Source organism: Helianthus annuus, chromosome 7, assembly GCF_002127325.2.
Source record: "Helianthus annuus cultivar XRQ/B chromosome 7, HanXRQr2.0-SUNRISE, whole genome shotgun sequence".
Taxonomy (NCBI): Eukaryota; Viridiplantae; Streptophyta; class Magnoliopsida; order Asterales; family Asteraceae; genus Helianthus; species Helianthus annuus.
The window spans coordinates 128,467,258-128,539,346 of NC_035439.2; the positions used below are offsets into that span (position 1 = coordinate 128,467,258).

General features: G+C 37.6%; 3 protein-coding genes and 1 long non-coding RNA gene across 5 annotated transcripts in view; all 4 read right to left on the reverse strand.

The window, feature by feature from the left end:
• Positions 1-27,313: 27,313 nt before the first annotated feature.
• LOC110908143 (auxin response factor 4) lies at positions 27,314-34,575 on the reverse strand. 2 transcript variants are annotated; one of them, XM_035975262.1, is made up of 13 exons: positions 34,462-34,575; positions 33,816-34,148; positions 33,658-33,714; positions 33,017-33,172; positions 32,818-32,902; positions 32,630-32,720; positions 31,369-31,533; positions 31,176-31,295; positions 31,014-31,089; positions 29,880-30,045; positions 28,696-29,459; positions 27,734-27,924; positions 27,314-27,642 (listed from the first exon to the last, which is right to left on the reverse strand). In XM_035975262.1, the coding sequence occupies exons 2-13, from the start codon at positions 34,143-34,145 to the stop codon at positions 27,492-27,494; spliced, it is 2,352 nt and encodes a 783-aa protein (XP_035831155.1). In that variant the 5' UTR covers positions 34,146-34,148; positions 34,462-34,575; the 3' UTR covers positions 27,314-27,491. The 2 variants fall into 2 exon arrangements, with proteins under 2 accessions (XP_035831155.1, XP_022008740.1); XM_022153048.2 differs by having other exon boundaries at positions 33,816-34,549.
• An 8,949-nt stretch (positions 34,576-43,524) lies between these two features.
• Positions 43,525-44,410, reverse strand: LOC110914657 (ATP-dependent DNA helicase PIF1-like). The gene is made up of 3 exons (XM_022159439.1): positions 44,265-44,410; positions 44,093-44,173; positions 43,525-43,990 (listed from the first exon to the last, which is right to left on the reverse strand). The coding sequence occupies exons 1-3, from the start codon at positions 44,408-44,410 to the stop codon at positions 43,525-43,527; spliced, it is 693 nt and encodes a 230-aa protein (XP_022015131.1).
• Positions 44,411-45,170: 760 nt separating this feature from the next.
• Positions 45,171-47,574, reverse strand: LOC110913013. Its single transcript, XR_002578329.2, has 3 exons — positions 46,205-47,574; positions 45,658-45,730; positions 45,171-45,222 (listed from the first exon to the last, which is right to left on the reverse strand). It is a non-coding gene; the product is annotated as an uncharacterized LOC110913013 (long non-coding RNA).
• A 19,972-nt stretch (positions 47,575-67,546) lies between these two features.
• LOC110928419 overlaps positions 67,547-72,089 on the reverse strand; it is a 12,081-nt gene continuing 7,538 nt past the window's right edge. The window contains exons 13-23 of the mRNA XM_035975024.1: positions 71,913-71,985; positions 71,776-71,814; positions 71,482-71,691; positions 71,195-71,371; positions 70,946-70,984; positions 70,534-70,794; positions 70,306-70,449; positions 69,740-70,178; positions 69,397-69,632; positions 68,094-68,762; positions 67,547-67,986 (exon numbers count right to left, since the gene is read on the reverse strand). Of these exons, the coding sequence (XP_035830917.1) occupies positions 67,547-67,986; positions 68,094-68,762; positions 69,397-69,632; positions 69,740-70,178; positions 70,306-70,449; positions 70,534-70,794; positions 70,946-70,984; positions 71,195-71,371; positions 71,482-71,691; positions 71,776-71,814; positions 71,913-71,985 (2,727 nt within the window). The remainder of the gene's footprint in view (positions 67,987-68,093; positions 68,763-69,396; positions 69,633-69,739; positions 70,179-70,305; positions 70,450-70,533; positions 70,795-70,945; positions 70,985-71,194; positions 71,372-71,481; positions 71,692-71,775; positions 71,815-71,912; positions 71,986-72,089) is intronic.

Genomic DNA, 72,089 nt, shown 5'->3' on the forward strand with positions numbered 1-72,089 from the left:
ATGTTCTTGTTATATGCCCTGGATATTCTCTGTTGATATGCTGCCATCCTTAGCCTTGCCGCATCTCTCTTCTCATCTATAGTGTCTAAATCCTGACTCAAGGCTTCAGGATTCTGCTCAGGATCACTTAGGGTAGATCTTGCAGTGGGTATTGTCATTTCTGTCGGAATCATTGCTTCTGCTCCAAATACCAAGGAAAATGGGGTTTGGCCTGTTGCATTCTTTACCGTTGTCCTATCAGCCCATAGAACAAAGGGTAATTCTTCTGCCCATCTTCCTTTTTTAGCTCCAAGCCTTTTCTTTAAGTTATTGGCAATTATCTTGTTTGAGGATTCTGCTTGTCCATTCGCTTGAGGATGTACCGGAGTAGACGTTATCATTTTGATTCCTCAACTCTTGCAAAAGTCAGTAGTTCTCTTGCTTATAAACTGAGAACCATTGTCACAGATTATTTCGGCCGGTACTCCAAATCTGGTCAGGATATTCCTCTTTATGAAGGATACTACTTCTTGGTCTCTAACTTGAACAAATGCTTCAGCTTCAACCCATTTAGAGAAATAATCCGTCATTGCTAGCATAAAGACTTTTCCTCCCGGGGCCTTTGGTAATTTTCCTACTATATCCATGCCCCACTTCATAAATGGCCAAGGGGAAACAATAGGATATAACGGTTCAGCGGGCTGATGCAATATGTTACTATGTCTTTGACACACATCACAACTTCGAGCATACTCTGCGGCATCTTTTCTCATTGTTGGCCAATAATATCCTGTCCTTAATACTTTTGAGAATAATGACCTGCCCCCAGTATGGTTACCACAATCCCCTTCATGTATATCCCGAAGTACTTCTTTGGCTTCAGGATCCTCCAAGCATCTCAAGTATGGTCCTGCAAGAGATTTCTTATATAAAATATTATTTATAATAGTGAATCGTGATACCGTCATCCTAAATGCCTTAGGATTTTCATCCTCGGGGATATGTCCTTCCTTGAGATATCTCATGATTGGAGTCGTCCAGGGTTTAGGATCCTCTTCAGGATACACCGCTCCAGGATTCTGAATACCTGCTACTTCTTTATCCTAAGGATCCGTTGCAGGATACAGGATATGTAATATCGGTATTGGGGTCCCTTCTGGTATCCTGATTGATGATCCCAAGTTTGCCAATGCGTCTGCTTCGGCGTTATCCTCTATTGGTACCTGTTCAAGTGTTAAAATATCGAAATATCCTGCTAATCTTTTAAGAATACCAAGGTATTCAATTAGTTTCTCACCCTTGACTGCATAGGATCCATTAAAATGATTAGTAATTAACAAGGAATCAACATATACTTGCAAATTCTTGATATTCATATTCTTAGCCAGTTCTAATCCTGCAATTAAAGCTTCATATTCTGCCTCATTGTTAGTAGCAGGGAATTCACATCTAACAGCCTGGGGTATTATGTCCCCCTGTGGCGATTTTAGTAGTATACCTAAACCTACACCCCTTACATTAGATGCACCATCAGTATATAATGTCCAGGATTCTAAGCTTTCTCCTAGTTGTTGCACTTCTAGGTCTACTTCATTTTGAATATCACTACTGAAATCAGCCACAAAGTCTGCTAGAGCCTGAGACTTTATTGCATTTCTAGGTTCATATATTAAATCATAGGCACTTAACTTTACCGACCACTTAGCCATCCTACCTGACATCTCCGGTTTTCTAAGCACATTTTTAACAGGATAATTAGTTTTAACATGAATCCTATGTGTTTCAAAATAATGCCTAAGCTTTGTTGATGCCATTACTAGAGCCAGTATTAGCTTTTCTAGGTGAGAATATCTAGTTTTAGCATCTAATAAACTTTTGCTAACATAATAGACAGGATAATGCTGACCTTCGTGATCCTTTACGAGTACTGCACTTACTGCATTCCCTGATACTGCAAGATACAGGGATAATGGTTCACCATCCTCAGGCTTCATCAATAGAGGCGCGGTTGAGAGATACTGCTTCAAATCCTGCAGGGCTGCTTCATGCTTCTCGCCCCATTCAAATTTCTTATTCTTTTTCAGAATATCATAGAATTCTTTACACTTTTCCGAGGATCTTGAGATAAACCTATTTAAGGCTGGTACTCGTCCTATTAACCGTTGAACATCCTTCATATTCGAGGGTGACTTTATATCCAAGATAGCTTTGATCTGCTCCGGACTTGCCTCTATCCCTCTTTTTGTCACCATGTATCCTAAAAACTTTCCTGCCCCCACTCCAAAATGGCACTTTGCAGGATTAAGTTTCATATTATACTGGTCCAGGATATCGAATGCTCCTTTAATATCCCAGAGATGATCCTCGGCTTTCTTGGATTTGACCACCATATCGTCAATGTACACCTCCATGGTGTCCCCCAGTTTGTCTTTAAACATCATGTTCACCAATCTCTGGTACGTTGCACCTGCATTTTTCAAACCGAAAGGCATAGCAGTATAACAGTAAATACCTGTTGGTGTCATGAAAGCAGTATCCTCCTGGTCCGAAGGTTCCATTTGAATTTGCTGGAATCCTAAGGATGCGTCCATGAAGGTCAACATCTCATGACCGGCAGTGGCATCCACCATCGAGTCTATATGAGGCAGAGGGAATGGGTCTTTTGGACAAGCTTTGTTCCGGTCTGTGTAGTCTACACAGACTCTCCACTTCCCATTCTTCTTTTGAACCACTACCACATTTGCTAGCCATCTAGGGAATTTGACTTCCCTAATCATCCTGGACTTCAATAATCTTTCAACTTCCTCTTGGATAATTGCATTTCGTTCAGGGGCGAATTTCCTTCTCTTTTGTTGTACAGGCTTGTATGACCTGTCAATTCCAAGCTTGTGAGTGATAATATGTTTGGATATACCTGTCATATCCTCATGCTTCCATGCGAACGTTGACATCCTGCATTTCAGAAAGTTAGTTAATTGTTCTTCAATATCCTGCGGGATATTGGTTCCTACGAGCACCGAGATATCAGGATTATCCTGGTCCAGGATAACTTTCTTTACATCCTGCTCCGGATTCTCCACGATATCCTGGGCCCGCATCTTTAATTGCTATGCTGCACTTGGTTTGGTTGAGGATTTCATTGAGGATGAGTAACATTCTTTCGCCTCTTGCTGATCACTATCGATCTTGACAACTCCCCAAGGGGTAGGGATCTTGATGCATTGGTGATATGTTGATGGTACGGCCTTCATATCGTGAATACACGGTCTTCCTAGGATGATGTTATAGCAGGATAGAGAATCCATCACACAGAAACGTTGTATCTTGTTGACTCCTTCAACATATACAGGCAGCTTTATCTCTCCCACTGTGTTCCTAGCTTCTCCACTGAAACCAACGAGCACAGTAGACTTTGAAGTAATATCCATTGGAGACACATTCATTCTCTTCAGAGTCTCCAGTTGGATTATGTTGACGGAACTGCCATTATCAACCAGTATCCTGCGTACAAAATGGTTAGCCACATATAATGTTATTACCAGAGCATCATGGTGAGGATCCTGGACAGTATCCCTATCATCAGCGTCAAACGTGATCATTTTGTCAGTTGTGAGGGTAGTCATCCTGACAGGTTTGTCTCCCCTCTCAGCCTTAGCTTCTTTTGCATGTCTCTTCGCCGCCGAATACGAAGTCCCACAAATGTCGGATCCTCCCGAAATGAAGTTGATTATCTTGGCATCCGCAGGAGGTGAGGGTGCTTTTTCAGGATCCTTCTCGAGATCCTGTCCTTTATTTTTCTTTTTTCCCAGCAAGTCCTTCAGATATCCTTTGCTCAGAAGATAGCTTATTTCCTTCCTCAAGGCGATGCAATCCTCCGTAACATGACCGAAATCTTCATGGAAGGCACACCATTTGGATTTATCCTTCCAATCAGCCTTTTGTTGATTCTTCCGAGGCCACCTGGCTTTATCTCCTAAACCCTGCATAGCATACATTAGTTCAGGTATATTAACAGAAAAACAATATTCGGATAATTCAGGATATTCTTCAGGATCCTCGTCTTCAACAGCATTCACTCTCTTGTTATCATTTCTGCCATACGGCTTTGAGCGATATGGCTTATATGAGGATTCTGACTTCCTGTTAGTCGATTCGTATGTTGAGGATGCATTCATCCTTTCTTGCTTTTCTTGTCATCCTCTAATCGAATATATCTTAGAGCCCTATTACGAGCCTCGTCGAGATTCCTGCAGGGATTCATTACAAGATCCCGATAAAACTGAGAATCCTTTTGCAACCCCATCTTAAAAGCTTGCACAGCTGTTGCAACATCAAGATGTGGGATGTCCAAGGATTCTCGACTGAATTTGTTCACATAATCCCTCAAGGATTCCTGAGGTCCCTGAGTTATCCTGTAAAGATCACTGGTTAGTTTTTCAAAACTCCGACTGCAAGAAAATTGACTATTAAATAAATTCACTAAGTGGGCAAATGATGTAATCGAATGTGGAGGAACATTTAACAGCCATTTTAAGGCTGATCCTGTCAGAGTAGAACCGAAACCCTTGCACAGGCAAGCTTCCTTGAGATCCGGAGGGATAGGGTTGATCTCCATCCTTTCCCTATATTGGGCAATATGCTCTTCAGGATCCGTGGTTCCATCGTAAAGCTTCATGTTCGGAGTCTGAAATCTTTTTGGGATTTCAGCATCACATATAGGATGTACGAACCGAGATATCCTGTGGCTATCCTGGGATACTTCAGGAATTGGCTGCACCACCCCAGGTACACTGGATATCATATCCTTTAGCTTCTGAAGTTCCCTGGATAATTCTGACGTTATAGCCGTATCCTGCAAAGATCCAACACTGTTAGTGGCAATAGCATTATTATTATTAGATACATTACCAGTCGGAGGGTTCTGCCCATATCCCGAAGCATATCCTGAGCTCCTCACGGTTGACATCCTAACCGAGGAGGGTATTTTAGGAGTATGATTCTGAGGAAGGCTGGGCACAATATTCCCCCTATTATCCTCAGTATACACAGCTGAGCTAAAGTTCAAAGCTATGGGCTGTAATGGAGTGACGGTATCCTCAGCAGGTCTGCTCGAGCCGGACTTCAGGAGTTGTATCTCCCTTAACAGCATCTGGTTTGTTTCCTGTTGTTGCCTCATCTGTTCCTGCACACTCCCAAATAAGGTTAGAATTTCATCATTAGAAGCCAAAATCGGAGCAGATCCCTGAATATTCCGAGTAGGGACAATGTCCTGAGGCTGCGAAGAAGATTGCATCCTTGGAGGAGGTGGTGGGAGCATTGGACCAGTAGTAGCAGAAGTCATAGCAGACACAGTAGAGGAATTCATGTTTGATCTTGAGGCCATTATGGACAATGGGGCAAAAAGTTTTGAAAATAGAAAACTGATTAGCGATTTGACAAAGATTTTTAGTAAAGAGAGCACCACTTGCCCCACGGTGGGCGCCAAATTGTTTTGGTCAAAAATTACCGAAGCAATTTAGTGATCAAATTAGTTAAGTGAGGTAGTGTGCTGAGAAAATGTGTTCAAAAATATGTTAAGTGAGTTATTTGCAAAAACAGTTTCAGGATACGGCTCAGGATATAGAGTCGTATCTGTGATCAAACAATGAGCAAAAAAGTAAAGTAAATGACACGAGATGTACGAGGAAAGCCCTTGATCAATCTAGATCGCCGGCATAAAACCTCGGGAGCTGACAATCGCAGCTGCCTTGTTCTTCTATTACTTCAAATATCAGGATACAGTGCAGGATGTGGTGCGGATCAACTAAGTGTTACAACGTGAGTTGGATACAAATGTGGTGACTGCCGTAATCTAGAGAGCAAGAGTGTACGAGAGTGTTCGTGAAAAATTGTGTGCCTTAAACTGATCCGCCACATCTATTTATAGTAAAGATAAAGTAACTAACTATCCTAAACTCCCGTGATCCAGCGAATATTCCCACTCGAACGTTGAGGACCAAGTCTTTCGGGTTCAACGGCTTCCTCACAACAAATTCGCCCGAGTCTTAAGGAGAAGAAGTCCTGACGACCGTTAATAGCTTTCAACCATTAACCTGCACGTGTTTAATTAATAAACCTCAGGATATCGCCCAAGATATTAGCAATATCCTCTTCCAGCATCCTGGTCACAAATAAACAAACAAAGGCAGGATATTGGTTAGGATATGTACGCTTAGAAAATGACTCATAACACCTGCCATTAGTCGAATTTTCGTATAATAACAGTTACCATTCCAGCATTCAAATGGCACCGTTTGAGGCTTTATATGGAAGAAGATGTCGATCGCCTATTGTATGGCACGAGATCGGTCACTCGCAATTAACCGGTCCTGAGCTATTACAAGAAACGACTGATAAAATTCTCCAAATTCGAGACAATCTGCTGAAAGCTCGGAGTCGTCAGAAAAGTTACGCCGATAGATGACGCAAGCCCCTTGAATTTGACGTTGGCGACTACGTACTCCTAAAGGTATCACCTTGGAAGGGTGTGGTCAGATTCGGCAAGAAAGGGAAACTAGCGCCTCGATATGTTGGACCTTTTAAGATTCTGGAACGGATCGGAAAAGTCGCCTACAGACTCGAACTACCAGAGGAACAAAGTAACGTCCACCCGACTTTCCATGTTTCGAACCTCTGAAAGTGCCTGGCTGAGCGTGATTTAATTGTACCTCTCGATGATCTTCAAATAAACGAAACACTACACTTCGTGGAGACGCTTGTCGAAATCATGGACCGCCAAACAAAGCAGCTCAGACGCTCGTGCATTCCTATTGTGAGAGTCCGATGAGAAGGCAAACAAGGCGCAGAGTTTACTTGGGAACTCGAAAGCGACATGAAGGTGAAGTACCCGCAGTTGTTTGTTACGGCCGAAGCCTAATTTCGGGACGAAATTCCCTCAACTAGGGGAGGCTGTAACACCCCGTGTGATGTGTGTAAAATGCAACATATAAATTACATCAAATGAGGCATAAAACTAACCCTTTTTAAGTACTAATGTTGGAAAAAGAGTGTTTTTGTCTTCCTTTTGTATTTTCAGGATTAAATGAGCTCAAATTCACAAAAGAAGCAAAAAGACAGCTAAATCTAACATAAATACAAGAAAAGGAACATAAGTGGATTGCCCGACCCCTCAACAGCATCCTCCCAAGCAAAATAGAGAAGGCAGAAGACTGAACACGCCGCGTGCTCAGCCAGCACGGGGCCATGCCCAAGAAGCAGCAGAAAAGACAAACCTATAGAAGCTTCTATTGCCCACCACGGGGCCGTGCCCAGTGAACACGGGGGCGTGGCGAAAGTACAACAGGCGCATTAATTGTAATTGCGAATTACAATTAATGAAGAGAGAGAGAGTGTCAGACAGGCACGGGGCCGTGTCCAGGGGACACGGGGCCGTGCCCAGCCTTCTGTTCAGCCTATAAATAGGAGTGCTTGGTTTCATTGCAACTCATCCCTTGGCACACCACCTCTCTCACACTTCATCCACCACCCACCACCATCACAACACCATCATCCACCACCATCATCCATTGTCCATCATAGTGTGTGTGAGTCGTCTCGGGATCCAAGATTGATCGTAAGAGTTCTTGACAATCAAGGCCATGTTTGCCTAAGTCTCTTACATCACTTGGTGAAGACAAGTGTTTAGTATAATACTTTTTATTTTCAATCTTTTGCACTTTTTATTTGGTTTTGTATTAATGACTTTAATAACTAGTTGCTTATGTTGAAGGTGATATTTCCTTATCTTTTGTCCGTGGTGTCTTGGCATTATTTTACTGTCTATATAAAATAAAAGATTTTCACCATTCATATCTCCACGGTCTATATGGAGGTATGTTGGCTACCTGGTCGGGGGTTAAGGGAACGGTTTGGTAAGGGCCTTGCCCTTGTTCAGCGTTTAGAGGTCCTGCAAGGGACCTGGGTCAAATTTAGTAGGATCTCCTTCAATGCCCATAGGTATTGGATGGCGGGGATCCAAACTCTTTGACCCCCTCATAAGTTAACTACTATTAATACTATAACCCGGCTATTTAGGACTGTATCCCTGCTGACTCGGACTACTTAGTCGAGGGTAACGTCACCTCCAAAAGAGGGGCCTACCATAATTTGCATTAATAACTTAATTCATTATCTTTCAATAATCCGACCCTTTAGGATTGTATCCTTGTTGACTCAAACTACTGGGTTGAGGGTAACGTCGCCTTCAAAAGAGGGGCCTACTACAATAACTAAGATAATCTCTTAAACAAGTGCAAAAGTGCGAAAATAATCAAAGGTTATACTCATACACGAGTCGGATCCAAGTGATTCATCTTGTCTATCTGTTTTTATTTTTATTTTATTTTCAGCATTTAGTTAGTTTTTATTTTCTTAGTTTAAAAATCTTTTCTAACATTTTGATTTGGTTAGACGTTGAGGATAAACCGGTACTAAAAGCTCTTGTGTCCTTGGACGACCTCGGTATCTTACCAACACTATACTACGTCCACGATGGGTGCACTTGCCCATATGTGTGTTTAGTGTTAGTAAATATCGTGTTTTATAAATTTAAAACTTGGCTAAAAGTGTAAAAAGGGCTTAAATATACATCTAAATTATATTACACCTAACGCACATCAAGTTTTTGGCGCCGTTGCCGGGGACACAAGGATTTTAAGAAAGTTAGGAATCAACGGCCTAATCATATTTTTATTTTTCTTTTTAATTTTTTAGGATTTTCTTAGTTTTTCAGCTTCTGCAGAGCTCAGCACGGGCCGTGCCCGCTGAACACGCCCCCGTGCTCAATAATTGGAACTGGCAATCCTGTTTTAAGTCAGACAGTAAGCTGAACACGGGGCCGTGCTCACTCAACACGCCCCCGTGCCCAAGATTCACTTACTGAAAACAGAACCGTTAGATCCCGGTGGTTGGTAATTTCTGACATAAACATGAGTAATAGTAATTCTTTTTACTTCCGGCACTCTTATAGTACGTGGTGTCAATTATGTGGAGGCGAACCTAAAGAATTAGAATGTTACTTTCTAAATTATAGGCCCCACTACATAGACCCACCGATTCCTTATAACCTTAAGAGGGGCGAAAGTAAAAATAATCACTATCTCTCCCTCGAATGCGCCCAGCCAGATATTCTAGGAGAAATGCTCCTTGACGAGTTATTTCAACTAGAAGAGCTAATTTTAAATTGGTCAAAAGAGCTTAGGAAGGATTTTATTGATCCACCCCAAGACGATGACCATGAAGAAATGTTGGGATCGCATTCCGACAACCTCGTTGCTCCCAAAAATACCTTCATACCTAGCGAAGACTTGGACGATAGTCGTCCCTGTGCCGATTGTGCCGTGAAGGACTCTCTATCGACTTCGTTCGGTGCATACATAGACCTGAGTGATTCGGCATACACCTTCTTTAACGAGAGCCCGGGAAAGGGTTGGACTTGTCCACCTAGAATGAAAATAGGAATTACCCTCACCGACAACCTCTTGCGTTCTCGCCTTAGTCTAGGACAATTAAGGTATCTTAGGCACTTTGGGGTTGTCCCCACCAGTAAGGAACCACCCGATATCAATAAAATCCTTAGAAGTAAGGAAACTCCATAAGACAGCTTCCAGACACGGGGCCGTGTCCAGGTCAACACGCCCCCGTGCTCACCTAAAAGATTCTCTGCTGATTTTGTCAGAATATGGACAAAATGTGTCAGGATTTCATCTGCACACGGGGCCGTGTCCAGCCAACACGGGGCCGTGTCCAGTGCGCTGTCGTTTTCTTTAAATGCAGCATGATTCCTGCTCATTTTTTACCACTTCAAAAGACAGAGATTCCTGGGATCTTCACTCATACCATCCTAGGTAAGTTCTAAAAGAAGGTTCCCAAGAACCATCTTGTCCCTTCCACTTTTATTCATTACCTCTTCTTTCAAATTTTTTCAAACATTTCCTCCATGGAAGCTTGGAAGCTCCATGATTCCAACCTTTTATGTGAAGTTTGTAAGATTATTTGCTAAGGATTCTTATTTAAAGTTAGTTGTATAACTTTGTTTTAAATTATCTGTGCTTAAAACCCAGCTGAAAATCATGAAAATAATTTAAAACTCCAAGACTCCTTAGCCTAAAATCCTGCAGACAAATGGACACGGGGCCGTGCTCAGCGAGCACGGGGCCGTGTTCGAGGTACTGTTTCGTAAAAATTTAGCTTTCTTCGGTTTCTTTCTCAGAAAATGGCAAGCAGAACAAGCGGAACATCTTCAAGAAGTAACCGAAAAGGGAGGAGATCATCAACGGCAGAAGACTCTTTTGTAAACTATGTTTACGCCCTAAGGGAGGCTATTGATGAAATGACGGGAGTAGAGGAAGCATTGGTCGACCGTATCAACCATCTAACGGTGGGACTGGAGGGTTGTCTCCGAGAGGTGAACCTCTTGCACCAGAGGTTAAACCTTCTCGCCTCCCCGCACTTGGTGCCTATAATAACCCAAAGGGCGTGGAACGTGGTGCCCGAAGTCATCATTCCGGCCGAATGGTACGCCATGCACCCTGAGCCTCCGCAAAGAGTGGTGCAAGGAGTCCCGGTGAATGTTCCCCCTCAGCCACAAGTTGCTAAGGACAATGAAGCCGCCTTCTTCCTTCCAAGGGAGATAGAAGAATGGCTTTAAACGACATCTAGGGAAGAAAACCATCGGCCGAAAGTCCTACTATATCGGGAAACTATTCTCGAAATTTTCTTAAAAAGTAGAACCCTTTATGATAACCTCGTGTACCTCCTGACCTAGTTAGTTAAGTTTTTATTTTATTTTAGGAATCTTATGTATTTCTCTATGGTTTAATGGAACGATGGTTTTAAGGTTTGGATGGTTCATAATAAATAAAACACAATCATGGTGGTAAAGGATGATAAGGGAAATGAGAAACATGGCCCCATGCACAAGAACAAGGCCACACGTCGACGATTTCTCCGTTACAGTAGGTTCAACACGGGCCGTGCCCAGCCAACACGGCCCTGTGCTGAACCCCTGCAAGAAAATGCCCAGTTCAGGTAACTGGACACGGGCCGTGTTCACCAGACACGCCCCCGTGTCCAAGCTTCTGTTTCTTTTTCTTAATTATCGTTACTGGCACCTGAACACGGGGCCGTGCCCGGTCCCCACGGGGCCGTGTCCAGACTGCCAGTAACATAAATTTTTGCTTTTAAACACCATGTTACACATTCAATCAACCTAAAAATTTATTTTTGGGACACATTGAGGACAATGTATAATTTAAGTGTGGGGGGGGGGGGGATGCTAAAACCTTGAAATTTTGCAAGTCCATATAACAAGCCTTACACAAAACTCTATTGGAATCGCTAATCACCCCAAATTTTTTCAAAAAAAAATTTATTTTTATTTTTTTTTTTACTTGTCTAAAGTTTAAGTTGGGAATTCTAAGATTAATAAGGTTATATTTTTGCAAATTTACAACCGATAGCGTCGTGATAAAAAGAACTAACATAAGAAAATTATGAAACGGCATGATAAGCTTAGTTAAAATTCGATTATATATACTTGATCACATAGAAAAACCCATTCCCATAAAAAGTGAGTTTTGAGCCTTTATTGAGCATACAAATACACATCTTTAGACTAAATGCTCATTTTTCGTTTCTTGTGTGAATAGCCGCTTGGTTCTTACGACTCTAGAACTTGCCACGACGATTCATTCCCGGTCCTTACCAACTTAAACCCAAGTAAGTAAATGATGGAGGCATTAGGACTAACCCTTTTTCTTTCAAAACCATTATTTTTATTTTTCTTTTCACCTACCCAAAAACTCCCCCTGGTTAACCCTTTTGAGCCTAAACCTTTCATTTCTTTACCCTAAAACCCTTTTACCCACCAAAACCCTTTTTATTTTTACCCTTTATTTTAGTAACAAGCTCGGTTTTCGTGTGACTGAAAAAAAAATGATGAAGTTAGAAATAAACAAACAAAGCTCTTAAAACAAAAGCTTGTTTGAAGAAATACTTCATTAAGAATAAAAAGTCACTAAAACAAAATGTTTTACGAAAACCGACGCTTTTTACGCTTTTCGCCCTTTTCTACTAACCACTAACCCAACTACCCACCTTTAGCCCAAGCCTTTACCCAAAAAGTCCTCTTGATATTTAGAAAGGTAACAAGTTAAAAGGAGGAGGATTGATTGCTTGGCAAGCCTATGGTAGGGATAAGTTCCACGCCGCTCTCGAGTGATTTACTAAAAATACACCTTCGGCCGAGTGTGAGTGATTTCTCCCGTGAGGTATGTGAACTTGTATATAAATGGAATTTTAAAAAGGCATGCTATGCCCAAATAAGTAATTTCTCCTATGAAACGTTCTAAATAAATCATAACGAATAGGATTGTAAATAAATAAAAATAAAACCAAAAAGATCTTGGATTCCCGACACTCTATGACAGGCCAAAACCTTCTCTTCTACCCATTCCATTTGGGAGTGTAAGCCACGTATTAAAGAGTTTTGCTTGAGGACAAGCAAAAATTCAAGTGTGGGGTATTTGATGTGTGTAAAATGCAACATATAAATTACATCGGATGAGGCATAAAACTAACCCTTTTTAAGTACTAATGTTGGAAAAAGAGTGTTTTTGTCTTCCTTTTTGTATTTTCAGGATTAAATGAGCTCAAATTCACAAAAGAAGCAAAAAGACAGCTAAATCTAACATAAATACAAGAAAAGGAACATAAGTGGATTGCCCGACCCCTCAACAGCATCCTCCCAAGCAAAATAGAGAAGGCAGAAGACTGAACATGCCCCGTGCTCAGCCAGCACGGGGTCGTGCCCAAGAAGCAGCAGAAAAGACAAACTTATAGAAGCTTCTATTGCCCACCACGGGGTCGTGCCCAGTGAACACGGGGGCGTGGCGAAAGTATAGCAGGCGCATTAATTGTAATTGCGAATTACAATTAATGAAGAGAGAGAGTGTCAGACAGGCACGGGGCCGTGTCCAGCGGACACGGGGCCGTGCCCAGCCTTCTGTTCAGCCTATAAATAGGAGTACTTGGTTTCATTGCAACTCATCCCTTGGCACACCACCTCTCTCACACTTCATCCACCACCCACCACCCACCACCATCACAATACCATCATCCATTGTCCATCATAGAGTGTGTGAGTCGTCTCGGGATCCAAGATTGATCGTAAGAGTTCTTGACAATCAAGGCTATGTTTGCCTAAGTCTCTTACATCACTTGGTGAAGACAAGTGTTTAGTATAATACTTTTTATTTTCAATCTTTTACACTTTTTATTTGGTTTTGTATTAATGACTTTAATAACTAGTTGCTTATGTTGAAGGTGATCTTTCCTTATCGTTTGTCCGTGGTGTCTTGGCATTATTTTACTGTCTATATAAAATAAAAGATTTTCACCATTCATATCTCCACGGTCTATATGGAGGTATGTTGGCTACCTGGTCGGGGGTTAAGGGAACTGTTTGGTAAGGGTCTTGCCCTTGTTCAGCGTTTAGAGGTCCTGTAAGGGACATGGGTCAAATTTAGTAGGATCTCCTTCAATGCCCATAGGTATTGGATGGCGGGGATCCAAACTCTTTGACCCCCTCATAAGTTAACTACTATTAATACTATAACCCGGCTATTTAGGACTGTATCCCTGCTGACTCAGACTACTTAGTCGAGGGTAACGTCACCTCCAAAAGAGGGGCCTACCATAATTTGTATTAATAACTTAATTCATTATCTTTCAATAATCCGACCCTTTAGGATTGTATCCTTGCTGACTCAAACTACTGGGTTGATGGTAACGTCGCCTTCAAAAGAGGGGCCTACTACAATAACTAAGATAATCTCTTAAACAAGTGCAAAAGTGCGAAAATAATCAAAGGTTATACTCATACACGAGTCGGATCCAAGTGATTCATCTTGTCTATCTGTTTTTATTTTTATTTTATTTTCAGCATTTAGTTAGTTTTTATTTTCTTAGTTTAAAAATCTTTTCTAACATTTCGATTTGGTTAGACGTTGAGGATAAACCGGTACTAAAAGCTCTTGTGTCCTTGGACGACCTCGGTATCTTACCAACACTATACTACGTCCACGATGGGTGCACTTGCCCATATGTGTGTTTAGTGTTAGTAAATATCGTGTTTTATAAATTTAAAACTTGGCTAAAAGTGTAAAAAGGGCTTAAATATACATCTAAATTATATTACACCTAACGCACATCACCGTGTTTCGAAAGTCAAAGTCAAAGTCAAGATTGAAGTCAAAGGAAGAAAAGATTGCTAATTGCGATCTGTCACTCCTTGCTCAATTCCTGTTTTGACTTCTTTGACTCGTAGTTAGTCTAATTTATGCTTAACGTTAGTTGTATTATGTGGAGTATCTATTAATAATCGAGGTTTATTCGATATTTATCACATATTTGACCGCTTATCGCTTATCGCAATCGCGCTCGCAACTCGAATTACGCATTTGATTATTGTTATACGTGTGCGTGCTTTTTATGTGTTACCTGTGCATGTTTAATTATGTTGTGTTGTGGTGATCAATCGAAACGCAATCGAAACTCGAATCGCAAATGAATCGCAAACGCTAAACACAAGAGTAATCATCCTAGTTAACTTGATGATTGTATGTTAGATATAGTAGTTGGGATTAAAAGTAATTTGAATAAGAAACTTCATCGCATTCGCATCACTCGCAATCGCAATCGAAACAGAAAAACTCGTCGCACCGAGCACCCAAACCAAGGAACTGATCGACCAGGTGACCAGTCGATCGATCAGCTGATCGATCGAGCTACTGCTCGATCGGCCAGCCAATAGATCAGGCTGCCACCCGATCGACCCACTCCTTTCCACTTTGGGTAACCCTATAAATACCCCGTGTCACCATCACACTTTCTACTTTTGGAACTCTCTGTCCGACCAGCAGTTCAACCTTGATTTTTCTCCGATTTCTCCCAATTCCGGTAAGATCTCGACTTAAACTTGTACATCTTTGATCTACACTTGATTCTACACCTTTCTATCTTTCAAATCTTATCTTTTAACCGTGAAATCACTAGATTTGAGGTGTTCTAGGATGATGTCATCATGGTGTTCTTGAGAACTTCATGTTTTGGCCTCAATCCACCGAGAACAACTTGAATCTAACCGATTTCCACATAAATAAACAAAGATCTTTCATAGATCTAAACATATTCACGGCGAAAAGGATTGAAAGATGGTTTTCCAATTTTCTTTCAACTCTTTTACACTCAATGCGCTCAAAACCGATAGAATCGGGCTTGTTCTAACCATCTACTCTTGTTGTTGATGAGTTGGTCCAAGATCCGTATCCTATCCACGAGATTACCGAGTCCGGGTTAACCAAGACCAACCGTCTTGAACCGGTGGACTGACTGAACCTGGGTGGTTCCTGTTTAATCGGTTCACTAGGGTTTAGGATGGGGTTCTGTTGGTTAGCACGATATCAACATATCTCGATAAAACGACAAACTATCAAAACAACCAAGTGTAAGACGAACGGAACGACCAGGATGGGATGCCGTCCGATCAGACTACCATCCGATCGGACTATCATCCGAATGGGTTGTCACCCGATCGATCTGCAACTTGGCCCCACACTTAACTTCTACTTTCAAACTTTTAAGGTTTGGGCATCGAACGAAGTGCTGTCCGATCGACCTACCATCCGATCGGCTTGTCACTTTGATTATGAGATGTTCTGACACTTAATCAATTTTTCAACATGTTCAATGCACCAGGGTTGCCACCTGATGTGCGTGAAGTGTGTTATATTTTTTATAAGTATTTAAGCCCCTTTTTACACTTTTAGCCAAGTTTTAAATAAAACACGATATTTACTAACACTAAACGCACATATGGGCAAGTGCACCCATCGTGGACGTAGTATAGTGTTGGTAAGATACCGAGGTCGTCCAAGGACACAAGAGCTTTTAATACCGGTTTATCCTCAACGTCTAACCAAATCAAAAAGTGAGAAAAATGTTTTAAACTAAGAAAAATAAAAACTAACTAAATGCTGAAAAGTAAAATAAAATAAAAACAGATAGACAAGATGAATCACTTGGATCCGACATGTGTATTAGTATAACCTTTGATTATTTTCGCACTTTTGCACTTGTTTAAGAGATTATCTTAGTTATTGTAGTAGGCCCCTCTTTTGAAGGCGACGTTACCCTCAACCCAGTAGTTTGAGTCAGCAAGGATACAATCCTAAAGGGTCGGATTATTGAAAGATAATGAATTAAGTTATTAATGCAAATTGTGGTAGGCCCCGCTTTTGGCGGTGACGTTACCCTCGGCTAAGTAGTCTGAGTCAGCAGGGATACAGTCCTAAATAGCCGGGTTATAGTATTAATAGTAGTTAACTTATGAGGGGGTCAAAGAGTTTGGATCCCCGCCATCCAATACCTATGGGCATTGAAGGAGATCCTACTAAATTTGACCCAGGTCCCAAGCAGGACCTCTAAACGCTGAACAAGGGCAAGACCCTTACCAAACCGTTCCCTTAACCCCCGACCAGGTAGCCAACATACCTCCATATAGACCGTGGAGATATGAATGGTGAAAATCTTTTATTTTATATAGACAGTAAAATAACGCCAAGACACCACGGACAAACGATAAGGAAAGATCACCTTCAACATAAGTAACTAGTTATTAAAGTCATTAATACAAAACCAAATAAAAAGTGCAAAAGATTAAAAATAAAAAGTATTATACTAAACACTTGTCTTCACCAAGTGATGTAAGAGACTTAGGCAAGCATGGCCTTGATTGTCAAGAACTCTTACGATCAATCTTGGATCCCGAGACGACTTACACACTCTACGATGGACAATGGATGATGGTGGTGGATGATGGTGTTATGGTGGTGGTGGGTGGTGGATGAAGTGTGAGAGAAGTGGTGTGCCAAGGGATGAGATGGAATGAAGCCAAGCACCCCTATTTATAGGCTGAACAGAAGGCTGGGCACGGCCCCGTGTCCGCTGGACACGCCCCCGTGCCCGTCTGACATTCTCTCTCTTCATTAATTGTAATTCGCAATTACAATTAATGCGCCTGCTGTACTTTCACCACGCCCCCGTGCCCGCTGGACACGGCCCCGTGGTGGGCAATGGAAGCTTCTACTGGTTTGTCTTTTCTGCTGCTTCCTGGGCACGCCCCCGTGTTCGCTGGACACGGGGCGTGTTCAGACTCTGTTTTCTCTTCTTTGCCTTGGGAGGTGCCGTTGAGGGTCCGGGCAGTCTACTTTTGTTCCTTTTCTTGTATTTATGGTAGAATTAGTTGTCTTTTTGCTTCTTTTGTGATTTTGAGCTCATTTCATCCTGAAAATACAAAAGGAAGACAAAAACACTCTTTTTCCAACATTAGTACTTAAAAAGGGTTAGTTTTATGCCTTAATTGATGTGATTTATATGTTGCATTTTACACACATCAAATACCCCCACACTTGAACTTTTGCTTGTCCTCAAGCAAAACTCTTTAAATGTGGCTTACACTCCCAAATGGAATAGGTAGAAGAGAAGTTTTTTAGCTTGTCCTAGAGTGTCGGGAATCCAAGGTCTTTGTAAGTTTTATTTTTATTTATTTACAATCCTATTCGTTATGATTTATTTTGAACGTTTCATAAGATAAATTACTTATTTGGGCATAGCATGCCTTATTAAAATTCCATTTATATACAAGTTCACATACCTCACGGGGGATCACTCAACACTCGGCCGAAGGTGTATATTTTTAGTGAATCACTCGAGAGCGGCATGGAACTTACGCCTTCCATAGGCTTGCCAAGCAATCAATCCTCCTCCTTTTTAACTTTTTACCTTTGTAAATATCAAGAGGACTTTTGGGTGAAGGGTTAGGCTTGGGTTAAAGGTGGGTGGTTGGGTTAGTGGTTAGTAAAAAGGGTGAACAATCGTAAAAAGCGTCGGTTTTTGTGAAATACCTCGTTTTTAGTGACTTTTTATTTTGAAGTATTTCTTCAAACAAGCTTTTATATAGCTTTTGTTTGTTTTTGACTTCATCATTTTTTTTTCATCACATAAAAAGGCGAGTTTTACGAAAAACCGAGCTTGTTACTAAAATAAAGGGTGAAAAATAAAAACGGTTTTTGGTGGGTAAAAGGGTTTTTGGGGTAATGAAATGAAAGGTTTAGGCTCAAAGGGGCTATCTAGGGGGATTTTGGGTAGGTGATAAAAAAAAATTAAAAATAATGGTGTTGAAAGAAAAATGGTTAGTCCTAATGCCTCCATCATTTACTTACTTGGGTTTAAGTTGGTAAGGACCGGGAATGTATTGTCGTGGCAAGTTCTAGATTTGTAAGAACCAGGCGGCTATTCACACAAGAAACGAAAAATGAGCATTTAATCTAAATATGTATATTTTTGTGCTCAATAAAGGCTCAAAACTCACTTTTGTGGGAATGGGTTTTTAATGTGATCAAGTATATATAATCGAATTTTTAACTAGACTTGTTATGCCGTTTCATAATTTTCTTATGTTGGTTCTTTGTTATCACGACGCTATCGGTTGTAAACTTGTAAAAATATAACCTTTTTAGAACTTGTTATTCCCAACTTAAACTAAGACAAGTAAATGAAAAAAATGAAAAAGTTTTTGAAAAAAAATTGGGGTGTTTAGCGGTTCCAATAGAGTTTTGTGTAAGGCTTGTGTTTAGGATTTGCAAAATTTCAAGGTTTTAGCATCCCCCCCACACTTAAATTACACATTGTCCTCAATGTGTCCAAAAATAAGGTTTTTGGTTGATTAGAATGTGTAAAAGCGGTTTAAAAAAGCAAAGATTTTTGTTACTGGCATCCTGGACACGGCCCCGTGTTGACCGGGCACGGCCCCGTGGTCAAGTGCCAGTAACAAAAATTAGAGAATTGAAACAGAAGCCTGGACACGGGGGCGTGTCCGCTGAACACGGCCCGTGTCCAGTTACCTGAACTGGGTGTTTTCCTGCAGGTGGCTCAGCACGGGGTCGTGTTGGTTGGGCACGGCCCGTGTTGAGCCTTCTGTGATGGAGATTTTTGTCGGGTTGCTCTGTTCTTCGTGCATGGTTCCATTTTTCTCTTTCCCTTTTTCATCCATTACCACCATGAGTGTGTTTTATTTGTTAAAACAACCATCAATCTTAAAAACCATCATAGCATTGCGAACATAGAGAGATATTACATAAAGTTAGCTAAATAACTAAGGGATACATGAGGTTATCATAGGGGTTCTACTTATTTAGGAAAATTTCGGGAATAGCTTCCCGATGTAGTAACACTCTCTAGCCGATGGCTCCTCGGTTGTCATTCAAAGCCATTCTTCTATCTCCCTTGGGAGGTAGAAGGTAGCTTCATTCTCTTCGGTGTCTTGAGGAGGAACGCTCACCGGGACTCCTTGCACCACCCTTGGTTGAGGTACTTGGTGCATGGCGTGCCATTCGGCTGGAATGATGACCTCGGGTACTACATTCCACGCCCTTTGGGTTATCACCGGAACCAAAGGCGGGGAAGCGAGAAGGTTTAACCTCTGGTGCAGGAGGTTTACTTCTCGCAGGCAGCCCTCCAAACCTACCGTCAGATGATTAATACGGTCCACCAATGCTTCCTCTACTCCCGTCATTTCGTCTATGGCTTCCCTCAGAGCGTAAACGTAGTTCACTAGGGAATCTTCCGCCGTGGACGACCTTCTTCCATTTCGGTTATTTCTCGAAGATGTTCCGCTATTTCTGCTGGCCATTTTCTGCGAAAGAAGCCGAAGATAACTAAACTTTTGCAGAACAGTACCTCGAACACGGCCCCGTGCTCAGTGAGCACGGCCCGTGTTCAGCTGTCTGCAGGATTTTTGTCTAACGCTTCTAGGTTTTTAAATTATTTTAATATACTTTTATCGTGTTCTAAGCTCAGATAATTTAAAGCAAAGTTATAGAACTAACTTTAGACAAGAATCCGTAGCCAAAAATCCTACAAACCTTACATAGAAGATTGGAATCATGGGTTTCCAAGCTTCCATGGAGGGGATGTTTGCAAAAATTTTTGAAGAAGGAGAAATAAACAAAAGTGGAAAAGACAAGAGGGCCCTTAGGAACCTTCTTTTAGCACTTACCTAGGATGGTATATGCGAAGATCCCAGGAATCTCTGCTTGGTGAAGTGGTCAAAAATGAGCAGGATTCAGGCTGCATTTAAAGAAAACGACAGCACACTGGACACGGCCCCGTGTTCGCTGGACACGGCCCCGTGTGCAGAGAAAATCCTGACACATTTTGTCCGTATTCTGACAGAATCAGCAGAGAATCTTCTGAGTGAACACGGGGGCGTGTTGTCCGGGCACGGCCCCGTGTCGGTAGGCTGTTTCATGGAGTTTTGTTACTACTAAGGAGTTTATTTATATCGGGTGGCTCTTGACTTGTTGGAACAACCCCAAAGTGCTTAAGATACCTTAATTGTCCTATACTAAGGCGAGAACGCAAGAGGTTATCGGTGAGGGTAATTCCTATTTTCATTCTAGGTGGACAAGTCCAACCCTTTTCCGGGCTCTCGTTAAAGAAGGTGTATGCCGAATCGCACAGGTCTATGTATGCACCGAACGAAGTCGATGGGGAGTCCTTCACGGCACAATCGACACAGGGACGACTATCGTCCACGTCTTTTCTAGGTATGAAGGTATTTTCGGGAGCAACGAGGTTGTTGGAATGTGGTTCCAACATTTCCTCATGGTCATCATCTTGGAATGGATCTATAAAATCCTTCCTAAGTTCTTTTGACCAATTGAGAATTAGTTCTTCTAGTTGAAATAACTCGTCAAGGAGCATTTCTCCTAGAATATCTGGCTGGGCGCATTCGAGGGAGAGATAGTGCTTATTTTTACTTTCGCCCCTCTTAAGGTTACAAGGAATCGGTGGGTCTATATAGTGGGGCCTATAATTGAGAAAATAACATTTTAATTCCTCATGTTCGCCTCCACATAAGCGACACCACAAACCATAAGAGTGCCGAAAGTAAAAAGAATTACTATCACTCATGTTTGTGTCAGAAATTACCAACCGCCGGGATCTAACGGTTCTGTTTTCAGTAACTGAATCTTGGGCACGGGGGCGTGTTGAGTGGACACGGCCCCGTGTTCAGCCTACTGTCTGACTTAAAACAGGATTGCCAGTTCCAATGATTGAGCACGGGGCGTGTTCAGCAGGCACGGCCCCGTGTTGAGCTCTGCAGAAGCTGAAAATCTAAGAAAAAATCCTAAAAAATTTAAGAAAAATAAATATGATTAGGCCGCTGATTCCTAACTTTCTTAAAATCCTTGTGTCCCCGGCAGCGGCGCCAAAAACTTGATGTGCGTAAAGTGTGTTATATTTTTGATAAGTATTTAAGCCCCTTTTTACACTTTTAGCCAAGTTTTAAATTTATAAAACACGATATTTACTAACACTAAACACACATATGGGCAAGTGCACCCATCGTGGACGTAGTATAGTGTTGGTAAGATACCGAGGTCGTCCAAGGACACAAGAGCTTTTAATACCGGTTTATCCTCAACGTCTAACCAAATCAAAAAGTGAGAAAAATGTTTTAAACTAAGAAAAATAAAAACTAACTAAATGCTGAAAAGTAAAATAAAATAAAAACAGATAGACAAGATGAATCACTTGGATCCGACATGTGTATTAGTATAACCTTTGATTATTTTCGCACTTTTGCACTTGTTTAAGAGATTATCTTAGTTATTGTAGTAGGCCCCTCTTTTGAAGGCGACGTTACCCTCAACCCAGTAGTTTGAGTCAGCAAGGATACAATCCTAAAGGGTCGGATTATTGAAAGATAATGAATTAAGTTATTAATGCAAATTGTGGTAGGCCCCGCTTTTGGCGGTGACGTTACCCTCGGCTAAGTAGTCTGAGTCAGCAGGGATACAGTCCTAAATAGCCGGGTTATAGTATTAATAGTAGTTAACTTATGAGGGGGTCAAAGAGTTTGGATCCCCGCCATCCAATACCTATGGGCATTGAAGGAGATCCTACTAAATTTGACCCAGGTCCCAAGCAGGACCTCTAAATGCTGAACAAGGGCAAGACCCTTACCAAACCGTTCCCTTAACCCCCGACCAGGTAGCCAACATACCTCCATATAGACCGTGGAGATATGAATGGTGAAAATCTTTTATTTTATATAGACAGTAAAATAACGCCAAGACACCACGGACAAACGATAAGGAAAGATCACCTTCAACATAAGTAACTAGTTATTAAAGTCATTAATACAAAACCAAATAAAAAGTGCAAAAGATTAAAAATAAAAAGTATTATACTAAACACTTGTCTTCACCAAGTGATGTAAGAGACTTAGGCAAACATGGCCTTGATTGTCAAGAACTCTTACGATCAATCTTGGATCCCGAGACGACTCACACACTCTACGATGGACAATGGATGATGGTGGTGGATGATGGTGTTATGGTGGTGGTGGGTGGTGGATGAAGTGTGAGAGAGGTGGTGTGCCAAGGGATGAGATGGAATGAAGCCAAGCACCCCTATTTATAGGCTGAACAGAAGGCTGGGCACGGCCCCGTGTCCGCTGGACACGCCCCCGTGCCCGTCTGACATTCTCTCTCTTCATTAATTGTAATTCGCAATTACAATTAATGCGCCTGCTGTACTTTCACCACGCCCCCGTGCCCGCTGGACACGGCCCCGTGGTGGGCAATGGAAGCTTCTACTGGTTTGTCTTTTCTGCTGCTTCCTGGGCACGCCCCCGTGTTCGCTGGACACGGGGCGTGTTCAGACTCTGTTTTCTCTTCTTTGCCTTGGGAGGTGCCGTTGAGGGTCCGGGCAGTCTACTTTTGTTCCTTTTCTTGTATTTATGGTAGAATTAGTTGTCTTTTTGCTTCTTTTGTGATTTTGAGCTCATTTCATCCTGAAAATACAAAAGGAAGACAAAAACACTCTTTTTCCAACATTAATACTTAAAAAGGGTTAGTTTTATGCCTTAATTGATGTGATTTATATGTTGCATTTTACACACATCACCACCCGATCGGATGGTCATCCGATCGAATGACCATCCTGCTGTGAACTTGTTCTCACTAAAGTGTCCAACCAATCGAGTTGTCGTACGATCGAACTACCGCCCGATCGACCGGCTTGAAAGGTAGTGATACTTCTATGTTTTCTAAATGCTACAACAAAAACTTCAAAAGTCAAGCCATCATACACAAACACATCCTTCCTAAAGGAAGAAACAATCCACTCGAAAGGCCACTCGATCGGGTGACCATCCGAGCGGACTACCACCCGCACGATCAGCCGACCGATCGGACCACCATCCGATCGACCTGCTGTTCGACCCACTAACACTTGCATCGTTTTACGCATCACTCATCGTTATGCTATTGTTCTAATCAGGCTAACCTTACTCTCTAGCGCTCCCTTCAATCCATCAATCATTGTGAGTATACTCGATCCCTTTTTGCTTTCTGCACTTTTGGGTGTTACATACGTTACTTATTCTAAATCACATCGAAAACACTACGAAACACTTTTAACGCTAACCGTTACCGCATGTTATACGTGACTTAATGAATGCTTGTTTGTTATGTTTACATATGGATGCGGTCCACCTGCCTTAGCAACGATAGTACTATTAGTTTGGACTCAGCACCCGTTCACTCGGGGGTTGTTAAGGACAATTACCTACATGGCTCACAGTGGTGAGTATGTATCGCGAACTGCCGTGGGCAGTCAACCCGCAGTCATTGGTATCGATAGTTTCATGTCGATAACTAACATGCCTCATTTCACACTGTGTACATGCTGGTTATGCTTAATCGATTTCGAACTCTACTATATCTATTAAACTTGTATGCTCACCTTTACACTATGTGTATTGACTTTTACTTTAACGTATGTGACAGGTGCTTAGGATGCTTATTTGCTTTCTTTGCTATGAAATCGAGGCTAGGAAAGACCTAGGTCAACAATAAACAATTGTCTGTAATAAAAATCTGAGTTGTCGGAACAGAACAATTTGACTAGATCTTTTCTGTAATAATTGTATTATCTTATATGACATGGTATGGGACATGTTGCTTTAAATATTTGGTAAATATAGTTGTTATGGAAACTTCTGGACAATCTGTTTCGCTCAATGACGCGCCCCGATGATTCCGCCATCGGTTGAGGTGTGACACTACTCCTTCCAAAGATAGTGAATCTTGAACACTAACAAAAGATCTTCATGACTTGATTTATTCATGATTATATTAGAATATTTTGGCTTTACAATCGTACTTTATGATCCTCCATACTGCAAGGAGTAGATCTTCATGAACGAAGCACGCAGAAGTTGATAAGCACTTTATCAAAGGAAAACTTGAAACAGAGATTATAGAGCTCCCGTTTGTTTGCTCAGATGACCCATTAGCAGACATATTAACAAAAGTTGTTAACGGAAGAACAAAAGTTTGTCAATTTTCATCTTCAAAATATGTGTAATGTTATCGATTCCTGATACATGTTGACGAATAATGTTTTTTATTGTTGTTTTTGCTTTATTTTACTCTGAAATAATGTTTTCTTTTTTACTTCATGTTGGTAATTATGATTAAAGTTGTATTAATTAAATGAAGATTTGAAGGTTAGTAAAACATATAATTATTTATTTCTTTTATCATTAAATTCAAAACAATTTCATACAATTTATGTCAATCAATTTCAATTACATACAATTTGAATTTCATTCTCATAATATTTATTTAATATCAAAACAATTTTCAATAAAAACATGCACTATATAACATCTACCCTACAGTTTTCTAGAGATAAAACAAGTAAGCGAAAACTGCATGATGTTTATGCTGTTAACATAGTGTCAAGTATCCCTGATAATACGACCGAGAAGAACTTAAAGACCAAAGAGGATCTGCAGAATAAAGAATGAAAAGATTTATATTCCCACTATCAAGAATTAGTCGCGGCGTACATTTGAATTTTAGAGTTTTCCCTTTGGAATAATTGTTGGTTGTTTTATTTTCAATAATAATTTTAGCTATTTCTTTTGTTTGATTGACAACATTGTTTAACGTTTTTCATTTTTTAATATAAAGACATGAATTTATTATTTGTCCGTGTTTATTTACATTTTTTCTTGACATTTTTCAACTTTGATATCTATGAGTAACTTTATTTTATAATACATCTATTATTCGTTTATGTTACTAAACATTGTCTAATACGTATTTATTTGAATACTAACAAAAGGATGATGTAGGTTCCGCTTTTATTTCGAACCTTTTTAATGAAAGAATATATCTCATTTCTTTAATATCTATACTTTTAAGCCTACATGACTAATAACTAAAGATATATATTATGAATACGTGTTTATATATATCTCATATTGATTATTTAAATACCAATTATAGAATTTTTTTTATACTTTACAATTTGTATTAATATTAATTAATTTTGTTCCCGATGCGTTACTAATTAAATATTCTTTGTTTATTGTGTATTTATTAATTATAACATTATTAATTTTAAAATCATCTTAATCATAATGGAGAATGCAACTAAATATTTAATTTCGAATGTGAATAAAATAAAGTTTCAAAAAATGATTAAATAATAAATTGAGACATAATTTTGTTTCATCAATATCAAATATCCAATTCCAAATGTAACAAAATCAACTATCACAATTATTCGACATTTGACTAGTAGTGATTTATAACATACCAGAAATAAATAAATATCTTTAGTAACTATGATAATTGAGGTGATTTTAAAATTGAAATATTTTAAAGGGAACTTTTTTCCCTCTAATATAACTTATTTAAACCCTCTACGTTTTCATACTCTATTTTATTGTTATATGTTAAACAAACACATCATCTACAAGTTATCAAGAACACGTATGTTGCTTATAATTGGCTCAATTTGAATGTGAGTCAATCATAGAAGCAAGTTAGTAACTTCCTATATTCTTATTATTTGTTTCTATTCTTATAAATGTGTATAGTTTTATCTTCGTATACAAATCAATTATTAACGAATTGTACTTATTAGTTAACGATGTATCTGTTTATACTTTGATTAAAGAAGGAATCTTATTCTTTATTCAGTTACCTTAATCACATTTCAGTGATGCCTGGAGAAGTCTGGAGGTAGATACTATCCATGTATATTTTGATTTTTCTTCAATTTGTACTTTAATCTTCTTATTGACTTGGGTCAAACAAATAGTTATATAGGTACAGTTTGACGATTTAAATCACTCCAGTTACTCTATTGCACACTTGATATAAGGATAACTTGACATGTGAGGTCAATTATAGTATAGTGATGTTTTGAAAAAACCGACACTTTAATAAAGATTCAATATGTCAACAGTTTGACTTCTTGGGTCAAAACATAGCATTATGATGTCTTAGAAAGTCAATGTGTCTATTATAAACTCAATATGGGTACGGTTTGACTACTGAAGAAGAAATTATGGTATTCAGATTATTTTGACATTTTCAAATACTATTTGCCAAGAAAATGGAGAATATACTTGAGCAAGCTTTTGAAGATTGTTGCCCCTTAAAACATCATTCAAAGTTATAAAAATGGATCTAATATTGAAAATTGAACAAGTAAATCTGTTATATTCGAACGGGTCAACTCCTAGAGTTGGAAGCAACGATCCCACTTGAAAATTATTCCGTGTTTTCTTTATCAGCAAAAAGTATCCTTGGTGAACTTTCATCAAGCTCATTACTCAAAACATGACAATTATCAATAGATTTGTAAAAAAAGTATTTTCTTTTTACAACCCGTGCAACACACAAGAACTAAACTAGTTATAAATATAGATACATAATTGTTGTCAACTATCAATATAGATTTGAGGTTCTCCCCCGTATATATTTCATTGTATCAGTGTATAATAATACACCTCTTTTTCATGTTGCTTTGCTATTAGACTTTTTTTTCATGTTGCTTTGCTCAAATGGAAGTACCAAGACGCATATGAGTTAAAAGTAATCCATAAGAGTTATTCGAAATTTACACATTATTTCAAAATCAAACTCTAGGATGCCCCTAGCCATCGTTGAATATTGAAAGTCAACCAGTAAACTTCTGACTTCTCAGATTTTGAATTTTGATAAAATCCTTGTTAAAAAAGTCATGAAGTTGTAACGTATTAAACAGGTTGACGGGTTGTTATAAATGGATTAAACCGGTTGACAAGCTAACAGTGTAAGTGCAAGTAATTAATTATGAAAATAAAAAATGGTTAAGCCTAACATTTAAAAGCTAAAACATACCTGTTGCATAACTTGCTTATTTGCTTACATATTGTTGCATCCAAGTTTGGCAAGCACATAAACTTGCTTTGAAAACACAAAGGTTCCATTCGATACAAACAACATAGTACAACACACTACAAAACAACCATAAAACAGTTTGATAGATACGATGATTAATCAACCGACCGACGAGGATTTAGCCGTATCAACGATAGCCGGTGGTTCCTCCAAGCAGCTTGTGTTGTCGCTAATCACCCCACTGCTCATCAGCTTCTCGACTTCTTCAGCAGTGTATATGTGTATTTTTGTAGCCATTCTTGCAAACTCGCTGCATGCAACATTTTATAAACAAGTTTAACCAAACTTTGGTTCTAGAATACTATAAGAATTAATGTTTAAGATTATGGTACTATACTTACTCCCATGGATCATCCCCGACAACCATCATGTCGTTCTCTTCGTCAGTATACAGTAGTCGCCATACACCATTTGGAGTGTTAAAAGCGCCTTCCATGTTAAACAACACTTCTAGCTCCATGAACAACTCACGGTAACTCGACATTTTTGAGAGATCAATGGCCCTTCCAACTTTATTTCCTTGTTTGTGAACCTATATATAGTTCAAAACCAAATTCAATAAGTTTCTAATACTCTTTTTTTTTTTATTCACATTTAGCGTGAGAATTGACAAAGTGAAGAAACAAAGGATGCGGCGGCATTTTTGTAATTATGATAATTACACTATACAACATATAATTTACACTACAACAAAGTTGTAGAGTAATAGAATTACACGGTAGCGTAATACAATTTTGATGTAGTGTAAAAATAATTACCCTACAACAAATTGTACTAGATTAATAAAATTCCTCTACTTGTAAAATATGGCGTAATTATTGTTACTCTAGTACAATTTTGTTATAGCGTAATTTCTCTATTTAAAATAATTACAAAAATGGCACCGTGTGAATTTTTCCCTCACTTTGTACAGTTCGCACACTACATAATATACGCATATATGTGTATATGTATGTGTTATGTGTGTGTGTGCGCTTCTGAACCAATAATATGTTGTAAACTGCAAGAACCACTCTAGCCCTTGTACTATTTATTATATAAATTGAGATTATTTAAATAGTATTAGTAGCATTTTGTCTAAATGCACATGTGCATATACACTACATGTACAAGCGAATGCACATTGTTATATCTTTTTTTTTTTCAAATATTGAAGAAATATGAAATAAAATCATTTTTCCCATTTTACCCTTTTCATTAAAGCACCATGTAAACGTGTTTATGCGGTTCTCGCAGTTCTCGACATAATATTGAGTATGATATGAAAACACCCCACTATATATATGCATCACTAATTTATTACCTTGGTACAACTCCTCTTGTTTGAACCTTTAGCATCTAACGATTGAGGCGCTTCATTCAAGTGAAAACCAAAGAGTTTACAGCTACTCCCAATGCTATCCGAAGCACCATCATTTTTCTCACTGCTTGAATTAGGTTCAACAACGGTTTTCTCAACCGGCCCACTTCCAACGGAAGGTGGAACGACGGGATACCGGGTGAAGTTCGTAGGCATGCCCCGAGCCGCACCCGGGCCCGGGCTCAAGTCGGGCCCCGGACTTGGCCTTAGTCTCGCTTCATAAACATCGGGATTTGGAAAACCGAAGTTCCGACCACCTGTAGAACCAAGTGGATAGAAACCAGGGTTCTCGGGGGCTCGGTACATGTTGAGAATATTGCAATGGCTGGTACCGAGATCGGGTCTTGGTGGGGCCCAAGAACCGACATCGGGTTTACCAGTCAACGATCTCAATGAGCAAATTTCTTGACCTTGCAAGACCTGCGGGAATCTAGTATTATCAGATCCCAGAAAGCCTGAGTAAGGGGTGGTTGAGAGCGGTTGATGATGAGTACTTCTCATAAGTTCGACGAAATTCGTATTCCGTCCCATCATCGTCATCCCGTTTTGGGGAAAACCCGCGTGCATCAGGGGTTGTGCCCCGAAGGTTAACGAGTTGTTCATCTTATCACGTCCAAAGAGAGGTGATACGGGACCTACATTTTCTTGACCTTGCAAGACCTTAGAGGATCTTATCGACTCCTCAAAGTCTACGTATCCACCACGTGCTGCAAAACGAGTGAAATAATTGAAATAATGTTTAAAGAAGGGTAAAGTACGCGGATGGTCTCTGTGGTTTACCAAAATTTTGGATTTGGTCCCTAGCTTTCCAAAAGTACATGAATGGTCCCTATAGTTTGCATTTATAACGCATTTAGTCCCCAACTTTGCTTAAAAGTACATGGATGGTCCAGTGGTTTGCACTTTGTAACGCATTTAGTCCGTAACTTGGACCTGCTGAAACCTTTAGATTTGTCAGCTAGGGACTAAATGCGTTACAAAGTGCAAACCACAGGAACCATCCATATATTTTTAAAAAGTTGGGGACCAAATCCCAAACCTTGGTAAACCACAGGGACCATCGGTGTACTTTACTCTTTAAAGAAATTAACTTAATTCATTGGTGCAAAAGTTAAATAAATCCATACCGGCTGCAGGGTGTCCTGAAGGAGTTGCATGCAGACCCGCACGTAGTTTCTTGAGGCGTGGGGAAGATTGAATGTTCAACAACGGGAAAGACCCGTTAGAAAGATCGATTTCCCATGGAGATATATGTTCTTGATGATCGTTTCCGATATCTTCATCCCACCTCACCTGTAAATATAAACATCAATCAAAATACTTCTAAAAGTTCATAATCTTTGTACATATCTTTCTAAATTTATAACGTTTATCCAATCTATATTAAATAAAATAGAATCATTTGTTACATTCTATATTAATGGAATAACTAAGAAAAAATTATGGGCTAAAGACGACTCACAATGACAACTTGCTTTCCTATCCGGTTTATATAGTAAAACAAACTATTGTAAGTAACAGATTTTATTTTATTTACAACAAAAGAGGTAACTATGACACCCTATGTTGTCAAAGACGCAAGGTGCATGCAAGGCGCATAGGCCTCGCCCGGAGCCTAGGCGCAAGGCGCAAAAAAAGCGTGGGCTTTTTTAAGAAAAGCGCACATAGAGAAAAAAATAAAAAAAAAAATATGTTATGCTTTGAAAATAAATAAGATTCCACATATAAAATTAGAAAAAAAAAAAAAACTATATATGTGCCATCTAAGATCTTGTAGCTAATAGAGTAATACTTACTACCAAAAGTTTAAAAACTTTAAAAATAACACTAAAAATTATGGTTTACAGCTGTAAAAAAGCTCTGATAGAATTAAGCCCGCGCTTTTTAATCATTGCGCCTTAGTGCGCCTTAGTCCAGGGCGCGCGCCTGAGCACCGCTTTTACAAAAAAAAGCCCATATTTGCGCCTAAGCTACCACCAGGCGCTATAGGCTCGCCTCGCTGCGCCCGAGCGCCTAGGCGCGCGCCTGGCGCGCTTTTGACAACATAGGTGACACCTTGCATCATGTGATGCGCGCGCATTTTAAGACCAAGCTTTCAAAAGGCAGTAAGGCACATCAAGCATCTCTAGTATGAGACCTCCGTATGGTTATGGAGTTGTACGCTAGAGATCCTCAAGTGTCTTTGTGCCCGTAATTGTTTGTTTTAACAACAAAACACATAATTGTTTCTTTAAATAAAGTTCAAAAGTTATGACATGTACCATTAAGCATCTCCATTTAGAGTTAGCCCATTTGTAAGGATCCATATCACCTACACCGGTCACAACTCCACTAAACCTGCGTAAAAACATAATAAATCTATAACCCCAAATATTATCAAATATCAACCATAAACAAATAAACAAACCATCGGTACATCATACCTTCTTTCCGGAGACTCATCCATACAGAATTTCATTTTGAATCTTGCACCCACGGATATCATGTTACTTATTGCTTTCTTGTACTTTGCGTACGGGACTACAAAATCCGCTCGGCTAGACCTACATCGCATGTGTTATTTGTGGAAATAAATTAATAAAAGGTAATATAAAGTTTGTATTCCACATTTATTACCTTGGGCTGTAGAAAACATCAAAGGTGCCATTGGTAGAAACCGCATTAGCGACAGATGCAAGTGTATCGGCATAGGACTTCAAGTTGCCCATGGTTGTATCCGGAAGAATGTTTCTTGGTCGAGTGGCTCTTCGGGTTCCTAACCTCAGTTCTCCTCCTTCTCCCCTAATTTGTTTTAAGAAAAAATTAATAAATAATATGACCAAAATGATTTTTTTTTTTTTGAACAATGTAGAAATGATTTGAAAAATGGAACAAAAGTTATTTTCATCATGTACGTCGTCGGATTTGCATAGATAGTATGACCAAAAATGAAATATTTATGAACAATGTAGAAATTATTTGAAAAATGAAAATAAAAGTTGTTCTCAATTTCTCATCATATTTTGTCATCAAATTTGCATAGATAGTATGACTAAAACGAAATTTATATGAAAAATGTAGACATGATTTTAAAAAAATGAAAAAAGGTTATTCTCATCATATTTGTCATCACATTTACATAAATAGTATGACTAAAAATGATTTTTTCCGAACAACGTAAAAATGAATTAAAATGGAAATAAAATTTATTCTCATCTATTTGTACAATGTAGAAATGATTTGAAAAATGAAAATAGAAGTTACTCTCATCATATTTGTCATCACATTTGCATAGATAGTATGACCAAAAATGACATGAACAATATAGAAATGATTTGAAAAGTGGAAAAAAAGTTATTCTCATCATATTTGTCATCACATTTGCATAGATAGTATGACCAAAAATGAAATTTATATCATCATCATGATCATCATACTCAGTAAATCCCACCAATAGCAAAGCAAAGGTAGGGTCTGAGGAGGGTAAGATGTAGACAGCCTTACCTCTACCCCGTAGGAATAGAGAGGTTGCTTCCAGTGAGACCCCCAGCTCGATAGTAGTTTTGCATCAAGCCTTGGACATAAGGCACATAACACTCAGCAATCGGGACAAAGACCGATATGTACCCTTTTGTCTTTCAGCTATCAACGCCACCACATGATGCATGATTAACCGTCCTCAGCTTTTAACGTTATTTTCACGAAAATAATAAAATAAAATTTATATTAACAATTTAAAAATTATTTAATAAATGAAAATAAAAGTTATTTTCATCACATTTGCATAGATAGTATGATCAAAATGAAACTCTCATCACATTCACAACCGAACGTTACACGCCTACATTATTTTTATTCCAACCGAAAAACAAACATGTAACACGCTACAAAAAGTTACCTCAAAAAGAGAACTGCATCACCGGAAACAAGATTCTTTTGGCTAACAAAGATGCTCCAACCTGTTGTAAGCAGATGTCGCCTCGGCTGACCTGTAAACACATGATACGGTCCCCAAATCAAAGCACCAACTTTTAGTTCAATCAAACTTTAACCCCCTAATTCAAATTACTTAACAACCAAATTCACCTCTATAAATATGCCTAAATTTCCATACTACCCCGTGAAGATCCTTCGCAATTAGTTCTTGACTCGGCCTCTGCTGCTTATAATCCTAAAATTAAACCGGTATACACAATGCACTTATATAAAAAATTGCACAAATTTGGTCACATCTACACATGAAAATACATTTAAAAAACACTATAAGTAGCTTAAAAAGTCAAACCAGAGGTGGGAAACAATCTTCAGCGGCTCTTCGAGGGACCGAGAATCCGCCATGAGTGGATGTATCAGAAGCAGTGAGTGTTTTGCAGAACATTTGAGGTGTTGATCTTGTGGGTGTAACCCCACCCCCCTCTTCTTCCTTTTCCTGTAAATTTCCCTATAATATTTCACCAATCCAAACTTGCAAAGTTAAAATTAAATTTTAATTTAATAAAGATCAAAAAAGCTTAAATTTTTACAACATCCCACAAGACAAAGTTAAGATTAAATTAATAAAGATCAAAAAAAGCTTATATTTTTACAACTTCCCACAAGATTGCTTGATAAGAAAAATTCAAAACACACCCTAATTAGCAGAATCATATAAGGAAACAAGATTATAAAAAAGGGAAATCTTGAATTCAACTCAAAAAAAAAAAAAAAAAAAAAAAAAAAGTTCCTGAGTTTACATAAAATTAAATTAATAAAGATAAAAAAAAGCTTATATTTTTACAATACCCCACAAGATTTCTTGACAACAAAAATTAAAAACACACCCTAATTAGCAGAATCATAAAAGGAAACAAGATTATCACAAGGGCAATCTTGAATTCAACTCAAAAAAAAAAAAAAAAAAAAAAAATTAAAAGTACCCAATTTTACCTCTGGTTGAGGGAAAAGAGTGACCTTTGTGTAGACCTCATCATTCTCCTTGTTAGCCTGTTTCAAGAATTGGATTAAAACACAAAAAAGATTCAACAAAAAGTAAACTTGATTGAACAAAACAATACCCAATACAGAAAAAAAAAATAACAACTTACAAGCAATTGAACATCAAGAATCTTGCAAAAGATCTGAGGGGGTAGCCCAAAAGAAGGAACATCAATGGGTGCAAAGTGAGTAGATGAGTGAGAAGCAATTTGTTCCAAATGACCTTGAGGGAAGTACACAACACCATTTCCTTTATTTGGAAGAGTTGTAAGAGGGCCAGCACAAGCATGCCAAAGTTCCATGTAAATTGATGAAGAATTTGGGGACTTTAAGGAAGAAGAGTTCGAGGAGTTTGAGGATGTTGAAAGTGATGAATCCCCTTCATTGTTACAAGATTCTGCATTCTGACCACTAACTGCATGATTCAGATCAATCTCCATCACCTAAAACAAGAGGGTTTGTAGTTTGTAGTTTGTAGTTTGTATCTATATATATATATATATATTTTTTTTTGTATCTATATATTTCAAGATAAGAACAATCAAGTGGTGGTTCTTGAATCTTGATTCTTGATCTTGTTAATAAAGGGTGGAAGGAAATTTGAGGGAATGAAGTCAAATCATGGTGAAAAAATCAAGAACACCATGAAGACTGAAAAGACATGATTTTGGATGATACCCAACAAGAAAAAATAAAGATAATAATATTTGAAAGAAGAAAAATTGGGTGGAAATATGAGAGAGTATGATTGCTAACCCATTATGTTGTTGTTGTTGTTGTTTGGAGAGTTAAAAGAGGGAGGGGGAACAGGGGAAGAAGGTAGACATGGACAAATGCATAGGTAGCACAGAAAAAAGCCAATGTGGGTTTATGTCTTTTTTATCAACACTTGTTTTCCAACCTAACAAAATCTATGAAATTTACAATTATTTATTACCATGTACTCTTGTTAACCATTTTAAATATGTTTTAATTTAATATTCATTCATGTTGTACGCTTTTTGTCTAGGGTTATGTGTTTAAAGGTTAGTGTGAAGTGGGGCTAGCTTATTTGGTAGAGTCTCTTGTCTTTTAGATCATGTGTAATGGTAAAGGAAGACCCTTGGGCATTATTCGTCATGTGACGGTTCAGTCAGCAATGAGACATTATGGGGCGTTTTCCTAAAATAGGTGTTGTGAATGCCCCAACAATGATTACCTAATTATTAGCTTTTTAGAAAAATAAAACATATAATCATATGATAAATGAGTTGGAAATGTCTTATTAGTCAATCAAATTTTCGTCTCGCGTTTTAATCTACACGCCCAACCAAAAAAATTTAAAAAAAGGGCCAAAGGGACGGTGCACGGGCATTTTTGGGCATGATTGGGGCAAAAAAAAAAACGCCCAATTTCACTTCCACTACGGGTGGTCTTAGTGGGGGGGTCTTTGGTTCAATTCCAAACAATGGTGATTTATTTGTAAATATAGGAGTTTGGAAGAGTAACATTAGCCATTTAAAAAAAAAAATGTGTTAAAAGGTTAGTGGATAGTAATAAAGTTGTAGCTTTTATAATTTTTTTTTTAATTCTATTTATGTGTTCAGGGTTGTTCTGTTTAGTTTAACGTAACTCTGACACAACATGCTTATTAAAATGTTTAAACGAAAATTTATTTAGTTTTATATCAAATTTGAGCCTCGTCTTGAATAAACACACTTATTCCTGTTTAGTACACTTTGATATAATTTATAAGTAACCCTTTCGAAGGATTAAAAGATTATAATGTTTACATGTAAATTGATTTAAATTATTATTAGGTACTTGTTGTATACATACATATCTTTACTAGTAGTAAAAAAAAAAATAAATAAAGAAATGATATACTATATGTAATAAAGATATTTCTTGTGTTGCTAGTAATTTCTTTGCAATTATATGTTCTAATAAAAATTGATTTGAGACAAGACACAAGTATTGAATCCACGTATACATGCACTCTCCCTCATATCAACAACACACATTGTCTATTTCTTTTGTCTACAAATTAGTGTGTACTCCAAAAACAACTTTCTTTTGATAATGAAATATCTTTATTTCATGTTTAAATGATTGAATAGAACCCGCAACATTTTACTTAGTTAATAAAAGTACCAAGATTAACATAAAGATGATGGTTTAACCTTTGTAACTAGTTTAATACCCGTCCGGTGGACAGGTCACGCTAAGAGCGTAACAAACAAAGATAATCTATACTGAGGGTGTTTGGGATTGCTTCTCATTTTCTTCTTTTGATCCCCTTTCTTTTTTTGGGTAACCAACACAAGCAAAACAAATGAGGAATACAACCAAACCTCAGTTCCCTCGTTTGACATGCCAAACTCAGATCAACCAGCGGACAAACACCACATTTAATCCCCTTTCTCCTTTTTGAAAAAGTCACAATCATCTAACTTTTCTTTTTCTTCTTTTCAAACCACAAAAAGTCCTTCTCAACACATTATCCAAACACTACAAAAATGACTTATTAACTTTTAGGTAGTCAAAAAGTTAAAAGGAGCTCAAAATAAGCAATCCCAAACACCCACATTAAGTGGACACAAATCTAAAACAACATTACAAACAAAAGCACGATTCTTTAATTTATAAAAGCAAAACGAACGTAAACAATGTATAACCACAAAAGCACAAAACAATATAAAATAAAACTGATAGATTGGTAAAACATGAAATGGTTCATGTTAATGCAAAAGCAAACAATAGGAAGCATTGGGGGAACTGTAATAACATTCAAACATGGTTTGCTGCCTCAATTTTTCGATTTTTGGATCGTCCTCTTTAACCTCAAAGGTGACTTCTTTTCGACATGTTGACTTGATGCATGGTGCCCATTTGTCAAACATGTTATATTTCTTTAACCCTAAAAAGAAACAATGCTAAGTTTTAGAAAAAAAGAATATGTTATAGCACTATATATGAAAATACTTTAACCCTAAAAAGAAACAATGCTAAGTTTTAGAAAAAAGAATATGTTATAGCACTATATATGAAAATAAATAACATCTTACGCGTTCATATGAAAGAATGATGTCGTTAGAAAGAACACGGTTTGTTTTAATTTGGGGTTGTATGTTGTCCATATGCATGAGACCATAACAATTATATTCCGGTTGTTAGTACGATTGCAGTGTAAGTCTCTAATGACAAGTTTTTTATTCGCAGACATATATAATATGCCTAAAAATAAAAAAAAGCAAGGTTGGAGACAATTTCAATAACTCAAATTACATTGAGTCTTTAAGTGGAAGAGAACGTTAATGCCATAATATTAACACTACATCAATCCTTTTCTTTTTGAACATCAAAGCCAATATTTCATTAAAAGACACACCAGCAAGGAGCTGGATAATTACATGGTACAAAGTAAAACCAACACATTACATTATCAACAGCATCCAGACTCTGCTCCCCCATAACCCCCCCCCCCAGTCCATTCCATCACGCTTGCACCTGGCTCACATCCAGAGGAAAGATAATTCTCACACTTCCCACCATACTTGACACATGTACCGGCTTCTTATGGTGGATGGGTTACGTTAATGTAATATATATTAACAACATGAATAAACCTATGAACACAAAGAAATAAAATAGAGTCGGATTACACAAATCTATATGAATGTGAGAAATGAAGCTAATCTATATTAAGCTTGCACAAAATTAATCAACGTGACAAACAAAAGCTCTATTCTTTAATTTATAAAAGGAAAACGAACGTCGACAGTTTACAACCACAAAACGATAGAAAGTAAAACTGATAGAGTACGGAAACATGAATAGTGTCATTTTGATGCAAAAAGTAAACAATAGGCAAAACGCATGCATGGTAAAGTACAACAACATGTGCGGAATGTCTAATAACGTACGACCCGTATAGCAAAAAGCCAACCCACATGATAATTGATACAAACCAAACCAAACACAGTACGCGGCAACACACATTCACATAGAAGCTGGTACATGTTGCTAAACCTTCAACCAAATGTATCGTTATATTTCTCAGCAAAACATATAGACTACAAAGTATTGATCTGAATAGAAGAGAAGGTGTGGAACTACTATGAACCGCCACTTTTACAGTTTTGGTAACTGCTTCTGAATAGGGAGATCATGGGCAGAATAATGTGGTGCATAACCACCAACTGAGAAACTGCCCTCAACCACCACAGGAGCGGGTTTTTTTGTGAGTTTGAAGGTCTAAGATTTAATCTCAGCATGATCCGACGGTGGAGATGGATTCGGAAGGTGGTTATAACATATGCCTAAAACGAAAAAAGCAAGATTGGAGACAATTTCAGTAACTCATATTGCATTGAAAACAAACTTGAAAGAATGTTAAACGAAATGCCCGTCTTTGGGAAATGAGGATTGATGTTTTTTTTAAAGGAAAAAGATTATATGCATCACCAAAATATTACAATAGTTCTCCTAGCTGCTAGGAGGAAGGAACTACACCATTTTACATCCTCATTAAAACCATTGGAAATGGAAATTATACATTTTGAAAGTTAAAATAACACTGGGAAACCCGGTCTAGATCATGTCGTTCAGCTCGATTCTTGACCCACATAATGAAGTGGCCTGCATTTCTCCCATTATTCTGTCAATGCACAACCTTTTCCCAAAAAATAATTCATTGCGGCTCTTCGAAATGATCCAGCAAGTCACCAACACAACCACTTGAACTACCCGTTGTGTAAAACTGCCCACATCAGAGTTTTTATGAATATTAAAAAGGTCCCTTGTTGAGAAAGCAAAAATGGGGGAATTTTACACCACTTGCTAACTTTATTCCAAATTACTACAGCAAAGTAACGCGAAGTGAAAAGATGATCCGAGTTCTCATTCTATCTGCATAACCGACAAGTCATTGGCCCTCAGAATATGTTATGTTTGTGAATCCCTTCTAAAATGGGTAGGCGATCTTGCTCCGCTCTCTCTAAGTGGAAATAATAATTTTCCTTGGGACCCAATTTACCCATGGAGAAGGATAAAACAGGACTACAAATCTGGTTAATAATTTTCTGCACGAATTCATTGAAAAGGAGCTAGAAGGGCTCAACTCCCAAACCTAATTGTCTCGATTTGTTGTGAGTGATATAGCACTTAATAACTCATTACAATTGTTCAATTCGTCTGATTCAGGATCAAGAATAGGTTCCCTTCTCCAATTCCGCTCCCAACCCTCCAATTCCCTAGTTTAGAAATCGCTTCATCGACTTCGTTCACAGAATCTTGGTTGCCATCTATACTCTTGAACACCTAAAATGATACATAATCGGGTGCTTAATGTTAAAGTGTAATTAGTAGAGATATGACCTCATTAATCATTTTTCTCAATGCAACTCCTTACCTGTTTCCAGCTTTGATTATTTTTAATCTGAAAATTCATAAAACCTTATTCTAAATACATTGCGCTAAACACTCAATAGGGTAGAAGGTGTCATAGTATAGCTGTTTTGCAAAGATTAGACCATCGTAACAGACATCCTGGCATATACATACGTACATTAATTCAAAGGTGCTAGCATATTAAGGAACAAATGCATGATGTGATTAAACTGTATATATAGTATAGACACACCAAGTAAGTTTGTACCTTTTTTTTTTTGCTGGTGGTGCAACTTCATCACACTCAAAGTAGGTCTTGCCATCAGTCTTAAATACAACATTCACTACACTCACAAAATGATAAGAAATTCCCAAATCAGATTCTAATACATAAAATAACTTAATTCACTACCCTTCCAATTAAATCTACTTTAGTTTCGGATAAAATTAGTTAGTACCGGCAACTACAAGTTAAGATTTACTCCTTGCCAAAATAATAAAAGTAAAACAGTATGTTTTTAATAAAACAAATTATACCTTTCTGCCCCCATCAACTGGTGGATTATGGTTTGCCGAACAGATAATCGGTAACGGAACTTGATGTCGAACATTTACAATTATCCATATCAACGTGATTGCAAACATCTTGTGAATCCTCTATAGAAACGTCAAGATTTCACTGCCAAAACCAAAATTAGTTGAGAAAAACACTGGACTATTAAGTTTATTCAAGAGCTTCAGATATATATTAAAATTGGAGCACTGGGAAACAAACCTCGAAGCCCGGTGGTTTGGTTAGGTTCTCTCTCTGCGTTGAATTAATGCCTTGGGCCGATTATCGGGATTATGGGCGAGGCGCATATGTTTCTTCTATTTTATGGCGATGGTGGCAAGTCAATTATAATCTAGCGAGTTTCATCTATAAACACAATCGTACTCACAAACTATATATGATATTACTTACAAATTACAATCAAGCTCTGATGACAATGAAATCAAACTGATTAGCCATTAACCTAAAGAAAGATCCTGCAAAATCAATCAAACAACTGTTAAAGTTGTGAATGACTAAATTTGATTTCATATCCTTTGAAACATAATCAATTAAGTACAATATGAAGAAACTGATAGATCTTAATATCAAAAAATTAACACGTGAAACGACAGAATTGCAATTACAGATCTGTAAGCAAATGACAATCAAATAAGAAAGGAAAGACAATTTTACGTACCTGAATGTGATATTGGAGAAGATAAAGGGATTTTTTGGTGTTAATTGAGGTGGAAGACGAGAGCGATGTTAACTGAAAAACAATATAAAACAATACACCAGATCAGGAACATTAGAATATGTAATACCCAAAACGGTTAAAAGTAATATATTCTAGGCGGTTAAATCGTGGAGGTAGTGGGCAGCAAAAGGTGGAGGTAACCACCAGCTACAAAAAACCGATCATAACCTCCGGGAACCGCCATTAGAGCGGTTATTTTTGGGAGTTTAAACGGCAGAGATTTCATCTCAGCATGATCCGACGGTAAATATCGATTTAGAAAGCAGTTAGACTTAATGGGAACCATATATATATATATATATATATAATTAAACCCGTGTGATCAAATTGTCGATTGCTTCGTTGTGTCATAAGCAAAACTTTATATGATCTAATTTTTTGTAACTTGATGATATGAACACCGATGAATTTGAAGAGCGTGCGATGATAGGTGTCCTTATGTTGATTCATACAACCAATGGCAGACCTAGGATTTTTTTTTTCAATGGGGTCCATTTTTCGGTGTTCAAAATTTTCATAACAAAACTAACGTTAACTCTCTAAACATGGTAAACAGGAGGATTTCCCACTGAATCAGCTTTTCTTTTCTTTTTATGGTGTCCACCTAATTGTATTTATGAGGTCCTTATGAAATTTAATATACCGAATCTAATAATTTAAAAAAAAAACATTGGGGTCCGGGGACCCCGACCCGCTCTATGTGGGTCCGCCCCTGCAAACAACACGTGGGTGGTGTGGTGAATGGTTGTGATGTAATTAGTGAAGGTTAACAACAGAGTTAATGATATTAAGTGAACGGTTGTGACATGGTGTTGACAATGGCATTTGACTGGTAGTGGTTTAACCAAGAAAGAAACTAGTAAAAAATTGGCAAAATTAAATTAAAAAGTAATTATTTGATAAACAGGCATGTTTACCTTCATATTGGGCGGCTATCCTACAAAATAAAAATGTGATTACTCTAGGGCTCCATATTTACGAGGGTTCTAGCTTTTTAAAAGATTTTCGTATGCAATTAGTACATGTTCTACATATTCAAGTGTGTGATATTTGAAATTTAGGGGTGTTCAAAAAACTCGTGGCTCGTAGCTTGTTCGAAACTCGTTTGAAAAAAGGCTCGGCTCGAAATTGGGTAAGTTATAAACGAGCTGGCTCGGCTCGGCTCGGCTAGGCTAGGTTAGAAAACGAGCCGAGCTCGAGCTAGGCCTAGCTCGGCTCGTGAGCCGGCTCGATAAGCTTCACGGTATATACATATAAGTATAGTCACAACTTGTCCCACATCGTGCGATAAGGTTTACAAAAGCTAACCTTCATATCTTTCAATCTTTTGTCTCACATCGCTCAAAAGACAAAAACTAAGAGGGTATTTCCTCTACCAATGGGGTGGTGGTCCATTGGCGAAGACAAAGTCTTTAAACACTTTGGGAGAGGAGGAGATCTTGGGTTCAAGTCCCATAGACAGTATGGAATAAAAAAATTTGTCGTTCAAAAAAAGAGGGTATTTCCTCTATAAAAGAAGGCAAAGACAGTGCACATAATGAACTAATTATTTATACTTGCATATTTAATCATTTGGTTAAATTACATTGCAATTATAACCATTAATCTACAAAGAGTTTCATCTTTGAGGGACTTTTAATTTTTAATTAGTAAATTTTGCGGTTCTTTGTTAGATCGAGCCGAGCCGAGCTAGCTTGAATTTTAATCGAGTCGAGCTCGAGCCTCAAATTCCAGTTCGATTTAAAATTCTAGCTCGAGCCGAGCCAGCTCGAATTGAGTTTGAGCCGAGCTCGAGCTAGGTCTGTTTCAGCTCGACTCGGCTCGTTTACAACCTTAATGTGAATCAAATGATTTCTATGCCTAGAGCAAAAAAGGCAGATCCACATGTTCCGTGTTCACCATGTTTTTCCATGTGTGTTAGCTTCAAGGTGACAAGCTCTATATAATAAGGAATTATCATTTGACAGTTAAAGGTGAATCCAATTCTATATATGTATCTTTCTTGTATTTTGGTTTGTTCATTTGTATGATATAAAAAATTGTTGATGAAATTGGGATCTTTAAAGTTTAAATCAACAAATGAAATAGAGAACAAGAATGGCGAACGAAGTATGATTATGAGTTCAAAACAATCTGAAACTATTATGTTTCTAGAAAAACAAAATAAAAAAAAAAAAATCCTCCAAATTTAATTTGGGTTTAGGCCTCCAAATTTTATTGATCATTAAAATAAAGTACCGTACCTATAGCACATATTCAAGACAAAGAAAAAAAAATAGTTTATATATAAGGGTAAAGGTTCCTTGTAAAAAAATGTTTTTTTGTGAGAAAGGTAAGAAAAAAATGTTTACTATTAAACATATTAATTTTTTAGATTAAATGGTTGAGATTATAATGGCAAAATTGTAAATAATGTTTACTATTAAACATATTAATTTTCTAGATTAAGGGTATATGGGTAAATTTAACATTTTTAAATTAAGAAACTAACATTAATGCACATGTAACTTTCCCCCGTCTTTTTTAAACGTCAATAACTTTTTATACGTAACTTTTTAAAAAAAAAATTACACCATAATAACGAGCGTTTTTCTATCTTTAATATGAGTACCATATTGCTATACTTATATAGAGAAAAAAATATGTTTCGATCAGATGTTTAGTCCATGAATGGTGTTATATTCTTGCTGAATGGTGTTATATTCTTGCTGAATGGTGTTATATACTTGCAGTGTTATATACTTGCTGAATGGTGTTATATACTTACTGAATGGTGTTATATACTTGCTGAATGGTGTTTATAGAGATCTTTTAAAAAAATCCAGTTCCTATAATTAATGTGACGATTATGGAAAGTTTTTAATTAATTGAATTAATGATAAAATTACTTGTTTACCCTTTTGAATTAATTTAGATTTAGGACACATGTCATCTCCACAATATTTCTCACCTTTCTCACACTTTTAACCTTTTTTACAATAACCTTACCCCATATATAAGCAAGAATTAATTACCATCTTTAAATATATATATATATATATATATACTAGGTTAATGCCCGCGTAATACGCGGACTTCAACAAAAACCATATTATTTACTTTGAAATGAAATGTTGTGTACAAATACATACATTGGAAGAAAAAAACATAAAACTATTCAAATGCCGGAAAAAACTTCCTTGTAGACTACATTTGTTGTTTTACTCGTTACATTCTCATCTTTGTCAAGTATAAGCAACTTCACACTGGCTCTGCTTTTAACTCTTGATAAAGCAACATAAAGCTGACCATGTGAGAAAACTGGATACTTCAAATACAATCCAACCCTTGATAGAGATTGTCCTTGACTTTTATTTATAGTCATTGCAAAACATACATTTAAGGGGAATTGTCGTCGTTGAAACTTGATAGGAATTCTTTTATCCGACGGTGTCAAACTGATTCGTGGAATAAATGTTCTGGTCCCTATGTTTCCGCCGGATATAATCTCAGCCTCTATAACACGTTTATAAAGTTTAGTAATCTGTAGTCTCGTACCGTTGCATAAACCATTTTGTTGATCAATATTACGAAGCAACATTACAGGTACACCAACTTTAAGGACTAATCGATGATTAGGCAGACTAGAAATTTTAAGACCATTCAGAACATCGGGAGAATATAGTCTCGCATGTGCTTCGTTCTTTCCTTTATCAGTTTGCTAAATACTATCAGAACGCAGATACTCCACTTCATCGCCAGGAAACGAAGCAAGCAATCTTTCATTAATTTCTTGAACAACCTCGTTTGTTGGTGCCAATATAGCTCTTTCAGCAAAAAAAATCTTTATCTTTGTACAGTTGAAGAAGTGAAGGATATACAAAGTCGATCAGATCTGACATAGGATCCTCAGAGCACTTGATTAACAAATCTTCAGGAATATCTATAACCACCTGACAATCGTCACTGTCACCAATCTTTCCCTCGCTCAACTCGAGCAACCAATTCGCAAAAGCTTTAATCTCTTCTATATCAGATGTGTTCGCTCCTACGGTTAACCTCATGTTTTTTGGTTAACGTAAGGACCTTGCAACTATTCCAAATATACGACGAAGTTATTGAAGCATTAACGATTTCTCGCCTACTGCCATTTGGTACAACCGGAAGTATCTGTCTAAAGTCACCACCGAACACCATAACTTTACCACCAAAGGTCATCTCACATTTGAAGATATCTTTCATTGTTCGATCAAGTGCTTCAAACGCATGTTTATGATTCATCGGTGCTTCATCCTAAATTATCAATTTCGTTTTCCTTAATAAATCAGCAACGTCATCGGCCGGTTTAATAAAACACATCGAGCTTTCTGTTAAATTCAAAGGTATATGAAACCTTGAATGTGCAGTACGGCCACCAGGTAACAAAAGAGATGCGATACCACTTGATGCAACATTTAGTACAATATCTCCTTTACATCTAATGGATGCAGATAATGTCTTCCACATAAACGTCTTACCAGTTCCTACGTAGCCATAGACGAAGAACACACCACCAGCATTACTATTAACTGCTTCAATTATCTCATCAAACACTAAACGCTGTGTCACACCCCAACCAATGGCGGAAACATCGGGATGAGACGAAGTGTGAAGATTGCTCGAGACATCATAACGCTAATAATTGTGACAAGTATTTAAATAATCCGATTTCATTTCATAAGATGAATTGTCAACATTACAAGAAATTCAAATACAACAAGTTTGACAAAAATAACATGATAACATAACAAAATTGATACAACATATTAAACCCTAACGTCTATATGTGTATCTAGGCATCAACGCTACTTCTTTTCTTAGCATCGTCCTCATCAACCTGTAGCATGTTTAAAATAATTCAATGCAAAAGCAAAGGCGAGTATACAAGTTTGATACGTACATAACAAAAATAAGTTTGAACAATTCCTCATAGCAAGCATGTGATTCAAGATAAACATTCAAACATGGCATGTGTCTAACATATCAAACCAAGAAAACGCAACTTGCTCATGACATAACCAAAGTTTCAGTAGAGGCGGGTCGTTAATCCTATAGCGCTACATATGTCAAGGTTTGGCTCGTACGAAGTTAATGATAAGTTCAACACATAAGAATCACCCAAATTTAAAGTATCAAGCCATCACATATACAAGCATTGTTATAGGAATGTTCGTGTGTTTAGACAAAAGTTCATGTGTAAGTTTCAATAGGTAAACATGTTACACCCCAAAAGTGGTAAAAGTAAAAAGGGGAAAAGTACGAGTATACTCACATTGGTTACGTATGGAGATTCCCTTGAAATAATGCACGAGTAAAGATAGGAAAAAGGATTCCGTACGATAATCCTAAGTATGGAACAAAATAAACGTTCTAATTATTGTTTGAATAATACCCCTACCAATTATGTTAATTGTTTGTATATTATAATTCACCTTATAGTATATCTTTAATGATGTAAAAGGATTAAACTAAATTTTATCAGTTACTGTTTGGAATTAGTTACATATTAACATTAGTCATATTATTTACTGTTTTGAATTATTTATTAAAGAGATTAGGAAATGTCAAATATGTTTAGAGGTTAGGAAAATATTAAATATGCATATTAGTTTTAAATTTTCAATGAAACGAATACACAACGGATGTGTTTGGTTTTTATTTATTTAATTTATTCATTGACTTCTAATTCATCATCTACCTTTTAAAAGAGGAATACGTGACTGTTTGATAACCAAAACAACTCCAAGATTTAATTGATTAACATAGCATAGAGTTAGAATCCGGTGATTAAACATAAAAACAAAAAAAAAAGAACCTACCGAACCGAATGTAAAGAGGCTGTGGGTTTCCGATGATCTTTCCGGCCACGACTGGTTCTCCGGTGAACTTCGGTTCTGGCGACTAAGGTTCTGGCTGTGTGTAGGTGAGTTTGGGTGGTTATTAACGTTGAAACACAATATAAGATTTCGACGGATGATCGATTTATCATAAAAGAGTATACCGAAACAGTGACGTCGACGTGATTCCGGTTTCGGCCGGTCGCGATTCTCATCTGGGCAGTTTATCATATGAAAACGATAAGGGTTTCAAAAGGACGGTGAACAACAGCACATCCATGAATAACGTGATGTGTCGATTCCGTGATGATTTTCCGGCGACGTCTCGTGCTCTCTGACGAGTTGTAGAAAGCGGAGCGACGGCGACTTGTCCCGATGTAGACTCCGACGTGATCCTCTGATAACTTTTTCAAGTTTTCGTCGATGACACGAAGGACTTGCAGGCTAGTTCTTCTTCGAGTGAGAGTGCATGATATGCGGAAGGATATTGTGGGGTTGTGAGGGTAGAGAGATGAGATGGGTTTGGAGAAGAAGGTGATTCTCCAAGTCTTGTGAGGATGTGATATGTTGCAGAGGGACATTTAAGAGGGAAGAAGTTGTTGAACGGCCACAACAAATCCATTTAGGGTTTCACTAGTCATAAATAGTTAGGGTTTTGGGTACCATATTATACTTTCAAGTAAATACAGGATTAGTCCCTAAGCTTTGAGTAGTTAATTAAGTAGCTAGATTAACTTGGTTAGTTGTATTTTTTTTTAACTTTAAATTCTAGCGAGGCTAACTAGATTAAAACAAAAGTTTTAATTTTACCAAAAGTAGTTAGTTTAATACATTTTAAAAAGAATAAATAATCATGTTTATAATTAATTAAATTAAAGATAAAAGGTTTTTTTTTTTTTGACGACTAAACAGATTTTAATTTTAAAAGTGCCAGGCTTCTAAAAATAGATTTTTTTTTTGATTCAATTTCTAAATAGGGAAGTTATGAAAATGCGGAGCGTTACAGTCTCCCCTACTTTAGGAAATTTCGTCCCGAAATTTATTCAAGAGGAAGTCTCGAAAGGGTTTTTTTTTTGGCAAACCGAGGAGGATTGTTTAAAATTGAGGCTTTGGAGTTTGAGACAACGAAGAATAATCGAGGTATAAGGGTAAGCGATTGATCTAATTAAAGATTACGAGTATAAGAATTGCATGAGTAACGGATAGACGAAAGTAGCATGTTAATAATGAGGTCTCGTCGTGGATAATCAGATATAATGCGTTTGTGAGTTGCGTGAAGTTGTATTAGGTCCAATGGTCTACAAAACACTAAATTTCTCATGGCACGTTTTACGAAAGTTTGGTAGCATGGTGAAAACACTTATATATAGGAAGTACCAGCGGCGTATCCACCATGTTTTGACCACGTTACGTCCGTTTCGTATTCGGTGTCATGTTACGTTCTGTGTCTCACCATACACAGTAGTACACTCTATGGTTCTCATACGCCTATCACTATAATCCCGTGTGCACCCGTGATTATTTTGATCGTCGCATGATCCGCATAGCTTGTACTAGTTGTGTATGAATCGGGGTATACATAAAAAAGTTTAGAATGTGTACGTACAAGAATATAGTATATAAGTAAGTCCATGTTTAAGTATGTGTGGGACCCATGCAAGCGAATCCCTCAGGTTACGCTCGCGTATAGGTACGAATGTATGAATCATGAGTAAGGATGAAAGTATGAGCATAAGTTTAAGTATGAATACACATGTATGTATGAGCATAAACATAAAACGTGTAATTAGTATGTGTACAAGCAAAAGCGTAAAACGTATAAGTAGTATGTGTATGAGTACAAGCATAAAACGTATGAACATAGGTGTAGATATAAAAAATAAATATTGCGTATCTGGTGTACGTTGAGGCATTGCGGATTAGAAAGGCTAAGTATGTAGATACGAACGATATAAATGGTGTTATCGCGAGATATCGACTAAAACGTGTATGACGATGTGCATGTATAGTTGTTCCAACAAAACGTTGAGTTTATCGAATCAAAATTAGATTGGACCTGGTTTGAAAGGTAGAATATAGTTTGTATATGTAAAGGAACATAAAGTACCCGTTGGTTATGCTTAACGTATTTTGTAATGATTGAAATGCTACTTTTGTTTAAAGAAGGAGTTCACGTATGTTGAAAATTGTCGGTCCCCATGAAGTCTTCTAGCCCACGTGTTTTGAAATTTGGGTGACGAGTTAAGCGTTGTAGAGAATGTTTTTTTTTTTTTTTTTTTTTTTTTTTTTTTTTTTTTTTGAAAATAACGAGTTTGTTTCATTTGCATCAAGACATGAAATTTTGAACTTTGAAGGTTCTTGTGAAAACGTCGACCCTTAGAAAAGAAATTTAGTAAAAGGACTTAGTGATTGTTTAAGAAAAATAAATTTAACAAATGATTTATTGATGTTGAAAAGAGTATTTGGTAAAACGATCATATAACATCCATGAGATCTTATAAGTAATTGAGAAAGGTTAGGTTGATTTCGATTAAGAATGGAAGTCTCTAGTATGATGATATAATGTGAACGTATTTTAGTTAATAAATCGGATATGAAGTTCATGGGCAAGAGATTCATTAGACCGATTAATTGATAGGTAGCATTTCATAAGGTTTGGAAATTCGTGAAATAAAATGTTTTAAGACATGATTAAGAATCTCGTGTATATGATTTGAGTGAAAATGGATGGTAGAATAAGAAGTACGTTTGATAAACAATGTATTTTGAAATCGGTATAAGTAGGTATTTTGAATAATGATAAATGATTTAGGTATAAAACATGATCGGGTTTGCATAATAAAATATTTTGAAAGAGGAGTTTTGGTAACGATCACCTGAGTAAGGGAATCACCCCTAACTCGTTGGTGAGGTCGTTTTAGGGGAAGAGGGGTGAGTCAATCGTCAAGGTAAGGAAGTCACTCCAATCTCGATGATACATCTCCACTAGTTGTTACAAGGAATATGAATTTAAATTATATGAAAATCATGCGTATATAAGTGCATCGAAAAGGTTCGATATGTTGTGCGTGTGAAAAGAGAAATCAAAGGTACACTCGAGGTTGAAAGATTGCATCGTATAAAATGAACAATAGAAACACATGTTTGACCAAAGTTTGGAGTGTTCCAAAACGGAACTTTGACTAACCAAAGTGGTCGAAAAGTCTTTTGAATTTGAGGAGCATGTTTTGGCCTAATAGGTAAAATACTCTCGCCGACAAGTCGGTTAACGGTATTTACCGTTCCGGTTACTACATGTCCCAAATCAATCGAAATTTCGAGACTTGGCGGGATTTATGAAAAAAATGCCAAGGAGTGGAACTAGTCGACAAGGTGCGGGTTTCACCCCTAACTTGACGATTTCGTATCCTAAGTGTGGTTGGTACTCGTCGGGTCAAAATTTAATTTCGACGTGTTAACGAGGGTCCACTAGAACTTGAAATTTGAGATTTACCATTAAGATGTGGATTTCACTCCTAGCTTAATCGCGATATCTCGTGTAAAAAAAAAAAGAATAGGTAGATTGAGAGTCGTTCACTAAATTGTGGGTTTCACGCCTATTTTGGTGAATTCGTCTCATTTGTACAATATGAGTGTTGTCGGATTTAGAATAATCAAGTAAAATGCATGAGGGAAGTGTGTGTTGAAGGAAATACACAAGCAAGTATAAACACATAAGAAAGCATATCAAGAATGGTACTTAAATAATGAAATGATAAAACAAGTGTTAACACATAATAGAACAAGCTTTAATGCGTACGAATAACATGTCAAATATTACACATGAGTAACATACATGTTTAAAAGAGCATAAATAAGTAACAAATAAGGTATCATGTAGTAGTCCAAGCAAAGCATACGAATAAGGCTCTAAAACTATAGACTAGGTGAAAGCATTCCTACTTTTCCTAATTCCCTATAGTTATGGCTCTGATACCAATCTGTCACACCCCAACCAATGGCGGAAACATCGGGATGAGACGAAGTGTGAAGATTGCTCGAGACATCATAACGCTAATAATTGTGACAAGTATTTAAATAATCCGATTTCATTTCATAAGATGAATTGTCAACATTACAAGAAATTCAAATACAACAAGTTTGACAAAAATAACATGATAACATAACAAAATTGATACAACATATTAAACCCTAACGTCTATATGTGTATCTAGGCATCAACGCTACTTCTTTTCTTAGCATCGTCCTCATCAACCTGTAGCATGTTTAAAATAATTCAATGCAAAAGCAAAGGCGAGTATACAAGTTTGATACGTACATAACAAAAATAAGTTTGAACAATTCCTCATAGCAAGCATGTGATTCAAGATAAACATTCAAACATGGCATGTGTCTAACATATCAAACCAAGAAAACGCAACTTGCTCATGACATAACCAAAGTTTCAGTAGAGGCGGGTCGTTAATCCTATAGCGCTACATATGTCAAGGTTTGGCTCGTACGAAGTTAATGATAAGTTCAACACATAAGAATCACCCAAATTTAAAGTATCAAGCCATCACATATACAAGCATTGTTATAGGAATGTTCGTGTGTTTAGACAAAAGTTCATGTGTAAGTTTCAATAGGTAAACATGTTACACCCCAAAAGTGGTAAAAGTAAAAAGGGGAAAAGTACGAGTATACTCACATTGGTTACGTATGGAGATTCCCTTGAAATAATGCACGAGTAAAGATAGGAAAAAGGATTCCGTACGATAATCCTAAGTATGGAACAAAATAAACGTTCTAATTATTGTTTGAATAATACCCCTACCAATTATGTTAATTGTTTGTATATTATAATTCACCTTATAGTATATCTTTAATGATGTAAAAGGATTAAACTAAATTTTATCAGTTACTGTTTGGAATTAGTTACATATTAACATTAGTCATATTATTTACTGTTTTGAATTATTTATTAAAGAGATTAGGAAATGTCAAATATGTTTAGAGGTTAGGAAAATATTAAATATGCATATTAGTTTTAAATTTTCAATGAAACGAATACACAACGGATGTGTTTGGTTTTTATTTATTTAATTTATTCATTGACTTCTAATTCATCATCTACCTTTTAAAAGAGGAATACGTGACTGTTTGATAACCAAAACAACTCCAAGATTTAATTGATTAACATAGCATAGAGTTAGAATCCGGTGATTAAACATAAAAACAAAAAAAAAAGAACCTACCGAACCGAATGTAAAGAGGCTGTGGGTTTCCGATGATCTTTCCGGCCACGACTGGTTCTCCGGTGAACTTCGGTTCTGGCGACTAAGGTTCTGGCTGTGTGTAGGTGAGTTTGGGTGGTTATTAACGTTGAAACACAATATAAGATTTCGACGGATGATCGATTTATCATAAAAGAGTATACCGAAACAGTGACGTCGACGTGATTCCGGTTTCGGCCGGTCGCGATTCTCATCTGGGCAGTTTATCATATGAAAACGATAAGGGTTTCAAAAGGACGGTGAACAACAGCACATCCATGAATAACGTGATGTGTCGATTCCGTGATGATTTTCCGGCGACGTCTCGTGCTCTCTGACGAGTTGTAGAAAGCGGAGCGACGGCGACTTGTCCCGATGTAGACTCCGACGTGATCCTCTGATAACTTTTTCAAGTTTTCGTCGATGACACGAAGGACTTGCAGGCTAGTTCTTCTTCGAGTGAGAGTGCATGATATGCGGAAGGATATTGTGGGGTTGTGAGGGTAGAGAGATGAGATGGGTTTGGAGAAGAAGGTGATTCTCCAAGTCTTGTGAGGATGTGATATGTTGCAGAGGGACATTTAAGAGGGAAGAAGTTGTTGAACGGCCACAACAAATCCATTTAGGGTTTCACTAGTCATAAATAGTTAGGGTTTTGGGTACCATATTATACTTTCAAGTAAATACAGGATTAGTCCCTAAGCTTTGAGTAGTTAATTAAGTAGCTAGATTAACTTGGTTAGTTGTATTTTTTTTTAACTTTAAATTCTAGCGAGGCTAACTAGATTAAAACAAAAGTTTTAATTTTACCAAAAGTAGTTAGTTTAATACATTTTAAAAAGAATAAATAATCATGTTTATAATTAATTAAATTAAAGATAAAAGGTTTTTTTTTTTTGACGACTAAACAGATTTTAATTTTAAAAGTGCCAGGCTTCTAAAAATAGATTTTTTTTTTTTGATTCAATTTCTAAATAGGGAAGTTATGAAAATGCGGAGCGTTACACGCTGCTCATCGGTTAGGCTACTTAAATGATTATGAAATTCAATGCCAGTAGCGCTTACATCGTACCGAAGCTCGTCAGCAATTAAACGGTTATCTGCTAAATATATTGACTCACTATCAGGTTGAGGCATAGACGGAAACCGACTTAAACTTGAGTTGTTACGTAATAAGTAACGCTCAATTTCAAGCAACGTTAGGTTCCTTATTTGTTCTTCTGGAAGAGACAAACCTATTACAATTATATAAAAAAAATTAAATTATTAAAATTCTTATAAATAAAAAAATGAACTTCATAAACACTTATATATAAGACATAACTGTGAAAATATTAAATAACAATTTGCGTACCTTCGATTCTCAAAAGCTTTTGGCGATTGTATAAAATACCATCCGAAAGGTACTCCCATGTGTTTTCCCAAACATGTTCCAGCCTTGATAATGTATTAGACGCCAACATTATAGCAAACAGATTACGAAGATAGTATCCTGAACCTGTGTAGTAAGCCTCTTTGATAGCTTCTATATACTCCTTGTCGTCGTCTAAAAGGCCTCTAGCGTAGCACGCATCTCTAAATGTTGGAAAGACTTCTCCATTCACAGTACGAATCTCTTTAAAAGACTTAGGACCTACTACCTTATTAAGAAGAATTCTTAAAAAGTATGCCTCGCCCATAGAAGGATTCACAGTGAATTCGATCAATGGTTTTACCTATTATCCGTTTATCCCATATCCTTTCGTCCTTCTTCCAGACAAATTTAGTTGGGAACTCAACGTAAGTAAGGGTGCGCGCCAACGGATCTTTTTCGTTCTTTTCCATCCACCCCAAAAACATCGTAGAAGCAACATATGGTTTATGAAGAACACTATCATGATCGTCATCAGGGCCGTATATAACATTTTGTTTATCTGGTAGATGAAACGAAAGCCTGATTACGGATGGATAGCGGTAATGAACATCAAATGCAAATATGCGCCATGAAGCTCCGCACGCCGAGAGATATCTACAATCGTAATACTCTTTGATTTCATCTTTTCCATCTTCACGCTGACCTTCATCGGCATTTTGTACAAAACCAAATTCTGCCCTAACTGGTCCTTTGTTAATGTATTTAAACAAATACTTTATGGACGCAGCCTGGTGAAGAAACACTAGATAAATGGTCGGAACCGAGATATCTAGGGGGTTTGAATCCGCATAAAAGGTTAGTTCTCTCTCAATTGATTCAGTTGCAGCTGAGTTCCTTCTCCGGTGATTCTGCAAAACAGAGCACCGTTAGCCTCGTCAAGGGGAGAAGAGGGTTCTCTCCTTGACCCGACTCCGGTGTGAGAATAAGTATTTGTAATGGAGAAGATAAAGTATTTGAGTAATGAATGTGGTCTGGGTTTATACCTGAAGAGTTCTCCTATTTATAACCGGGAGTTTGGGAGGGAAAATCTGTTGTTGAAAAGATAACGGAAGATGCTAACGCCGTAGCGGTTATATTTCCTTCCGTTAAGTCCTTTTAATCTTCGTTAAGTTGCTTTGATCCTGATGTGAATGCACACGGATCATGACTTGATCTACGGTTGGGGAATTGCCACGTGGAAAGTGATTTAAGTGGAGATCATTCTCCAATTACATGCCATCGTTGTGATTTCAGAACGTTTGTGGCAATGACACGTGTCCAGACGGTTATAACCGTCTGGGTGGTGCACGATCATACTCCTTCTAGAAGATTACTGCTGTAATCTGGTGTGACACCTTACAGTGTGCATACAGCTGCATAAATCCCAAGTCTGGGTAAAACGATATCCAAGTTTGGATATTTGGGCGGAAGTATTGTTCCTCAGGGTTTTTAACCCTTTGCCAATGGGAGACGGTGCAAGGATTTTATGTTTTCCTTTGGACGCGCAACTATCGCTCGTTGATTTCTTCCTTCCTTTTGTAAGACCAATGCGCGGCCGCGCAAGGTTAAAAAGGTTGAAAGGCCAGCTGGTGGTATGGTCTTACATCCTTTTTGTGAGGTTTTTGGGACCTTACCCCTTCAAGTCCCCCCAGTCTAGTGTTGTACTTATGCAAATAAGTGGAGCACTGGATTTAGGAGAGGAAAATGTTTTTTGGGCGCGAAGAAATGAGAAATCTTCTATGAGAGGATTTAATTTTGTTTTGAAGATTTTGGAAATCTTTTGACTTTATGGGATGGTACAACTATGACTGCAGGTCAGGCTGACACTGCCAGGTATATGCTGCTATCCGTGCTTTTCACGCGCGTGTGCAGACGCGTGTGTACTTTTTCTGCTGTTTTGGGGGACTGTGATACCCGGAAAAATCGCTGTGACGGTTACCGATGCTATTTATTGCGATAAGTATATAGCGTTTGGGTATCCTCCTAGTGCCATCATTGTTTTGTTGAAAAAGTTTTCTCCTTCCTTTCTTTCCTTGAAATCCATTATTCCTCTTTTTATGTCGACCGGAGAACATCAAGAAGGTTTTGCTGAAGAGATGTCAACTGAACTTCCACCATTGAAGTGGCCTAGAGCGTCTTTTGACGGTTTGGTTCGGAATCTCAAGTTTCTAGAAAGCTGGGGTGCTCTGTACCCTGAAGAGGGGCAGACAGCAGCAGATGCTCTGTTACACCCTAACACGTAATTAACGAAAGTCGCAGCGGAAGTTCATGCCATAAAAATTCTTTCATTATAAACCTTACGTCTTACTTGAAAGTTTACTTTTAAAATAACTCTTTTATATCGAATACAACAAACTGACTCGATTATAGAATAAATCATAGCTTATGTACAACAAATTTACATCCTTAGACAACCCCGTACAATCCCTTAAGTGACTCGGTCTTCGATCTTTATTCCTTGATGATCCTTCGTGACCCGCACAACCTGCATTCACCACATACATTCAAAAACATTAGCATACAATGTATAAACAAGATCATTCGCATACACTTCACATCTCGTTCTTTATCAAACTTCAAGCATTTCATATGCGTATCCATTTCCTAGCGAGGCTTCATGAATGTACCTGCATTACTTATCATTCTCAAGGTACACCATTAATAACGTTAATCCTCAATGTGTTTAAACCATACACATCTATGTACTTACATACCCACATACATATACATCTACATACGTACATACACAACTACATACTTACATATCCTTCCTACAACTAGACATACGTACATACACTCACACATATCATTAAGCATAACTACATATCCTACTACATACGTACACTTGGAGTTATAAACATACATACGTGTATGCCTACATACATGCTTACATAACTTCTACATACGTATACAAATACATACAAACACACAAACTTGTTTATCTACATATGTACATACTTTAACGAACACATACTAGATCACGCGTACCTCTTACATAATCATACATTATTAACGTGGGTCTTAGACTTAGCTTTATAGCCCATAAACATCCAAGGAACCTTCAAAATCATGTTTGGAAAGTCTGCCGTAGTCCACGGATATCAAACCGAAGCCCACGGTACATAAATTAACTTAAATAACAAGATTTCAGCTTTTGGGACTTGGGAAGGCCGTCACCGACGCCCCTAGGGCCGTCGGCGACGGGCCTTGCATTTACCCGTAGCCCAAAAACCCGTAGACAGGTAATTAACCCGTCAGCACAAAAACTGATTTTCCCTTGCCCGTCGGCGACGGCCCCCTACCCGTCGGCGACGCCCTCTAGATTTTGCAGTTTTCTGCAGATTCGTTTCGTCGTCCGTACGCACTAAAACGCGCGTAACTTTTGAACCGTTTACCCGTTTGACCTCCCGTTTCTTCCTACATGCTTGTAAATTCACATTCTATCATATGAACTTAAAATCCCATGTCCGGATTAAGGAAATTCTTAACTTACACTATCGGCTTATTACCCTCTTACCCACAATTCGACCCGTTCATGCATTCATCAACGTAACTTGTTGTTTTACCATAAATTCTTATAAACCTAATAATATCCGTGACATCTATCATAAAATAATAAGTTCTTAGACATTTTGCATCCTTTTAACACATTATCGTTCATATACTTAGTTTTGACCCGTTAAGGGTATTTGCGCGTTAAATGGTTTATGACATACCAAAACCATACTCTTCGCTTCCATATTTGTCCAAGACATTATACTAATCTATAACTTGTTACTAAACTACTTATTAAGATCGTTTGCCCAAAATACCCATCAAGGGCATTTTGGTCAACTTTAATCCCATCATTTACGACGAAAGACTTTCCTACATATTTAACCTCAAACATCATGTTTAATTAATTTCAACACTTTATTACTTACTTGAACTAAGAAGTGATTACGGAAATCACTTACCTTATGCGTCCGTGCTCGTATCCGATTCCTCGCCTTTTCTTGACCCGTTATCCTTTCATGCTTGAGTCCGTCACGACGTGATTCCTATACTTTCATTTCATCGAAACCACGCTCTTATTAGCATACTCATTTGTATATGTAACAATCATATCATTCGCATAATTCATACTTAACTTTCCTTAGTCATTACTAACAAGCATTAAAACATCTAGTCAACTTCATATCCTTTCCAACACACGTAATTCATCGGGTAATCAAAATTAACACATATTTACCTATTCTTATCAACATCGACTTTCACTAACATGCATACGACATGATTTGTCAACCACGATATTTAATATCTTCGAAATCCAAATTCATTATCACACATAACACATAATTAGTGCCTACATACTAATATCTTCAAAACGCTACATTTGACAACCATATCTTATAAGAATCAACTTAGCATAATCCTAGCATCATCCTTTGTTAGTGAGGTTATATGCTATATATATTTAGTACATGTTCACTTTTAACCGTAATTAAGGAATTAGTAGACCCCATAGCAACCTCACCCGTTTAAACACAATGTACAAGCTTCTAATGCATAAGTTTGACCGACATATACTTTCAACCCGAATTTATATACGAGTACCATCTAAAGCATATTTTTCCAAGTTAGTAAACTACTACTTTTACCACAATCGCTTTCTATACATGTAAACTCACAACTTGCATACAATTTCACTTTCTAGCTTCACCTAGTCATTTTATCGAGCACTTGGTGTGCGTACAACCTACTATGCATAGTTTACAACTAGTTCAAGTCTAGTCATTAACTTCCAAATTCTCAATCACCAAGAGAGTGTTCAAAATCACATTCCATTCATACAATTAACCCTAAACTAACATCACAAACCCATTTCAAGCTAGTAACAAATACATCAAACAAGGATTGAACATGGGTAGAACACCCATGTCGCTACCTTCCTTCAAAGTTGTGGGTTTCTTCTTAAATCATCAAATTAACCGAAATCATACATAATACACGTTTTGTATAGCGATTCTAACACATTATCACGCTTAATTTCATACCAATTCGTGGATTAATCAATAACCCACATCATGTAAGATCAACAATTCACAAAATTCAACTTACCACATGTTCATCTTGTCTAGATGATTAAGAATATAAGCTCATGCATCCGATTTCTCCCCAAATTCAGGTTCAATTCTTGAGTTCTTGATTGTAGTTGAAGGAGAAGGGTTTCCCCTTTCCCCTTGCCCTTGTGCGAACGACCCAAAGCCAACAACCCCTGGCTTCTTTTTTTTTATCAAATATATATCACATTTACACATTAGCCCCCTTGTCTTTCAAGATATGTTTAAATTTGTTATTTCCTATACTAACTTGACCTCTTTTCTTAATTTAACTTAGTTACACATATGAATCTAAACTTACTGTCATTTTCTTACGGTACCATTTTACGGTCACCATTTTCTGTTATTTAACATCAAGGAAATAATATTATTTCATAACATACGGATTTGGGGTGTTACAAGTCTACCCCCCTTAAATGAGGTTTCGTCCCCGAAACCTTTCTCATTCAGACTGGACCATTCTACTCTTACCCCTTTCAAGTTGTTCTTCCACCATACTTACTACAACCTAAACGTATTCGGGATCTTGGCAAATGTTTTATTCGTGCATGAACATAATTGTACACCTCGTTCCCATGCCCTTATATTAAGTAAATTACTTTCGTAATTATACTTATGTCAGACTCTTCTCCAGAGCTCTTATTAGTGTCTTTTACTTTATAATACTAGCTCTTAACACATAGCATTACCACGTTTCTTTCATCGAATTTATTCCAATTGTATACAATTATTAATTGTACAAACCTAAGTATGCGGCTTGTTTCTAACTCCCTATTTAAGCATATCATATTCATATATTTGCTAATCAAAATAAATCGATTTACTTTATACTACTCATTCATCATATGCCATCTTTCATTTTGTTCAAATGAACATGGCCAACAAGCCGAGCATCAGAGTTAGCATTTCTTACGATACTTCCCTTCTCATAAATTCTATCAGAATTTCCACAGTTACGAGCATTCAAGTTCACTACCACCAATTCGCATAAAAATATTATTCAATTTGTAACTTTCTATTTAACATCCACAAGTTAAACCATTTACTAACCTCGCTAATTTGGATCAAACCAACGTGTAACAACCCGAGTTGACTTGCTCCTTCGTGAATCCATAACTTAATAGGGTTGATCTTGTCCATCGGGTGTCATAAGCTTTCATTCATGAGCATTCTTTCACCATCCTAGGTAGTTTCATCGCATCGTGATTCCTGCCAATCTCATTATAAAATTAGGGGTTTACACATTCCATTCGATTCATTCAGACATGATGTTTATCACATCGCCTTATTTATATATTAATACTTTCTCAATTTCTTCGTAAGACATTAGTGTGTTAGACCTATTCATAACAGGTCAATACATGGCCATTTCTTAATATATCATTCTTGTTATTTATATATATACGTATCGAGGTACATGTTTTAAATCCGTCCCACGGATTTAAATGTAACATCCATACCCTTCATTCCTTCTATGTTTGAATCCATCTAGCGGCTTCAAACATATCATTCGTACCTTTTCTTCCTTACATGTGTTTTAACAAAAACTTAAAGTTTCACCTGCCTTCAGCAACTAGGTTTTAAGGTTAGTCATCTTAGTTGTCGAATCATAATTACTTCATTTTAGTTCTATCCATATATGAGTTTTCTTCTTCCTTACACATTCAACTACCCAAGTAAATGGGGTTCGGCATAAACACTCTCAATGAGAGTTAAGCATTCACATTCCACTTACCCAAATAATTGGGTTTGGCATAAACACTCTCAACGAGAGTTAAGCATACATATTCCACTACCCAAATAATTGGGTTTGGCATAAACACTCTCAACGAGAGTTAAGCATACATATTCCACTACCCAAATAATTGGGTTTGGCATAAACACTCTCAACGAGAGTTAAGCATACATATTCCACTACCCAAGTAATTGGGTTTTTCGCTTTTAATCATAACTTCTTCTTTCAATCCGTAATACGGATTAAGCTTCTAGCATTCATTAGAGCATTCAAAATCACCCGTTCAAAACGGATGGTAGCTCATTCTTATTCGACTTGTTCGCTAGAACCGGTCGACTCGCATAACTTTTCATAACCTTCGTTAGCATAACCAAATCCGCAATGGATTTGCTATTTCGCATTCGCTACAACATAGCGCCCACCTGCTACCCAGTTCTACCGGGCATACCTGCAATAATTGCCACGGTCTCACGAACGTCATATGCTTCTTGCGTACTGGCCAGGTGCGCAATCCACACACTAGTTTCGTGCCTTCGTGTAATCATCGCCTTATGCCCGGGAGATGGGTTTCAGTTTCGTGCATATTTCTAATACTTCCCCAAGACCACATCATGGTCTTTCGTTTAATAATTACCTTCCCAAGGAGACCCTTTCCTTTTTATTTTGACATTGGTACTCATACATATTAGTATTGTGTACCTGGGGTTAATTTGCCTAGTTGCACCTTTGCCCGCCTTGGCGTTCATCCTATCCTGCATTCACGGATCACCCTCTTCAAACTCTTAAGCTTACCTTGCACATAACATACTATTAGTTTCCTTCAAATACATAATCTAATACATACTTACATTCGCTTTTGCATTTAGGCCTCGATCGAGTCTTAGATTGTACGGGTTCTTGGTCACGAGAGCACACCGGTTTGAGTTCAAGTATTTACCTCCTGTTACTTGATTCTCTCAAACCAGGGCTCTGATACCAACTTGTTACACCCTAACACGTAATTAACGAAAGTCGCAGCGGAAGTTCATGCCATAAAAATTCTTTCATTATAAACCTTACGTCTTACTTGAAAGTTTACTTTTAAAATAACTCTTTTATATCGAATACAACAAACTGACTCGATTATAGAATAAATCATAGCTTATGTACAACAAATTTACATCCTTAGACAACCCCGTACAATCCCTTAAGTGACTCGGTCTTCGATCTTTATTCCTTGATGATCCTTCGTGACCCGCACAACCTGCATTCACCACATACATTCAAAAACATTAGCATACAATGTATAAACAAGATCATTCGCATACACTTCACATCTCGTTCTTTATCAAACTTCAAGCATTTCATATGCGTATCCATTTCCTAGCGAGGCTTCATGAATGTACCTGCATTACTTATCATTCTCAAGGTACACCATTAATAACGTTAATCCTCAATGTGTTTAAACCATACACATCTATGTACTTACATACCCACATACATATACATCTACATACGTACATACACAACTACATACTTACATATCCTTCCTACAACTAGACATACGTACATACACTCACACATATCATTAAGCATAACTACATATCCTACTACATACGTACACTTGGAGTTATAAACATACATACGTGTATGCCTACATACATGCTTACATAACTTCTACATACGTATACAAATACATACAAACACACAAACTTGTTTATCTACATATGTACATACTTTAACGAACACGTACTAGATCACGCGTACCTCTTACATAATCATACATTATTAACGTGGGTCTTAGACTTAGCTTTATAGCCCATAAACATCCAAGGAACCTTCAAAATCATGTTTGGAAAGTCTGCCGTAGTCCACGGATATCAAACCGAAGCCCACGGTACATAAATTAACTTAAATAACAAGATTTCAGCTTTTGGGACTTGGGAAGGCCGTCACCGACGCCCCTAGGGCCGTCGGCGACGGGCCTTGCATTTACCCGTAGCCCAAAAACCCGTAGACAGGTAATTAACCCGTCAGCACAAAAACTGATTTTCCCTTGCCCGTCGGCGACGGCCCCCTACCCGTCGGCGACGCCCTCTAGATTTTGCAGTTTTCTGCAGATTCGTTTCGTCGTCCGTACGCACTAAAACGCGCGTAACTTTTGAACCGTTTACCCGTTTGACCTCCCGTTTCTTCCTACATGCTTGTAAATTCACATTCTATCATATGAACTTAAAATCCCATGTCCGGATTAAGGAAATTCTTAACTTACACTATCGGCTTATTACCCTCTTACCCACAATTCGACCCGTTCATGCATTCATCAACGTAACTTGTTGTTTTACCATAAATTCTTATAAACCTAATAATATCCGTGACATCTATCATAAAATAATAAGTTCTTAGACATTTTGCATCCTTTTAACACATTATCGTTCATATACTTAGTTTTGACCCGTTAAGGGTATTTGCGCGTTAAATGGTTTATGACATACCAAAACCATACTCTTCGCTTCCATATTTGTCCAAGACATTATACTAATCTATAACTTGTTACTAAACTACTTATTAAGATCGTTTGCCCAAAATACCCATCAAGGGCATTTTGGTCAACTTTAATCCCATCATTTACGACGAAAGACTTTCCTACATATTTAACCTCAAACATCATGTTTAATTAATTTCAACACTTTATTACTTACTTGAACTAAGAAGTGATTACGGAAATCACTTACCTTATGCGTCCGTGCTCGTATCCGATTCCTCGCCTTTTCTTGACCCGTTATCCTTTCATGCTTGAGTCCGTCACGACGTGATTCCTATACTTTCATTTCATCGAAACCACGCTCTTATTAGCATACTCATTTGTATATGTAACAATCATATCATTCGCATAATTCATACTTAACTTTCCTTAGTCATTACTAACAAGCATTAAAACATCTAGTCAACTTCATATCCTTTCCAACACACGTAATTCATCGGGTAATCAAAATTAACACATATTTACCTATTCTTATCAACATCGACTTTCACTAACATGCATACGACATGATTTGTCAACCACGATATTTAATATCTTCGAAATCCAAATTCATTATCACACATAACACATAATTAGTGCCTACATACTAATATCTTCAAAACGCTACATTTGACAACCATATCTTATAAGAATCAACTTAGCATAATCCTAGCATCATCCTTTGTTAGTGAGGTTATATGCTATATATATTTAGTACATGTTCACTTTTAACCGTAATTAAGGAATTAGTAGACCCCATAGCAACCTCACCCGTTTAAACACAATGTACAAGCTTCTAATGCATAAGTTTGACCGACATATACTTTCAACCCGAATTTATATACGAGTACCATCTAAAGCATATTTTTCCAAGTTAGTAAACTACTACTTTTACCACAATCGCTTTCTATACATGTAAACTCACAACTTGCATACAATTTCACTTTCTAGCTTCACCTAGTCATTTTATCGAGCACTTGGTGTGCGTACAACCTACTATGCATAGTTTACAACTAGTTCAAGTCTAGTCATTAACTTCCAAATTCTCAATCACCAAGAGAGTGTTCAAAATCACATTCCATTCATACAATTAACCCTAAACTAACATCACAAACCCATTTCAAGCTAGTAACAAATACATCAAACAAGGATTGAACATGGGTAGAACACCCATGTCGCTACCTTCCTTCAAAGTTGTGGGTTTCTTCTTAAATCATCAAATTAACCGAAATCATACATAATACACGTTTTGTATAGCGATTCTAACACATTATCACGCTTAATTTCATACCAATTCGTGGATTAATCAATAACCCACATCATGTAAGATCAACAATTCACAAAATTCAACTTACCACATGTTCATCTTGTCTAGATGATTAAGAATATAAGCTCATGCATCCGATTTCTCCCCAAATTCAGGTTCAATTCTTGAGTTCTTGATTGTAGTTGAAGGAGAAGGGTTTCCCCTTTCCCCTTGCCCTTGTGCGAACGACCCAAAGCCAACAACCCCTGGCTTCTTTTTTTTTATCAAATATATATCACATTTACACATTAGCCCCCTTGTCTTTCAAGATATGTTTAAATTTGTTATTTCCTATACTAACTTGACCTCTTTTCTTAATTTAACTTAGTTACACATATGAATCTAAACTTACTGTCATTTTCTTACGGTACCATTTTACGGTCACCATTTTCTGTTATTTAACATCAAGGAAATAATATTATTTCATAACATACGGATTTGGGGTGTTACATGCTCCGGCCGGGTTTATTACCCTCTTTTGGGATTTTTTCTGCGATGGAAACTTTCGTTTGCCTGTAACGACGTTTTTTCTTGAAATCCTTGCGTTTTACAATATTCATCTTTCTCAACTGCATCCTATTGGTATGGTCAGAGTTCGACATTTTGAGTTTGTGTGTCGGACTATGCATATTGAGCCGACCGTTCCTCGATTTAGGGTTTTTCATCAAATGCATTGTACCCAGGGATTTTATTCATTTGTTCAAAGAGCTACTGCAAAGAAGATTTTGCTTAATCCTCCGAAATCTTTCCATGATTGGAAACAGAAATTCTTCTTTATCAAGGCCGGAGTGATTCCGGTGAGGATGGTTTTGAGGGGAAAAGAAGATGTTCCTATTGAAACACTCCGGACCCCTTCTGATGAAACTTGGTACCAGGATCTGAAGGAGATACCTAACATTGCTTTGCCGGAGAAAGCCCTTGTCGGAGCTGGGATGAGTTTGAACTGGAAGATGGATCGGGACGACAAGCCTGTGTATACAGAGGGAGGCCATGGTATGGTTTAGGTTCCTCTCTTCTTCTTCTTTTCTTTTTTTTTGTGTGTGGGATGTAGATCCTTGTTTTGTTGCGCTTGTTTGTGTAAAACTCGAAACACTGTCGTGTTTGAATCTTTTCAGGGCGTATTTGTACGCTGAAGGTAATATGTTTCTATTTGTTTGAATGACTTTGCAATATTTGCATGAGTACAATTGCTTTTACTTAAGTAAGGCGAATAAAGTTGGTATGAAGCTCATGTGTGAAGCTTATGGTCGTTTGTGAGGTAATCACTGACCGCGTATGGAGCTTATTTTATACTACCATAATGTTTTTGCGCTTACTAAGAAGAAATTGCATGCATTTTGTAAACACAAATGATAAAAACTTTGTAATTTTATTCATGGATAAAGCTCAGAGGCGTTACAAAGTCTTTAATAATTAGATGGAACTTAACTTACTCCCTGATAGTTTCGCCATATTTGATGTTTTTCCCTGCGGGGAACTCTACAGAGTCCCTTAAGTCTTTGCCCGCTTGCTGGAGGTTTCTTCTCCCCGGGTAATCTGCTTTATCTCCTTGCGCATATTCTGGAGTAGATGCGCAAACTCCCCATTTTTGAGGGCTTTCTCTATTTCTGTGCGCAAGGAAATGCAGTTGTTTGTGGTGTGCCCAGTGTCCTTATGGTATTCGCAATATTGCGCCAGGTCTTGACCACGTTTACTCTTCATCGGGATTGGCGGTTTGAACTGATAATCCTCGGTACTCAGAACCTCCGCCGGGGTCTTTGTTAGGGGGGTCCACTGCCTCTCCCTATTTTCATGCTTGTTTTCTCTTTGAGCAGAGAGTTTGTTAATTGTTGTGCGAGCATCTTCAGAGGAGCGACTTCCGGATGACTCGCGCCATGATTTTTTGAACCTTCGCTCGCCCGTTGCACTTAAATCTGTGGGCCTGCTGTGTGGTGGTGGTGGCCTATTTGTAGTAAGGTTTTTCTCCGTCTGCGCATAAACCTTGGCCGCCGCCATTATCTTTTCCCAATTCTTGGGAAGGCCCTCTGTTCCGGATAATACTTTGACCATGTCGTCACATCTAACCGCGTACTTAAACTGAGCACGGATTAGCTGTTCATGAACACCACCGATCTCCAACACTTCCTTATTATATCTGGTTATAAAATCTTCCAGATTCTCGTCATCTCGACGCCATATGTTCATGACATCGGATGTATCCCGCATGGAACGCCTTTGCTGGCTGAAGTGTGTTAAGAATTTTTGGCGCAGGTCTTTCCATGACTCGATTTGCCCCGTCGGTAGGTTATCAAACCAGATTCGCGCTGGCCCAGTTAATGTTTGAACAAACAAATGACACCAAAGCGGAAGAGTCCAACCGCCAACCAACCCTGCGCTGGTGAAGACTCTCAGATGATCGTCGGGGTCAGTTAACCCATTGAATTTCCCGACGTTAGATGGTAATTTTGCCCTCTCTAACGGAGCCAGAGCTATTTCCAGTATAAACTTCGAGTTTTCCGCTGCTTCTGCAGGGCGGTAAACTAAGTCATAATTATGCTCTGCCTCAGGGTTGTAAACCGCTCGAGGCCTGGATTTGTTAGAGTTTGGGTGTAGTCTGTTGAATACGCTGGTGTTTGCACTCAAACGATATGTTTGATCGGATTCATCGGTGTGGGCATCCCATTGGGAACCCAACCTATCATGAACCGATTGCCTTTGACGAGGCTGTGACTCATGGTGTTGTCTCTGGTAGCTGTTTGTACCATCATAAGTTGATTCTTCTCGTTGGGAAGCATGAGCTCTAGATCCCGGCCTTCGTGATTGTGTTACGGGAGCAGTTTGAGCACAAAACTGCGTGTACACAGCATTTAATGCCCCTTGTGACCGGACATACCATGATATCGGAGTTTCTCCCGGTGGTAAAATTGATTGAGCGGGATTTGTGGGAAATATCCCTGGAGTAACAGGGTTATTTGCTCCATTAGATTGAACCTCATTATCGTCTGAGGCCTCTTCTACCATCCCTTCTACTGGTAAATTGTTTCCGACATTTGGTCGAGGACCAGGCTGTCGGTGAGAAGATGAATTTTCTGCCATGTGCAAAAACAGAAAAATGAGATGAACTGAATCGCAACGAGATAGAAACTAGAAAAACTGAGAAAACGGTGGGCGCCAATGAAGAAACACTAGATAAATGGTCGGAACCGAGATATCTAGGGGGTTTGAATCCGCATAAAAGGTTAGTTCTCTCTCAATTGATTCAGTTGCAGCCGAGTTCCTTCTCCGGTGATTCTGCAAAACATAGCACCGTTAGCCTCGTCAAGGGGAGAAGAGGGTTCTCTCCTTGACCCGACTCCGGTGTGAGAATAAATATTTGTAATGGAGAAGATAAAGTATTTGAGTAGTGAATGTGATCTGGGTTTATACCTGAAGAGTTCTCCTATTTATAACCGGGAGTTTGGGAGGGAAAATCTGTTGTTGAAAAGATAACGGAAGATGCTAACGCCGTAGCGGTTATATTTCCTTCCGTTAAGTCCTTTTAATCTTCGTTAAGTTGCTTTGATCCTGATGTGAATGCACACGGATCATGACTTGATCTACGGTTGGGGAATTGCCACGTGGAAAGTGATTTAAGTGGAGATCATTCTCCAATTACATGCCATCGTTGTGATTTCAGAACGTTTGTGGTAATGAAACGTGTCCAGACGGTTATAACCGTCTGGGTGGTGCACGATCATATTCCTTCTAGAAGATTACTGCTGTAATCTGGTGTGACACCTTACAGTGTGCATACAGCTGCATAAATCCCAAGTCTGGGTAAAACGATATCCAAGTTTGGATATTTGGGCGGAAGTATTGTTCCTCAGGGTTTTTAACCCTTTGCCAATGGGAGACGGCGCAAGGATTTTATGTTTTCCTTTGGACGCGCAACTATCGCTCGTTGATTTCTTCCTTCCTTTTGTAAGACCAATGCGCGGCCGCGCAAGGTTAAAAGGTTGAAAGGCCAGCTGGTGGTATGGTCTTACATCCTTTTTGTGAGGTTTTTGGGACCTTACCCCTTCACCTGGTTACACCATTCGACGTTAATGTGTGCTTGATAACGTCTCAATAGGGTTTTGCTATACGGAACCACGCTTCTGTTATCAAGCTGAATACCAGATTTCTCAACAAAAAAACCTGAATCGGCACGTCTATAGACAGGATAACCATTCAAATCTAGAGTAGTCTGATCACAGAACTTCTTAGGAAAATTCTTTGAACAGTTACCGTCGACCATACACGGACAATTTGGTTTTGCAACACCACAAGGTCCGTGAATCATATAGTCGCTGACAAGAGTATATAGATCTGGATCTATGTTGTTGTCTGGTATCTCGGCAGAAATAAAGTTGTCAACATGCTCAACCGAAGGAAGCTTGCTTTCGTCGTTTAAGAACAGACATATATGGGCATGCGGTAGACCTCGTTTCTGAAACTCTATGGTATAGACAACTGCAATAGGATAGTTAATATTAAAATACTAATTTTTTAAGTTCTGGTTATCAACGTAGCAGAGCACAAAAACTATAATAAAGTAATTCAATTAAATGGATGCTTACCTGCCGATGCGTTGCCGAATAAAGATTTCTCTCGCAAGTCTTTCATGATTGCGTCAAGCTTAATTTTGACCAATCGGCATAAAATGTCCGGTCTATCCTCGGGATTAATGTTCGTGTTCTTCAGAAATCTTTTAATCTCCGGCCATTTCGGATTACACGTGATCCTAATGAAAAAATCAGGGTAGCCAAACCATTTACAAATGGCCATCGCATCATAATAATTCTCCCTCATATAACGCGATCCACCGGTAAACGAAGACGGTAGTAGTACGCGTGTGCCAACGTTTGACATATCTGGATTACCATTTTGTCCAAGCTTTCTAAGGTTCTCATATGTCTTAGATCTCAGATTATTTTGCTGCAGACGTATGAATAGTAATCGTTCACTTTCAATCATCGTATACACGTCAACCAAGAACTGTTGCAAAAGTCTTCGAGCATTGAGAATCAAAGAGAAATGACTGACTCTATCTTGAACATGGTAAGCAAAATACTCTCTCATTGTATATTTTGACTCTTTCTTCTTCGTTGATGCCCTTCCTTCTCTATGAAGAATATCAACCCAGTAACCATCTTCACCAAAAGGGAAAAGCAATGGATACTGAAGCGCGAGATACGATGGATGAAGCTCGCTAATACGTTGTAGACCATCTTTCTTTGACTCAACAACTACGTCACGATTATCAAGAGCATCCTCAATGTCTCCAACAATAAGTGCTAGGGTTGTGTGTGGGTCAGTTTGGTTCGGTTTTTACTATTAACCATAACCATAACCGCTAGTTCAGTTATGGAGTTTTGGTAACCATAACCATAACCAAACTTCGGTTACGGTTAATTGGTTATGAAGTCGGTTATGGTTCGGTTTTGGTTAATTTCGGTTAAGTAACCAAGCAAGGTTTGAAATAAATAGGGTTGTGCACGATTTGAACTTAGCTTTTTGGTTAACTACCGATTTGGGGTTCTTTTTAATAAGGTAATTTTCAAACAAAAAAAAAATTATGGACATAACACCTTAGTTCTTTATCAAAATAAATGGCATCTACATCAAGATCATTTTGTTACTAACATACTTTTATCTTAGTAAAAATCCTCTATATGGTTTTGTAAAACAGAAATCCATTATATGAAGTTAACATTACAAGTTCGGTTCGGTTTCGGTTATATCAGTTAACCAAAGCTTCATAACCATAACCATAACCGATTGAGCGGTTACACAAAGTTTCATAACCATAATATATTGGTTATCGGTTGTTAGTGGTTCGGTTATGGTTCGGTTATCGGTTATGGTGGTTAATTTGCTCACCCCTAATAAGCGAAGCAACTTCGGACGATGTCGGTAGGTTGTATGTACGACCATCTTTAGACCTATTTGCCTTAAGCCGTAATTTTAAGTTAGCGTGAGGATTATCAACAAACTGATCTCGTACATGCCTATAGGTTTTCACAAGCTGATTATTTGAATCTAAAATCAGCTTAAGGTACTCTATTAGTTCAGTGTCAAGCAAATCAGAAGTTGCAGAAGCTGGTTTCTTTGAGTTACTGTAATACAGTTGCAAATAAAAAGCGAAAGTATCAGTAAGTGTTTATATAACATAAAACCAAAAATAAATCAAAAAAATAAATAACGAAATGGTTTTCAGGGATACCTAAATACGGTTTTGCGATTACAGAATTCATTATCTGTGTTGTATATGTAAAGCTGTGCAAACTTTGGTTCACCACCTTCGTTAGGAAGAAGAGTTCCCAGTGTATGATAATTCTCGCCACTAATTCGGTATACATATGGAGAATTTCCTCTATTGATTTTCGAATCAACTTTACCACCCATTGAAGTGAACGAAAACATAGAATTAAAACGACGAATATTTAGTAAGAAATGCTTGCTCTTGTCGTCTAAACTCTTGAAAAGATTTTGATATTCCTGACGCGTCTCTTTAAAATTAGGAAGATGTACATTTCCATAACCACAACAAAGCATGTAAGATTTTCTTCCTAAGTAAACCCTTCCTTTTCCGGCTTCAACTTTCCACAACTTAGCGTTACATACGTCACATACAACTACTTGATCACCATGATCCAAATAATCTATTATACAAAATTAAAAATATATCATTTTGTGCTATTTGTTATGAAACTAATATAATGACGTTCTTGAAATGGAATTTAAAGTAGTGAGTGTGTAAGGTACATAGTGAGTGTGTAAGGTACTTACTGTTAGAAACGCCTTTATATGGATCTTCAACAATTTTTTTAGGAATAATATGATCGACGGAAGATAAATCAACCATTGGAACAGGATATACGCAGCGACCTTTAGTAGACAACCTTTGTTTACCTCTTTGTATCCTCTTGACACCTATATGTTCATAGCAACGAAAAATAATAAAAATGTCAAATTAAAAATAAACAAATGTGAAATACGTAAATAAATACCACCAACCTGAAGTAGATGCTTCAGACGGACTTGTTATAGGTGTGGTTGGTAAACAACGTGGATCGATGGTATGGATATAAGACGATGAACTCATTGGTGTTACAATCCGGCATTCATTTGTATTGGATACTGAAACATTGAATGACCGAGTAACGATTTTTGAAGTGGAAGATTTGTTACTCACATTATGTCTCTTATTTTCCAAATGTAATTTCCTATATTTTCTTCGTTCAGCTGATTGTTGATGCTCAAGATCATTAGAAGCAACTGAAAAAAATATATGGCAAACCATAAAATATCAAATTATACATTAAAAATTGTATTCTTGTCTAAAAAAACCAAACAATTTACCATTTGTAATGTTACACAAATCATAAATGAAAAACTGTCTTCATGTGTAAAAAATTATAGAATTTACCGTTTGTAATATTAGCCAATGGACTTCTTCCAGTTACAACTGCAACAAAAAAACGTCTAAGTTAACGTATGAAACATGTTTATGTATTACATAATTTTTTATTTAAAAAAAACAAACTCATAATAATAATAAATAAAATTTAAATATGTAAGTAAATAACACCAACCTGATGTATACGCCTCGTACGGATTTGTTAAAGGTGTGGTTGGCAAGATACGTCGATCAATGGTATTGATATAAGAGAATAACGAATTGGTGTTACGACACGGCAATCATTTGTATCGGGTACTGAAACATTGGATGACCGAATTACGTTTTGTGAAGTGGAAAATTTGTTAGTCACATTATGTCTCTTATTATCCAAATGTACTTTCTTTGATTTTCTTCGTTCAGCTGATTTTTGATGCTCAACATCATTATAAGCAACTGAAAAAAAATGGATCTCCATAAATTATCAAATTATACATTAAAACTTGAATTCCTGTCTACAAAACCAAATAATTTAACATTTGTTAAATGTGTGGTTGGCAAAATACGCCCATCCATCGTATTGTTATAAGAGGATGAATGAATTGGTGTTACGACACGGCAATCATTTGTATCGGATACTGAAACGTTGGATGAACGAATGACGTTTTGTGAAGTGGAAGATTTATTATTTGCATTTTTTCTTTTATTATCCAAATACAGTTTCCTTAACTTTCTACGTTCAACATAGTCTTGATGCTCAACTTGATTAGGATCAACTGAAGAATAAAATGCATAAAAAAAAAATTTAACTATTTATAAAAACAAAATTCAATTTATGTCTAAAAAATTGCAAACATTACCATTCGTAATGTTAGACAAAGGACTTCTACCAACACTACCTGCAAAAATTTAAGTAAAATTAACATTACGTAACATACTTACATATTATATCATTTTTTATTGTAGTTGTAAACATAAATAAAAATAAAGTACATACTATTGGAAGGTTGAACACCAGTAGGAAGTGGAAATGAAGGTAAAGTTTGAGGCTTTGCAAGTTTAGGCATATACTATTATTGTATCATATATAACATAACAATGCATTAAAATAAGTATTATAATAACTTAAATGTATAAGTATAATACAAAAAGATAACACTTACGTGTATGAGAA

Bases quoted from the DNA above. Each gene is read 5' to 3' on its own strand.
- LOC110914657 (XM_022159439.1), bottom strand. From the start codon at position 44,410: ATGAGGTTAACCGTAGGAGCGAACACATCTGATATAGAAGAGATTAAA. The intron at 44,174-44,264 runs GTGCTCTGAGGA...TTTTGCTGAAAG, and splicing joins CCTGAAGATTTGTTAATCAA to AGCTATATTGGCACCAACAA. The intron at 43,991-44,092 runs GTATCTGCGTTC...TAAAATTTCTAG, and splicing joins TTTCCTGGCGATGAAGTGGA to TCTGCCTAATCATCGATTAG.
- LOC110908143 (XM_035975262.1), bottom strand. From the start codon at position 34,145: ATGGAGATTGATCTGAATCATGCAGTTAGTGGTCAGAATGCAGAATCT. The intron at 32,721-32,817 runs GTGAATTTGGTT...ATGTGTTTACAG, and splicing joins ATTTAGGCATATTTATAGAG to GTCAGCCGAGGCGACATCTG. The intron at 27,925-28,695 runs GTAATAAATTAG...AACTATATATAG, and splicing joins ACAAGAGGAGTTGTACCAAG to GTTCACAAACAAGGAAATAA.